At 39.7% G+C, this 65,495-nt stretch overlaps 1 protein-coding gene across 5 annotated transcripts; it reads right to left on the bottom strand.

The window, feature by feature from the left end:
• Positions 1 to 15,906: 15,906 nt before the first annotated feature.
• On the bottom strand, positions 15,907 to 37,521 carry KLHL31 (kelch like family member 31). Of its 5 annotated transcripts, XR_002126839.1 has the most exons (5): positions 37,266 to 37,466; positions 23,085 to 24,285; positions 20,837 to 21,320; positions 19,515 to 19,813; positions 15,907 to 16,197 (listed from the first exon to the last, which is right to left on the bottom strand). XR_002126839.1 is itself a non-coding variant. In XM_019668108.1 (4 exons), the coding sequence occupies exons 2-4, from the start codon at positions 24,254 to 24,256 to the stop codon at positions 19,733 to 19,735; spliced, it is 1,737 nt and encodes a 578-aa protein (XP_019523653.1). In that variant the 5' UTR covers positions 24,257 to 24,285; positions 37,266 to 37,466; the 3' UTR covers positions 17,408 to 19,732. The 5 variants fall into 5 exon arrangements, 4 of the variants coding, with proteins under 4 accessions (XP_019523653.1, XP_019523649.1, XP_019523651.1 ...); XM_019668108.1 differs by lacking the exon at positions 15,907 to 16,197 and having other exon boundaries at positions 17,408 to 19,813; XM_019668104.1 differs by lacking the exon at positions 15,907 to 16,197 and adding an exon at positions 37,473 to 37,521 and having other exon boundaries at positions 19,720 to 21,320; positions 37,266 to 37,338.
• Between the last annotated feature and the right edge of the window lie 27,974 nt (positions 37,522 to 65,495).

The raw sequence follows: 65,495 nt of genomic DNA on the forward strand, positions 1-65,495 counted from the left end.
GGTTGAGCATCTTAGCTGTAGAGGGCAGTGTCACTGGCCCTCATATGTGGGATCCGAACTGGGGCCCTCTGGCATCCCAAGCCAGTTCTTAACCAACACACCACTCGGCCAGCCGAGAGACTAAGATTAAGACAACGAAAAGCATATTTGTTTTCATTTAAAAGAAATAATAAACCATAAAAAGAGTATTCAGGGAGCTAGAGAATGGAAAACATTTTCAGTGGTCATGGTTCTCTGGTAAATGACAGGTTGGTCACTTGTACAGCAAGACTCTGGCCCTACCGTCATACTACTGTTGTAACATACAGAGGCGAAACTTGATGAGTCATGCGTACTTCCAGAGGGTTTGGTCAGGGTGACACTGGAAGTACTAAGATGGTCAATACCATTGGCACCAAAGGGCCAAGTGATGGCTTTGGTCAGATTAGATGAAGAACATCCAGGGACATAGAGATATAGAAGCAATTTTCTTCTTTCCTCGGAGAGGATGATGCAATGGATGAGAACAAGCATTTGGGTGAATCCCTCCATCTAGGCTTGGAGGGGATTCATGACACTTGGGAGGCAGGTGAGAGGTTTTATTAGTCCTAAATGTCCTTCCTGGGCCCTGCATCCAGAGCGTTTTAGTATTAGGGCAAGAGCGGGACCAATATTCCCAGTCCATTTGTGAATGGCCCCTGAGAATGAAGTAGCAGAGAGGAAGACACCACCTTTAATCCACGCTGAAGGACTCTCTAAAGCCCCATTACTGTCTCATCTGGTCTAACACTGTAAACTGCAGAGTTCTTTTTAACCCAGAATTAATTGATTAATTAATTGATGGGAATTGGGGATTTAAACATGAAAATTATATGATCATAAACCTTAAGGGGCTCAGAGTTTAATGGGGAATATGGATAAATATTTATGATGTTGTGTGATAAGGGCAACAATAAAGCAAGTACAAATATAAGGAATCTTTTGGGGAGCGTGTTAGACAGACTGTCTCTGGGTGGCCCCTTACCAGCAGGCCAGGATGAGCCCAACTGCAGCTCCAGTTAGTCTCAATGAGACTGATTCTAAGGCTCACAGATTATCTCATATTTGGAGCCAGGCTCAGTGTCTGAAAATTCCCAGTGGCTACCAAGTTATTGCTCTGGTCCCTACAGGCCCATTAATATTATGCATCCCCCATTTCTACTTCTGGAACACCTGACAAGTGACGTCAGGAACAGTACAGCATGTGTTTGTCCCAAATAATCTTTGAAACAGGACAGTTCTGAGCCTGGCTGTGGCTGGGGAACCAGCATCTTTGCTTCTTGATCTCTGTCACACTCCTGGCAGCCCTGCAGTCTCGCAGGGCCAGTTGGTTGAATAGCTAATAGGGCAAGAAACCAGTAATGGGGGAACATCAAGCTCAAAAAATGAACAGTAAACACTCTGCATATCATAGCCATGGACAATTTAGCAGCACATAAAAATAGATAATCCTTGCTATGAGCGACTGCAATTTATGCTGGAAAAATGGGTGGTCTCTCACTCTTAGCAGTTCTTTCTGAGTTAGTATTTGGGAAAAAAAATAATTCTTGCTGCATGCAAAATTATGAAAGACATCCTGCTAAGAAGATGAAAAAAATGCTTCTGTTTTAGACAAACCTTGTGAACGTTCAAGGATCACCTATCTATCGGCCAAACTGAGTTTCAGGGGCTTAATAATAAAATAAAAGAATAAATACAGGTATTCTTGCCTTCTCATTCTACTTAAAGGTATATTCCCTAAGACTTTCTTCACCTGAAAGCAGGAATTGAGAAATAGTCAAGAAGCTAAGACTAGAGTTTTAGCAATCCGAAGACAAGTCCTGTTTTTAGAAGTAGATACTTGGTCCCAGATGCTCTCTGAACACCATGTTGCACTGAAGAAGCTATAATCGCTGGCTCAGACCTTGATAAAGTAATAGCTAACATATATTAGGAGCTTTTTATAGTCAGGCACATTTCTGAGTGCTATGCATATCTATTAAATTATTTATTCTCTTAGGACATAAAGGATTAGCAAACCCTTCAGGTTCTGGTATGTTCTCAGATGAGTTAACCCAGAAACTGTTCATGGAAAGACAGATTTAGCAAAAAGGGACAAGCCAACATATTATGTAGAAGTCCCTGTGGGTTAGTGGTAGAGATTGGACATTGTGGCTTTAGGGGGAAAATGATGAGGTCAGAACAGACCGGGATGGATGAGGTCTGGCACTTTTGCCACCGAGCCCGGATTAGTCAAAGATGACCTGATGGGAAACCAGGCAGACAGTTCAACTGGGCATTCATCCATTGGGGCTCGCCAGAAAGGCACAGTTTGGACTGAGAATATGGGCACACCAGATCAAATCACGAGGCCCGTGAAACGGGTGCAGGAGCCTGCAGAAAAGCCTTAGCCCCTGGGACAAAATGGCAAGTGCTTTTTACAGAGCACTGGTGCCTGGAATGCTCTGGGGAGGGGGACCCTGGGAAGAGGTAAGTCTCCAGCATGATTTAGGTATCTTCTCCCATGGTTGGGTGACGTAGGCAAAAGAAAGGACAAAATCCAAGAACGACAATAGCAGTCGTGTCAGATTTCATCCCAACACCAAAAAAGTGGTTACAAACAAGCGCAAGAAGTGGATTTTTATCTCCTGCTTCAAACCTGAAGCTACGCTAGACTGTGATTCTGATTCTTAAGAGCACTGACTTTTGGCATCCCTATTCTTATGATTACTAAGGGCAGTTGTTTAAATCCTACTTGGTTTGTACCAGTAGGTGCTAATGTCAAGCTTTTACCACTAAGCTCAGACTTGTCAAAGACATGGCAAAGCCAAGAAATGCATTGCAAGTTATGACTTGTAATTCATGTGTAGGGTGTTTGGCATCTCATGGTATTCTTTAGTTCCTAATTTTCTAAATCTAACTAAAGGGTTAGCAAGCTTTTTCTGTTAAGGGGCAGATAGTAAAACTTTTAGGCTTTGCTGGCAACACTCAATTCTGCCATTAGCAGGAAGCAGTGATAGACAATAAAGCAAATAGGTGTGGCTATGTTCCGAAAAAACTTTATTCACAAAATAGGCAGCAGTTGGATTTGGGATGTCGGCCACCATTGCTGACCCATGATACAAACAAGCAAACAAACAAACAAACAAACAAACAAACAAACAAACAAACAAACTGATACATAAGCTTCATGGATCCATGAGCAATTTTTTATTTTTAATTGTCTTTTCTTAAAGGATAGGGGAAAGGAGGGACCATTTTGCCTGCATGGAACTATAAATCACTGTCATTTACCATTTGTAACATTGGAAGCTAAGAGCCATAACTCAAACTTCCTGCCTACTTTTAAGATGCAGAAGGGGTTGGAATGTTATTTCAGGCTTTCTTTACAGAGAGGGACCCCACTTGCTATTTTCCCCTCCTAGCTAGTGAAGTTCTTTGCACACAGCCAGCTTCTGGTAAGAGCTGATAACTTCTCTTAGATGGCCTTTATGCTTTCTTCCACTCCATTGACCAACTAATAAGCCTTTGTAGTTTTACCTTCTTCGGGGTGACTTATCCACATAAATGGTTAATAGATACAAAGACAAGGAAAATGCCCTTTCTTCTAAAACCCAGAAAAACATCAAAACATAACTTGAGTGAAGAACTACTGGAAAAGAGTTATCCTAGCCAAAATCAAGTTCAAAGGTTAAACATGTTTGCCCTCCTCATCTAAGAAATGAATATGATCATACCAATGGGCAGGACTTGATTAACTCTAAATTCTCTTCAGCAATCAGCCAATTTTCCACCTGTTATTGGTTAAATTGTGTTCTCCCAAAAGATATGCTGAAATTCTAACTCTGTGAATGTCACTTTATTTGGAAATAGGGTCTTGGCTTATGTAATCAAGTAACTTGAGGTCATCAGGGCAGGCCCTAATCCAGCATGACTAATGTTTTTATGAGGGAGATTTGGACACAGTTACACACACAGAGGGGAATGCCATGTAAAAACACAGAGACACACAGGGAGATGGAAGCAGAGATTAGAGTGGTGTAGCTACAAGCCAAGAAACACCAAGGATGGCTGGTAACTTCCAGAAGCTAAGAGACAATCACGGAACACACTCTCCCTCAGAGCCCTCCAGAAGGAACCAACCTTGCTAGCACCTTAATTTTGGACTTCTAGTCTCCAGAGCTGTAAAAGAACACCTGTCTATTATTTTTTACTTTTTAGATTGTTTTTTAATTGGGGAATTGGGGGAGGGGAACAGTATTGGGGAATTGGGGAAGGGGAACAGACAAGTTGCTGTCCTTTGTTCTTCAGTCTAGTTGTGGAGGATGTCGCTTCACTGGCCCATATTGGTATTATCATTGTGCTCTTCCTGGGTGTGGAATATCTGTCACTGGCCACTGGACGACTGCTCACGGCAGCTCTTGGCAGCTCACGCCGGATGCCAGCAGCTCACGCTGGATGCCAGCCACTCATGGTAGCTTTACCGCAACCCACTGCAGCCTCACTGCAGCCTACGCTGTCGCTGACGACTCACGGCAGCCCAGCTCCAGGTCGAGCTATTGTTCACCATGTTAGCTGTAAAGGGTGCAGTGTCACTGGCCCTAATGTGGGATTCGAACCAGAGTCCTGCTGCTCAGAGCTGGTGTCCCAAGCCAGCTCTTAACCAATGCGCCACTCAGCCGGCCCACCTGTCTGTTATTTTAAGCCACTCAATTTGTGGTAATTTGTTATGGCAGCCCTAGGAAACTAATATACTACTGTTCGGCTGACATAAAACAATAACGCAATCAATTCTGTAGAGTGTTTCCCTGCGCTCATGTTTGTTAAACGCCTTCCTCTTACATTTAGATACCTTAGTAATGGAATAAACTCAATAATCCTGTTATCATATGCACAGACTACCTTCTGGCTTTATTCTGATTTATCTTTCAGACAATCTGAGACTTTTAAAGTCAAATGGAAGCGATCATTTCAATACTTTCCCTCTTTTTGTTGTGTGAATTCAGAGCTGGTGCCAACGGCAGTTTGGCAAACTGTCAGTGACTGATAGTATGACTGAAAAACCTGATATGTCAGCTACTGTTCTACTGCATTAGCTTCTCTGCATGCTATGAACTCATGAAATACAACAAAGCACTGTATTGTCTAAACTCTCCTGACTATGGCTCGTGTTCACATAACTGCTTTTGTCTTAATCTGTGCGTGTCCAAGGGTAATTCTCTCGTGTCTGCTTTCCTGTAGAGCTTTCCCCTCTAATTTGATGTGTACTTGATGACATGGATGTAAGGAACACCAAGTACCTGGTACAGCAGGGTCACACGTAAGCACTGTTAAAATGATTCTGCAATGTTGTATTGTTCTGATGGGCCTGCTGTAGAGCCAAAAGAAGGAAATTTCCCGTGAAGAAGAATGATAATAGCTAACATTTATTGAGTGATTCTTGGGTGCCAAACACTCCTCTTGGTGGCTGACAGCAATTAACTTTTCATTCTCACGGATGATTCTATGAGGTAGGTGCTATTCTTATCCTCACTTTATAGCTAAGGAACCTGGATTATTCCAATGATAAGTTAAACTTGTCCTAGGTCACAAGGCCATTGAGGGCCAGGGCTCGATGATGATTTAACCATTACTCTGTTGGCTGTCTACGTGGGAAATACTCTCATCCTGGATCTGAATGCTGTAATGTTTTCCTCACTGAAAATCAGTGTTTTAAGGTCCTTTTTAGCTAATGCAAAAGTTGGATCTAAGTTCTTGCCTGAGCCTGCAGGATCACCTTTGCAGGAAAGGGACTGAATTAGATGGCCTAGGAGTCTGTCTCTAGGAGATTTATAATTGGATGCTGGTATAGATGCCTCTTGGTCTCTCAATGATCAAAGCCACGTGAGCACCATTTTTAAGCAGTTTTGTTTTCTCCAATTATGCCCACTCTCTGGATCTGGAAATATCACAAGTTCTCAAAATGAAATGTTTTATTTTGTAATCATGTTATTATACAATAAAATTAGTGATAGTGACTATTTATAGGTCTACTTACCTAATAACACACATTTGGGGGTGGGGGTTAAAGACCCAGGAAAGAGAGGGCTAGAGTCCAGTGCCTCATCTGGGGAGCTTCTGCAGGTCAGCAGCTCTGACTGATGAAGTGGTCAAGAGGGAAAAGGATTAAGAAAAGGAGAGGTCAGAATTGCTCAGGGCTTCAATTCCATCATCCCCAACAGCCTCTATCTATTAAAAAAATTTTTAAACTGCTTTAACTATCCTAAAATGATTTTCATAGGTAATGTAACCTACTTATAAACATAATTTAAAAATCAATATAATGCTCCAATGGAAAGATAAAGAAAAAAATAAAAGGAAAGTAAATGAAAGTAAAGAGCTTGATATTTATTGCTCAGGGCCAGCTATAGCAAAGTCATAATGATGAGTCAAATGCTTGCACCCGTTTGGAATCTCTGCAGATGGGACATCAGCAAGTATGCACTAACACAGGCTGTGTGTGTGACTCACACATCATGAATGGCTTAGCCACAGGAGATGAGATGTTCTCAGGGCTGAGTAATCTCAGGCAAGTCATTAGCAAAACAATGTATAATCTTCCTCTGATTAGATAGAAATTTGTCAACAAAGCAATTTACAATCTTCACTGGTTTTAGTGTTATTATTGGACTACTCAGCTTGTATCAAAGCCAAGCAAAAAATACTATGTGTTAATATGGGAAATAGAGTTGAATCCTGGATTTGTCACCAACCTGAATGTGGGACTATTCTTTGAGTTGTGGGGTCATCCCACTGTAACCCACTGTATATGAACTTCATGTCTTTAGCATGCATTCTGCTTTAATGCAAGCCAGCTTGGAATGACTCACTAGGACCCTTTCCCCAGAGCCTCCTACCTGTACATACACTATGTGTCCACTCCTTTTAATCATTAAGCTCTTAGGACATTAGGTTCTGGTTAAGAATAAAGCTTGAGGTCTATAAACCATGACCAAGATACAATAACCAAACCTCAAACTAAAATAAGGTTTAATTAAACACCTTGGCCTCCATTATGTTTCAGCTCCCAACTCATGAAAGTGGAATGGTCCTATGGACAGAACAATGCCATGACTGACACCAGGACCTGAAGCCATGATCAACTGCTCCCTGCCTTATCCCTGACCAATCAGTAGAGCCCACAGCCCCGACTCTCATAGTAACCATGATTAATGATTTCTCCCTTATATAACCTAGCTACTAGAGGCCATCGGGGAGCCAGGTTTTTGAGAGCACTAGCTCACCTGTATCTCCGGGCTTGGCACCAATTCCTTAAATAAAACTTTACTTTCTTTGCTGCAAATTCCTGCTCATATCTTTTTTTTGGTTTGGATGTGTGCAGGCAAGCAGACCCTTTGAGTCTGCGGTAACCCCCTGCATTCCACAGTCTTCACCATATCCAATCTTCAATTATTGGGACAAACAACTACCCCCTTAAATTTTCACAGCATCCTCTAGGGGTGGTAGTACTCCGACTGACAACCGTTAGGCTAGTGCTTCCTTATTCATGAATCTCTCTTATCCCCTTGCTCTCTCTGACTCTCTCCTCTTTCTCCTCCTCTTTTCCCTTCTCTTTCCATCGGCAACCACTCTTTTTCACTTTACTTGTTCCCTTATTTTCTCTTCTTCTTGCTCTGCTTTTCCTAATATCCTCCTCCTTTGTCTTTTCATCAGAGAGGAGGTGACAGCCCTCTTCTATGAGTAGGGTTGAGGGCTCCTTGTCTCCTTGTCTGCCTGCTACTGTCTTCTCAGCCCCAAGCCTCCTGACACTGCTCATTCGCATGAACGCTGTCTTTCTCTGGTTTTTTTTTTTTCAGTCTCCAAATTTTGATCTGTAATTTTAACTGTATAGGTCAGAAAATACTGTCTGAGGAACACTGTGATACAGAGACTTAACCCTTCAATTTAATTTTAATACAGGCTCATAAGCATCAAGTAATGGTTAAAATATATTGCTTACTTACTATATATGACTAGCATTATCCATGTGCTTTAATATATATTATTGGCTTTAATTTTTATCTTATCCCCATTTTACAGATGAGGGACTGAGACTTAAGTAAATTAAACGATAGGTCAAGCTCACAGCACTCATAGATGACGGAAGTGGAATGTAGTCTTATACACTGGGCAAAGGGTGCTAGGGACCAATTCCTATCCTCAGAAAACTGGCGGTCTGGTACAGGATGCAAAACCTGCATAGGAATAGAAGAAACTTTGACATCTAATATTGATTGTGTATTGCCATGTGTCATCAAGTGTGCTTCGCATGCATCACCTTATTAATCTTTTTAATAACCCAATAACAGTCACGTTATTATTAGCATCATCACCACAGTCTCCCACTTACAGATAAGGGACCAGAGGCAGAGAGGTTGCTAGTCAGTAGTGGGGCTGAGATACAGACACAGGCAGACTGCCTTGGGGGCTGGGTTCTTACCCAGAGTCCAAGGACTTCAAGAGGAGGAGAGGTTTCTGGCAGCTGAGGTCAGAGAAGGGTGGCATTTGAGCTGAGCTTAAGGACAGGAGGAATTTCCACAGGTGGAGATGGGGAAGGGTATTTTGTGTCTGGAATGACTAGGGCAGAAGAACAGCAGCAGGCAAGCCCCTAGGGGTGTGCCAACCCTTAGGAGTGAAAAGATGGGAGCTTGGGGCGCAAGGAGGAGAGGTAGTCAGTCAGGGAGTGCTTTCTCCTTTTCAATTTCAGAGGCCTGATTTTTTTTCCTAGTTGAATATCGAACAGAATGAACTTTAGCTGTTGAGCATTTGTAATTAGAATAAATACATCTTTATCTGCTCTGGGTGGCTATTAAAATAGTTTGTTAAAAAGCCCCACTCTCAGTCCCACTTGGCTCTGTCACTATGTGTTTAAAAGAATGGTCTGGGGCCGGCCGAGTGGTGCATTGGTTAAGAGCTGGCTTGGGACGCCAGAGGGCCCCGGTTTGGATCTCATATATGAGGGCCAGTGACACTGCCCTCCACAGCTAAGATGCTGAACAACAGCTCAACCTGGAGCTGGGCTGCTGTGGGTGGCTGGCGACCACATAGGCTGCAGCCCCTGCTGCAGTGGGTTGCCATGGGCTACCGTGTGTTCCAGCAGCCAGCGTGAGTGGCCAGCAGCCACTGTGAGCAGCTGTCCAAAAGCCGGCGACTGATCTGCTTCGCGGAAGAGCACAATGATGGTGCCAACTTGGGCCAGTGAAGCAACGTCCTCCACAACTAGACTGAAGAACAAAACAACAGCAACTTGTCTGTTCCCCTTCCCCCAATTCCCCCAATAAAAATCTTAAAAGAAAAAAGAATGGTCTGAAGCTAGGAGCTGGAGTTTGTCCTGATTCTGCCTGTGGATCTTGGGCTTATTCATCTGTCTCGTTCTCGTGCCAGTCCGAGGTGAAAATGCATTGCCCCAGCTTATCCTGGAAAGACTGGGAGGCCAAAGAGGGAACAGATGCGCAAAACTTCAGAAGAAAGGTGCTATGGAACTCTAAGAAATCAACTATTTTTATTACTCTGATTAATCTGCCCTTTAATACACAGTAGGTATGAATGTTGGCCATAGGCTATTATTCAGCATAGAAACGTTTTGACCTAGATTAATTTGTAGAGTGCCCTGTTGTTTTCACATACATGATCTAATTTAATCTTTACAATCATCCTACGAAGTAAGCAGGATGGTTATGATTAATTGCCAGTTTTACAGAAGCTGAGGCCCAAACCATTTGGACCTAGAGATAAAATTCCAGTCTTCCAGCTCTCAGTTTAGGCTACTTTCTAAAGACCCCAGAAGAAGCAATCGGGTGACAACCATAGCTAAATTTCTTGGCAAAATTTAAGAGAGGCAAATATATAGACTTTATAATGCTCTTTGAACATAGTACATAATCTACAGAACACTGAATTTCTTAATCTTTTTAAAAATTCAGCTGAAAGTGTGCCTCTTTCGCTTTGACCCCTCTGGATAGAATTTGCCACTCCTGTCCCAAACCCAGGAGGCTCTGCGCATAACCCTGTGATTACATGTATCATGTCATCCAGCAATTTGTTTACATGTCTGTCTCCCCAGGCTCTCCTCCCTTACCCCCTACTCTTGGTCATCTTGGGTCTCCAACACTTAGCAGGTTGCTAGACATAACAAAAGGTCAAAATGTATCTTTTTTTCCATAAAATAACTTATTTTGACTCCAAAAAAATCTAGGAACATTTAAATAGGAGATAATATCCTACATAAAATAAAGATTAGAAAGAAATTAAAAAATAAGAAACAAATGGTCGCAAAATGTCAAATCCTCATGTAATCTATGAATTAGTAATAATGAAAAATTTCTAAGTCTACCTGGTGGTGATGTTGTCATTTTGTGAGTGTTTGGGGGTGGGTGGGGTAGGGGTGCACATACAAACACATGTGTGTGTTATTTTAAAAACCAATAAAAAATTTGACTTAAATCTTAACCTACTTTTACAGATTTCAAATAACAGACTTTAGGGTATAGAAATGGTCTTTATTATTATGAATGTCTCCACCTGGTCATGTCAAAGATCAATGATGATTAAGTAATAATGCACCTTTAATTTCAAGCAACATATAATATTTATGTGATCTATACTCTACAAGACCCACTGAAGTGGAAATAATGCATGCATAAGAATTATATAACGACCATCTGTACTTGAAAAACACTACCTTAAGTATTAGAATTCTATCAAGCTTCAATAAGAGCAAATGTGGCATCAATTAAATAGTAAATGAACTATGAGGAGATAAATCAAAATGTCTTTTAAAGAGAGAGAACACGGGCAAACCTCCTGTGGCCATGGACATGCCAAGGTCAGGTACTTTGAAAACTGAATCAAATCAGCATGTGACTCTGGAGTCCAGAGTCCTCTCAGCTCAACTCCCTCCCTCCCCTGGAGACCTGATGATCCAGGGGACGCTCTGATTCCCAGGACTGCTTGTGGAATAGCAGGGACATTAGTTTCCTAGTGCTGTTGGACAAATTCCCCCAACTTAGTGCCTTAAAATAACACACGTTTATTATCTTACAGTTGTGTAGGTTGGAAGGCTGGGTGAGCTCTGCTCCTGTTTTCTCTGCTCCTGGTTTAATAGGGCTGTCATCAAAGTGTTGACCGGATGAGCTCTCACGGAGAGGATTATTCCATGCTCATTCAGGTGGTTGTCAGCAAAATTCAGTTCCTTGCAGCAGTAGGACTGAGGTCCAAGTTTCCTTGCTAACTCTCAGCTGGGGGCTGGTTGTAGCTTCTAGAAGCCTTTACTTCAGTCTTCGCAGATGGATGCCTACATCTCAGAGGCAGCAATAATGCAGTGAATCCTCCTCACACTTGAAAGCTCTCTGACTTCCTCTTCTGCATTTCTCTGACTCCAGCTGGAGAAATTTCTCTGCTTTTAAGGGCCCAAGTGATTAGGTTGGGTTCACCTGGTTCATTGCAGGACAATCTCCTCACCTCAAGATTCATAACCATAATTACATCTGAGAAATATCCCTTTCGCCATGTAACATACATAACATATGCACAGGATCCAGACATTAGGGTGTGGACATGAATCAGCCCATGGTAGGGCTGCTGGAGAAAACTGGAATTAAACTCTTCTACTGCCAATTTTTGCCTGTTGTGGCCCTTTTCTTTTCTTAGCTTGCGGAGCTTTCTCTCAGTTGACAAAGCTGCCAACCAACTTTCTTGAGCTTTTTTCCCATGGGAGATAATCAATCCTGCTTTCAAAGAAGGAAGTTGTTTGTTACAATTCTTTCTTCTGGTTTTCAGCCATTTTCATGGTGGAGCTGTGTTTCCAATTTATAGTGGGAATGCTTTCTCGCATTTTAGGATGGACTCCCGTGATGGGTTCACCCTCATGACCTAAGCATTTCCCAAAGGCCCCACTGCCAAATACCATCACATTAGTGTTTCAACATGCAAATTTTGAGGGGACACATTTAGTGCATAACTATATAACTAGATATATACAAAACTACATCTATCTATCAAATGTTTGTATGTATATGTACATATTTAACTAAATATACTTAACACTTTAAATATTTACACTAAATATTTATTACTAAATAAATGTACACAGTGGACACTTGTCAGCTAAATGCAATTTGGCAGTTATAAAGAGAAAGCATGTATTAAAAAAATTAATAGGGAAATAACTATAGAAATGTTATCAATCTTCCAAGAGATTAAAAAAATAAATGTACAGCAAAGGTTTGGTTGGATAATTCCTTCCACCTGTAATGTTTTGTAATATTGGGTTTCCAAAATTGGGTGTAACTTTGGGTTTCCAGTGACTTTGGACAAGTCCTGGTTTTCATGGTTGTGTGTTTTATTGTACTCACCTCTTCTTGGGGTAAAAGAAAGTACTTCGAATATAGTAGATGTGCAATAAGTATTTATTAAATACATGAATAATACCAGAGTAGGAATCTAGCAAGCAAGGAAGTCATGATGATTTTATGATTTCATGCATGCATTCACTCATTTACTTACTTAACAAAAAGTATTGATGCCCTACTATACTCTAAGCATTGTTCTAGACACTGAACAAGACAGATAAGGTCCTTCCTCTTAAGGAGCATATTCAAAAGGGGTGGCAGAGCATAAACAACCCAGCAAGAAACTACCCATAAGTGGGAAGCTATGATATGGTGATGAGAGTGAGTGGGAGCCGGGGAGCAGAGGCTGCCTGGCAGGTGCTGTAGTTGCAGCCATGGCCAGAAGCACAGTGCCGAAGCCCCCCAAGGACAGGCGATACCCCGACCACTCTCTTCTGCCCTCTGATCTCCTCCTGATGCCTCCCATTTGATAAATACAACCTATGGGCCAAAGAATCTGAGTCTGTATGATGCAATCCCTGGAGGTCAGCCTCCCAGGGCACAGACCAGGGCAGGGAATGAGAGACCATGCTCAGGGCCATGGGAGTAAAAAATAAGAGAATAACCTCCAAATGTAGTCAGTTAGAAAACTTTTAGCACCTCTTATCTCCTTGAGGGCAAATTCTAAGTTGGGTTTTCTTTTCTCTGTCCCACAGGACCCAGGAAGCACACAACTTGGCAAGAAGTAAATGCTTGTTAATTTAATTGCACTTTCTGGAGTTGGCTCTGCTTCATCGAAATGATAAATGAGTGTGCTTCAGGCATTCGAGTCTCCCCTCAGGGATTTTGGCTCTTCCCTGGGGAAACACAGCATCTTGTTCACAATGGTGTTCCAGCAGCATGCGTGGTGCATGGTTAGGTCCAATCATCATTTGCTAAACAAGGAAAGGATTCTTTTCCCATACAATATTTCTTTCTTTCTTTTTTTTTATTGTTAGTTTCAGGTGTACAGAACAATGCAATAGTTATCCTTTTCATCTCCTGCCCTCTCTACTGCCCTCCCATCCCCGATATCCTACTTATCTATTACAATTCCATTGACTCCATTCCCACACTCTACTCCACATCCCGTGACTATATGTATATATAATTATAGTTGACATGCAATATTATTCAACATCAGCTTCATAAATACAGTACAGTGGTCAAGCCTCTACCCCATCTATGAAGTGGTCTCCCTAACAAGACATGAGTCCATCTGGCCCCCTAAAAAATATTTACAACATTATTGATTATATTCCCCAGACTGTCTTTCCTATCACTGAGGCCATATTACAGTTACCAATTTGCATTGTCTCCTCCCTTCCCCTTCTCTTTCACCCCCACCCACTCCCAACTAGCAACCCTCAGTTTTTCCTCTGTGTCTCTGAGACTACTTCTGTTTACATTTCTCATTTATTCAGTTCTTTAGTTACTCACATGCAGAACTGTGATAGATGAAAACATTTCTCAACTTGGAACTCTGCTATAAATGGAAAGGCTTCCTAAAGGTTGGGGAAGAAGACTTTGGAGACAGAGCACAACCATCTCAATTTCCTTCTCCCTCTCTCCCATAAGAAGCCTCTCTTCTTATGGCGATTAAGAACAGATGCATGTATTTCTTTTTTTAAAATTTAAGCTCTATCTAATGTGTGCTCTTCTCCTCAAACCATCATGTACTGGGAACTTCTTCATAAGGCTAGATAGGAATTTAGTCACAGATGTATAACTTACAGTCAATATTGTTCCAGAAGAAGTAAAATCAAGAAGAATTTAGAGTATTCTATTTATGTATTTTATTTCTTTTTTATTTTTTCTTTCTTCCTTTTTTCTTTCTTCTTTTTTGAGTTTAGAGTATTTTAGAAGTAGAAGGACAAGAGGCCCAAGAAGGAAGAGGTGAAGGGAGTGGTTCGGATATTAGATGTATTTCCTTGATGGTTTGTGGGAACCCGATTTATGCAAACAATGAAGGCTTACAGAATGCACTTAATGTATTTAATGTAGACCTGTAAGGGCTCTGAATTGAGAAAAGGCTGCAAGACTTGCCTGGGCTTGTCTTTCAGAAAGGAAAACGCAAGATATAATAGGGAAACGAGAGGGAGAACACTATGTGAAGAAGGAGGTAGAGGCTGGAGTGATGGATCTACAAGCCAAGGAACATCAAGAATTGACAGCAACACCAGAAGCTTGAGAGAGAGGCATGGAATATATTCTCCCTTTGAGCCTCCAAGAAGGAGCGAACCTTGCTGACACCTTGATTTCATACTTCCAGCCTCCAAAACTGTGTGTGAGAGAATTAATTTCTCTTGTTTTAAGCTACCCAGTTTGTGGTACTTTGTTATGGCAGCCCTAAGAAACTACTACACTCCCCCTTGTTTTTTTTAAATTGGGGAATTGGGGGATGGGAACAGCACTGAGGAATTGGGGGAAGGTTGACAGACAAGTTGCTGTCGTTTTGTTCTTCAGTCTAGTTGTGGAGGACGTTGCTTCACTGGCCCAAGTTGGCACCATCATTGCGCTCTTCCCAGGTGAGGCAGATCAGTCGCCGGCTTCTGGACGGCCGCTCACTGCGGCTGCTGGCCGCTCACGCTGGCTGCTGGCTACACACGGTAGCCCATGGCAACCCACTGCAGCAGGGGCTGCAGCCTATGCCATGGCCGGTGACTCACAGCAGCCCAGCTCCAGGTCGAGCTGTTGTTCAGCATCTTAGCTGTAGAGGGCAGTGTCACTGGCCCTCATATGTGGGATCCGATCCGGGGCCCTCTGGCGTCCCAAACCAGCTCTTAACCAACGCGCCACTCTGCTGGCCCTACACTCCCTTTTTAATATAGCATTTCGGAACTAAGTTCACCCTGGAAAACTTTTTTCTTATAGTATCTATTGACATGCGGGAAAGACAATTTGGGAAACTCTGGCCCAGGGGAAAGAGGTCGAAAGTCCATCCAGCTTACAAGGAGGTTACAAGAGGTGTTAGCAGGAGGGTTTTGTAGGTTGCATTACCCCCCACTTCCCCACCCCACATCCCTTTTTAGGGAGCTGGTTTTGAAAAAAAAAAAAAGGGAAATGAGGGCAAGTCTTATGATTCAGGGAAGGCGGGGGAGAAAAGCACTGCTATGGCGTGAGCAGGTCCAGAGGGCTGTGGTTGAGGGGAGGCAGTTGGCCTCGGACGTTCCTTGCTCCACGGATAATCACTGAGGGAGATGAGAGCCATGGGTTTCCAAAATGTAATCATTTATTCTGTAGAGACAATGCTTTAAGAAAAATTTCTTTTTTTGCCCCAGCTCCCTAGCTCCCTACGTAAGATCATATGTCTAGTTCTGGTCAAAGTGTTGTGGCTGGAATTGACGAAGATTACTTCCATACCTAGCCCACTAAAAACAGGTGCTAATCAGTTTACCCCTCTCATTGAGGGTAGAGATGTCCCCATGGAAAGAGGCAGGATTTCTGAATGTAGAGCCTATGGTGATGACCTACATGTGAGCACAAAGCAAAAACAGCCAGATAAAAAGGCATAAATTCTTTATTCATATCACTGGACATTTCCCTCCTTTGGGTACATGTTGCAACGGTGGGGATGAAGGTGGAGTGGGGAGAAACGTTTGTTATTCTAATCAAGGCCTTGCTTCTCCCATTTTGCTGTGTCACCCTTCCTACGCTAAATAATAGTAATTCCAAGAGGCTTTCTTTTTGAAGATTGTCATCACTTCTATAACTGTGATTCAACTCGTATCAAGGCAAAGTCTGAGTGACAGTTTCTCCAGGATGAGCCAGCTTGATTTCATAAGGCACTTCTCTGAAAGGGATAAGGAGAAAAGCCATATAGGATTTTTAGGCTAATCAGAGGCTACCAAGCCCCCCTCCAAGGGTTTGGAAAAAGTCCTTTCTTGCCTCACCACTCCCTAAGGAGCATGCCTGGAACTGAGTGGAAGATTGGTGTTGGCATACAGAGTAATGCGGTTGACACCTGGGTTCATACCAACAAGTGAACATGGCTAGGAAAGAAAACAAAGGGGCCGAGTAGGCTGTTTCTAGGGGCCCTGTGTTGGATTTCCTCTCTCTTTCAAGGACTGTTCCTTCCAGAATTGATCCCCTGATCCACCGTCATACCACCCTGAGGAGAGGAAAGCCTCGAGACAGGTTTGAATATCTTTTAGTCTCTAGCCTTTCTACCACGTTTGCCAACTACAGTATGTGCAAAGTGGTTATTCCTTTGATACATACTATAGTGCCTTAGATGCAATTCATGTCTTTTGAATTGGATAGATGGACTTATGTGTAGATGTGGGAGCGAGTTCAAACCTGTAGGGAAGCTTGGAGCTATGTGGGTGTTCAAAAGAAACTCTGGGGGCTCCTTGCAGTTATGCTCACAACTGGAAACCTGGCACCAGCTGGCTTCTGTTTGGGGGTCAACTTCATCTTTTTAAAATGGTTACACAACTTGGAGAAGTTTAAGAAAAACTCTGGCTGCCATTTAGGATTTTCCAGAAATCTAGATGGCCTCTAAGATGGCCTCACCTAAGTGTTATTATTTAACTACTAAATCAAATCAAAGGTTGAGAATTTTTACCTTGGTTATGTTTCATTTGCTCATTTGGTGGGTGAGGTGGAAGAGGAAGGCTGTGAGGATTTGTCTGTACAACTGCATTTCCTAAAAAGTAGTTTCCTTGCAAATGATGATGAACCCGCGTGTGTGCCAGATTGGGTGTGGTCAGGGTGGAAACGAGACTCATGGTACAAACACACTTAATCTATGACTTCTAAGTGGTCAGGGCTGAGATAGGCGAGACTTAGGCTTTTGTCTGAGTTATAACGCAAGTCATTGTTGATGTTTTGTCCCTTTTTCTTTCATTAGTCTTCAAGCTACTGGAACAGCTTTTCAATGTGTGTGTGTGTGTGTGTGTGTGTGTGTGTGTGTGTGTGTGTGTGTGTGTGTGTCTGTTTTGTTGAGGTGAATCATCATGAAAACTAAATAGAGGGAAAAAAAAGACACTACAGTCATCACAAAAGGACACTTTAAAACTGCCCACGTTTGATTGCTGACAAGCTGTTTTTGAATGCAGCTTTATTGATAGTGATGAGGTTACAAACACTCTATACATTTTGGCTTGTTGTTCCTTATATAGTACCAGAATGTTTTAAGCAAACAAAAAACAAGTTTTTGCCAAAATTTGCTGAATAAATACAACCTTTTGTAGGAGTATCCAAGACAAGTGTTTTATTTCAAATTCCCTGAGAGGGAAATTTAAATGTTGCTTACCCTGTGAATGTGCTGGAGGGTAAATCTTTAATATTTTAGAATCTTTAGTTTTCCTAATTACCATGAAGGAATGGTTAGGAAACTACACTATCGTTTTTATTTGCATGAAAAGAAATACTGAAAAATAATTCATTTTAATGCTGCCTTGTGCTAGAAAACATAATTGTCAGTGGCTGGGGTGGGGATCTAACTCATTCAGAGATTCATTCAGAGAAGAATTCAACAGATCATTCAGAAAAAATTCCATAAATTCATTTCTTTGTAATTCAGGGAAAATTCATTAAATGAAGTGATTTTAGTTGCTTGTGTCTAGCAACTTGAATGAATTTTGAAGCTATTTGGCCAGGATAACCAGCAAAAAAATGGACCTTTTAACAATTCCATATTTCCAGGTAAACCTCTATTTGCATGCATGTTTGTAAAGTACACTTACTATAGTTACTGCCTTGCCTTAAATCATAGAACCATTTAGTACAACCTCACTTCCTCATTACCTCAGTTATACCTCCTCACTGACAACACTCCACTGCCATCTACTCATCGTTTAGCATTATAATCTGTACCATCACTGACTTTCTATTCATAACCATTCTTACAACACTGGAAGTAAAAATAAAACTCATTCAATGCCAATGCAACTAGTACATCAGAGATGACTACTCGGCACCAAGGACCTACCTAAAAAAGGACAGACTACATTAAAGTCTGGCTTCCTGGAGACTTTCTCATCAGGTCTCTGGCCTATTCAGAAAATGAGAGATTGAGTTGCATTATTTCAGTGACTGGGTAACATGCTCTTTCTCTGATGCCCTCAACTGATGCTTTTGTTTAATCACAGGGCTCTGGCATTACAAAAATAACAAGTCCTTTTCATTCAGGAAAATAAAAGAAGGTACAGGGTTAGATCCTAAGACTTGGGAGTGTAATTGAATGTAAGCTGAAGACATAATAAAAATGAAGTAATTTTCCAGTTGGGAAACATGGAGAAACCATGAAAATAATTTATTAAAAGTGGAAAGTTTATTTCACCAATGATGCTGCCAGGACAAATGAGTGTTTATATGTTGTAGTTGGGTAACGTCAGAGCTCAGTGATTTAACTTGCTCCACAAACTAGTTTCTCACACACCTTTATTTATCAGCCTGGGCGGATAAAGCGTCAAAGGAGCAGGTGTTTTTAGATCTGCTCTGTACATGGAGATGCTCCTCAAGCTCTGTGTGGGATGAAAGAACAGCCCAGTGTTTTTTATTAATAATATCTTGTTCTTAACTTACCATGCTTTAGCCATTACTTGAGTGTTACCATTAAATGCACAGAGTTCAAATTTTTCATACAGGGCAGTGATATAAAATTGTTCCACAAAATGTACTATATGAAACACTTTTCACAGTGCCAATAACATATTTTAAATATAAATATTGTAACCCTAGCAATAACCTAATCTATACAAGGTGGGAGAGGATGGGATTAATGAAAACACAGTTATATTTCCATATAGCTCATGTTTAACCATTGAAACAGTTTGCTTTATTTTTCAAAATCCAACTGCACATAACCCATAGTTGATAGGCCACTTCCTCCTCAAAACAAACTATCAAAGAATAAAGTGATCAATTATAAGAAAGGAAAATATGTATCATTTACAACAATCATTCCCTTGCTCCAAACTTGGCAAACCTATATGAAAAACGAAATCAAGTGGATACACTTTATTTTGCAAAGCTAATTTGGAGATGAGGTTAAAATACATGAGTGGGCATTATTTTTTAATATTTCTATGTGAAATGAATGTATTAGATTTTTAATTAAGAAATCAGGAGGTCTGCTATGAAACGGGCAACAATGGCACTTACCAATAGAACTCAGTCATCCTGCTATCGGCAAATCCAAGAATTTCAAATGTTTCCTTCACTTTCATCCATATAAAAGAGTGGGAGAAATCAAATTATTGTTGTTGGTTGTATAATCTTCAGGCTATATAAGCGTTAAGTTAATAATCCTTAAGGACATAATTTTATTTGGTGTTCTTCCCAGGGATTTTAGGATCCAGGTTGCTTTTAACCATCTTGATTTAGTTTTTAGGGTCAGAGTAAGGCTTCCATGATTCTTGCAATTCCCTCAACAAGGAACAAGGGTTAAAGTGCAAATAGATCTAGGAGAAACAACAAAATGATTTAATGACTAAATGACTAATATCAGTTCCTTCTTTGAGGGCAAGATTTTATGACAGGAAATAAACCGAGGCCTGAGGTATGGAGGAACAAGGGAATCATGGGTAAACTAAAGGTATGAACTAGACAGGATGGAATTAATTAACTAATTCCCTGGGTGGAATCCCTGTTACTTTCCAGTAAGACTTTAAGCTTTACGACGCTGTCATGGGATGACTTTCAAAATCTTTTACTCAGTCATGTATAGGAAAAGAAATTGCTTTGAAATATAGAATTAAACCTTAAGTGTTTATGGCTATAGGTGGAGTTCCATCTTAAAATTAAACCTAACACTGGATATTTTCAACTCCCCAAAGAGAAAAAGAGAGAGAGGGAAATGAACGTTTGTGCGTGAAATCGTTTACTCACATGAGTCGTGTGTACTGAAGTGTACAGGAATTTATCTTAAATGTGGGTGTAACCGCTATACGTTTGGGAGAAGAGGGCCTACAGTGAATTCTGTCTGCCACCCAGTGGCCATTTAAATAAATTCTATTTTTCATTGTTGGCTACGGCCCTGTATTTTGCCTTAACAAAATGACACAGAGGTAGATTATGCCATCCCAAGAATTTAAACCCACCAAGACGTACGCCTCGCTATATTTTAAAATACAATCATTGTAGTAAATGTTATATATTTTCCTTTTTGCTAACTCAAAGGTTAACCACGAATAAATAAACACTTGTTCTTCCCGCGTCTCCGCATCTACCTGGGTTCAGATACTGACTGGCACGGAGGACACTGAGCTGGCACGGGATTCCCGGGTCACGTTGTGGGGCATCGAAAGGGTACAGCAGGACACGCCCACCGTGGCCTCCGGCAGCTCGTCGTCCTCGGTCCACTCGTTGAGCTCGGGGTTGAAGCACTGGATGCATTTCTTGTACTTCTTCTCGCCCTCGTTCCAGCCGCCCACCAGGTAGACGCGGCCGTGCAGCGCCGAGGCGCCGGCCGTGCTCACACCCACCTGCAGCGGCGCCGCGTAGCTCCACTGGCGGGTCCCCGGGCTGTAGCACTCCACGGTCAGCACGTCCACGCGCTCCCCGCGCGGCCCTACCTGGCTACCCCCCATCACATACACCCTGTCGCCCAGGGTGACTGCGCAGTGCCAGCCCCTTGGCGTGCTCAGGCTCGGCAGCTCCTGCCACGAGTCGCTGGCCGGGTCGTAAGCACACACCGAGCGCGAGTACGCATTGCTGATGTAGCCTCCGGTCACCAGCACTCGGCCGTCGGTGACCGCGCTGGCGTGGCAGCAGCGCGCCACCTCCAGGGGCGTCTTCGGCTGCCACTGATTGGTGGAGGGCACGTAGCACTCCAGCGAGGCCAGGCTGCCTTCTGGATTGCGACCGCCCAAGGCGTAAAGGAGCCCGTTGAACACGCTCAGGCTGAAGTGCGTGCGCTTCTGGTTCATGTTGGCCAGGTGTATCCAGGTGTTGAAGCGGGGATCGTATCTGGGAATGGCAGAGGAAGTGTGACAGCCTTGTTGGTGGTGGTCAGGGGACCCATGATACTCCACACACCATAACGTGGGAATTTTGACACTTTTTATGCAAGGAGGCTACTGACATAGCACAACTCCTCACCTGAATGCTTGTGTTTTTCTTTCAAACAGTAAAAAAGTGTGACACTTTTAAAAAGCAAGACAGGCATTGGTGGTTCCCCTCTTCCCGTTTATAAACTCACTTCTTTTATGAGGCCACTTGGAGAAGACCCTAAAAAATCGGTGGTCTTCCAGTCCCCTTTCATCCATATTTGAATATCCATCATCCAGTAGGATTTGTGAGATGTGTGTGTGGGGGGGGGGAGAGGGAGGGAATGGAACCTGGGTATTTGTGGCATCGGAAAAGGGAACATTGCCACATTAAAGCCAATTCCACATATCTTCAGAGACCAACTATCTCTAGCTCACTCTCACTGCTTAATTAAGGTAGGGGTTGACCAATCGGATTTCTGCATTTCTCACAAACCCCTTCTTATTCACACACCTTTCCTGGCTGGCCACTGCAGCAGTAAAGCTAAGTTACTCCATCAAGTTTTCTATCATCTGTTTAGAATGAGTCAATGAAACTCATGTCCAAAAGCATTAACAAAGCTTTAACTTTTGATACTTCCCTATTTTCTAGCACTTATTAGTTAGGTAAGGTTATTCAGTTTAGCGACATATTTTTTTTCACTGTTCAATATTACAGTAATTATACAGTAAACACTGAAATCAGTACTGCAAAAAACAGTGACTTGAGTACTAATAGTTGAGTTATCAGAGGAGGAAAATCAGTAATAAACTGATACTTTTCCATGCACATAGTTTTAAAGTATTGTAAACACAGAACTCACCCTGTCAGTTTGATGTTCATTCATCTCTGTCCCATTTAACCTCCAAATGAAAACTTAACTATAGTTATAAACAAATTAAAGGCAAAAGATGGGTTCATTTAAATGACACACACATACATATAATGAAATAACAAATAACATTTTTCATGATATACTCTTTAAATTCTCAGATCTTGCTCATTAATTATGTTTGGCTTTTTATTACTACCATGATGTAAGCATGACTTTCTGAAGACTTCATATATATGGAAGTTTAATTTTTTATTATAAATATACAAAAATATAACATTTGAATTCCATTTTCTGAAGGATTTACTATGCTTTTTCTTTTCATGTGTCAAAAATATTGACATTTTCTCTGCTATTCAATCTTCAAATAAATACTTAAAATTAATTGGCTGCTACATTTTTAATGCTCCATTCTATCTGCCAATTATAAATCTGACAGTCATCAGTAATAGTCACTTAAAATAAATTCTATATTATTTTATTCATTCTTAACACTCAGTCTTACAAACTAAATTTGTACCCAGTGTCTTTCAGAAAGGCAGTACATTGTGGTAAGCATCTGACTAGAAATAAGGAAATGTGAATTGCCACTTACTTGTGGTATAACTTCTCTGGGTATCAGATTTCTCATATGCAAAATCAGAATAATTATGTCTTCCCTGCTCACTTCACAAGCTTATTCAGAAATCTAGAGTACATAATATACATGAATACACTTTATATAATGTGAAGTGTTGTGTATATATGTAATGTGGCATTATTAATATTATTATTGATTTACTGAGCTACTAGGCATGATTAATTTCCTTCTAAGTCAGGGCAATTTCCTCATAATATTGAACCATTTTAGTTCCTAATAAAGAATCAAGTACCTGCAAAAATTGCTGACTGCATGCTTGGCTTGATTTCTTGCATCATTCTGATCTTCACCACCGGCCACGTAAAGAAATCCATCCATCACAGCCACACACTGATTAAAACTCTTGGCTGGCATTTCTGTAAGCTTGCTCCATCCATTTTCAGGGTCTCTATACAAGATATCTCTACTAAGGGACTTCTCAGTAAGGCCTGGACGTCCCCCAACAGTGACGAGGACTCGATAGCCCCCACGGATTCTCGTGCGCCTAGACTGCAATGTGTTTTGATGGTATGGAAGTAAGTGGTAGTTCATAGCATCCACAAGAAGTTTGTGGCAATCAGCATCTTGCATCATTCTTGGCACAGACTGAACATAATTGACCAGGTCTTGTGCGGAGATAGTACCAAAGCGAATATTGCTCAAAAGATCTGCAGCATATTTTACTCTCTTTTGGTCAAATTCTAACCATTTCATAGCAATCTGGAATGCTACTATTTCAGAAGGCAACTGTAAGTCGTCATCTACAAGGAGTTCGTTAATTTGCTCAAACGTCAGTTTCATAAACTGATCTGATTCTGCAAATTCAAGGAAGTTATCCCGGATAAATTTGTGGGCTGCTGCTTTTGCGTTTTTCAGAGAATATGTTTCAGCAATGTTAGCAATGTACATGCAATTCTCAACATTCATCTCTCGGATCAGAAAATCACTGCACATCTTTACAAGGGTATGGATCTGAAGATAAACAGCAGCAGAAATAATGCTTCCTATTGTATACAAGGAGAGGGTCAGCTTTCCAGTGTAGGCATATGCGATGACAGTTGCCAGACCCAGTGGTGAGATATCATTCAGATCCACCCTCTGTGTAGATGGGTCCTTTTTGAGGATGTTGTAAAAGTACTCACTGCATGAAGCCATCACTGACTTGTGAACATCAAAGGATTTGGTTTTGGTGCCAATGACCAAGTCACATAGGAAGCTCTCCTGCCGCATTTTACTTAAACCTTCCAAGAGATTGGGGCCATAAGAAGCATCTGTTAATTCAGAAGAAAGGCAGCTAAGGCCATTGCCTCCCTCTAGGATTCCATTCAAAGTATTTAGTTTGCTCAGGGGACTATCTTCTACAATTATGGTCATCTCATTGATATCTCCTTTGTTCTTTTTGATAGTCTTCTTTTTGGGGGCCATGTTGGAAAACACTTACAGGCAAGAGCTTGCTAGAAAAAAAAAAAGGCATGGTTTCATTTTAATTGTGCTTTGGACTTTGAATTACTACATTAAGAAACTTTTCCTTTTTATATGATAAAATGTTTTTTTAATGGCATAATGTAGATTAAGCCTCAAAAATACATTTAAAGACTTACATTAAACTAGATGCACATTTTATTGATGGTTTATTCAGCATCAAGGATTGAAGACAGTTCAAGAAAGATTTATATTATTAAATGAGATGACTCAATAGCTGTATTGCAAAGTGATTTTATACAACAGAAATGACCAAATATTCTCTGATTTCACTGTACAGTTATTATGGAATAGTAGTTAAATATCATTTGAGTTTACTCTCACAAGAAAGTAAATTATAAGTATTCTGAAGTTTTCCTTAATAAAATACTAAAATTCAGGAATCCGTGTAAAATGTAAATATGCATTTCATAATACACACACACACACACGAATAAATCTGGAACTTAAAAATCAATGAGTAAGGGCTTGTAATGATAGCATTAGTTCAGTTGATTTCTAGTCTACATATTTACTAAAATAACTTCCAGATGAATTAAATATCTAAATCACACACACACACACACACACACACACACACACACACACACACACAGACTAGAATAAAGTGCTTTTTTTTTTAACTCTTAGAGGAGGAAAGGTCCTCTTAAGCATAACACAAAATTCAGAAGCCATAAAGGGAAAAGACTGAAATATCTGAATATAGAAAAAAATAAAACTTCTATAAAATAAAACTATTTAAAAGACAAGCAACAGACTCTGAAAAATATTTGTAACATTTTTGAGACAGAAGATTAGCTGACATAATATTTAAAGAGCTCCTAAAATTTGAGAAAAAAATAATCCAATTAAAAAAATAGACAAAGATTATATAGGTAACTAGGTCGTTCATAGAAGATAAAATATAAATAGTTAATAAATTTTTTAAATGCTAAACTAATAATTATCAGGAAAGTGTCAACTGTAATCCAGAGATCCTTTTTATTTTTTTTGTGGTCAAGTTTTGTTTATCTGATGGTTAAATGAGTTTTAAATATTCATAATATCAGACACTGATGGGGTACTCTTCATACATTATTGATGGGATATAATTGATATAGTCTTTTGGATGCTACTTTGGCAGTCTATCAGAAATATGAACTATTTTTATGCTTTGAAACTGAAATTCTTAATCTAGTAATGAGCCTCATAGAGATATATCCACATGGAGATATATTTATATGGATGCTCACGTGTTAAGAATACTGACCATTTTTCCATTATCAATATAAATATTTGAACCAGTTTTTATGAGAAGTATGGGTTCATCTCCATACAGTAGCTCTGAACAGCTCTAGTATTTAAACATAGAATTGAAATATATTAAGTATACCAAATATATAGATAGCCCGTAAAATATTATAGATCAAATTGTTTTAGCCTTTCTCAAAAAATTGAGCATAGTCATCAGAAGATACTACACTTGGACTTCTAAATGGATTTTATTTAGAGTATGGTAGCATTCACTTTTTGTGTGTGTGAGATTACCAGTGTTGCTTTTCTTTTTTTGATTTTTAAAATTGAAAAATCAGTATATGTAATTCAACAATTCACCGTTTATTATATATCATTCCAGATAATTGCATATGCTTATACAAACTTCTATCTGCATATATTTGAACAGTGGTGTGCTGGTAAACCAACTCTCTAGGGGTAAAAATAAAAAAAGCCCTTAACTGTAGAATACTGATTTCTTTGGTGCAAATACCCTCATCGTGGCTGGTTTTAAGGTATCCATCGTTTAACAACCAGCTTGTCAAATTTCTGAAAATGTGCCAGTTGGTTCCCATGAGCCAGTATAAGTCAGCTCCAGCATAGTACTATAAAATAACTTATATCAATACAAATTTATGCTATATCATTTAGCAGTTTGCTTTTTTCACCCAGTGGTCAATTACATCCTTCTGTATGAGTACATATACAAATCTAACCCATTCTCTCTAATAGCTGCAGTATCCTTAGTAAGAATACATAAAACTTGTTCAATTATTCTCCTATTGATGGACATTTAGGTATTTGGGTGTTTTATAGTTTCTGTGTGTGTGTGTGTGTGTGTGTGTGTGTGTGTGTGTGTGTGTTTTAAGTCTCACTGTTGAGTTCATCCTGAGGGGTAAAATTTGTCTTTGATCACTCTTGAAAAGTCTTCAATTTAATTACTGGAATCTATGTATAAAAATTCCATGACCTTTCTATTGTGTTTGTTCTTGTTCCTTTCCATGTGGAAGGGGAGTAGCAAGTAGGTAGGAAACAGAGAAGGTTCATCTTGCCAGGGCTTTTGTCTTCCTCATTAAGCTCAAATTGTCAAATTCACATTTATATTTGTTTACAAGATCCTTCCTCTTTCTTTCTTGCAAGCAATGCCAAATGCATCCTCACCTTTGAAGTAGATTTTCAACTCCACTGTGTTTCAGTCTTCAAATGCATTTGACTTATGTGGTAAGTGTCCCTTGTTGGATTTCTTTGGGCAAAATTTAAAAAATTTTGTTCAGCAAGCAGTATTGGACACACACTGCTGTGTGGGCTGCACTGTGCTGAAAATTATGGAGCAATACAGTACGTAATTTATGTCAGAGAGGCAAAAATGACAAGTACAAAATGACAGCAAGAAACTAGGTAAGCACTGCAGAGTAATTGTGGTTTATTTCTGCTTTGTTTTGTTTTTTAAATAGCAGTTTCTACCATCTAGGGTAGAAGCCCAAATATGTCTTTGGGGAAGCTCTGTCTATTTTCCCAGAAGATACCCTTTGGCCAATTTTTAAATTTATTTAGATGTAGGACTTATAACTACTTGTTGTTTTGGAGGAAACCCTGAACCCAAGTAGTAATCTGACTGAATGCTTCAGACTGAATATTCTGTTTATCTATCATTAAAAAATTATTTTGTTTGTAGCATATAAGAGTGGATATTTCAACAACTGATAAAACAGATAATACTAACTAGTATGGATTCATGCCACAGCTCTGGAGTTGGGTCCCAGAGGCTCCCCTTGGTACCCTGTGTAAGTCTTCAGTGGCTGAATCTTACTGAGGCACAGGGGGTCCTGGGAGAGGGCTGGAGGGGTGGGAGCGATTTGCGGGGAGTGGGGATGGGGGGATGTCAGGGCTGCAGCAATTTGGCTGTTTGTCTATTCAGTACAGACGGATCTCAGTATTTTAACAACTGGTATACTATATTGAAACATACTCCTCCTAGAGACAGGAGTCTCTTCTGAGATTATTCTGATATTAGGGTTTTTTGTTTGTTTGTTTGTTTCTTTGGTAAATTGGAGATTTCTGGAGGAAAAAGAGAATACAGCCTCAACAGCATGGTGATATGCTGGGGCAAAGGGGACAAAGGGCCAGGAGGAAATTCCAAATTAAGGGGTGACTCTAGGAGCAATAATATCTGATATCCAGTTTTAAATCTTTATTTTATACATTGTTATTCTCTTACATTATCCTTAATTGAGGTATTTCCAAGTATCCTTAACAGAGTTTGATAAACTCTTGACTAGCTCACACTGTCTTTAAGAATATCATATAGAATAGTTGTGAAGACCTCAGCTTCTGAAGAACTGCCAGGCTTGAAGTAGCAGCTCTAAACTCTGCTGCTGGTGGTAAAGCCAAGTAAAGCTCCTATCTGACAGATTGTCCCAAATAGAAATTATAACCTGGAGGGTTGGGGGGTGGTGGTGGTGGTGGAGAGAGTCGGGAGAGAAATAGCAGAAACTCCTGAGCAATACTAGGAAGTATTAAAAAAAAGGATGGTTTTGCAGAGGATTCAAGAGTTGGAAAAGGGGAATAGTATAAGATGATTCCCCCCTGAGTTTTTTTTTTTTTTTTGTTGTTGTTGTTTTACTTTTATCTGATGGCTTTTTGCCTACAAGCAGGCTGCAATTGGTACTGCCCAGGGCAGCTACAACTCCAAGACAAAGTATTATTTCTTAGACGAACCAGAGGACAGAGTCTGTGGCAACCATATCCACTGGAAAGTGAGTTGGGAATTCTGGAAAAGAGAGATCCAAAAGTAAGAAGCCCAACAGAAACTTAAATCTTCAGGAAAAAAATGAAGAGCGTCAGAGATGGTAAATAAAAGTTCTATTTTTTCTCTAAAGTTCTTTAAAATACATTTGACTCTTCAAAGCAAAAATAACATTTTCTTGTAGGATTTATAATGTATGTAGTACATGTGACAATTACAGCATAAAGGATGGGGTGATGGTGGTAAATGAATCTATACAGTTGCAAGGTTTCTATATTTTATGTGAAGTGGCACAATATTACCTGATGTAGTCTGTGGAAATTTAACTTTGCATATTGTAATTTCTCCAGTAGTACTGTCCAATAGAAATTGACATGAGTCATATACGTAATTTAAAAATTTCCAATAGCCATAATAAAAAGGTAAAAAGAAACAAGTGAAATTAATTTTAATATATTTTATTCTGTTCAGTAGTTTTGCAGTAAACATCTTTGCTGCAAGCATTTGCTCCACAAACATTTTCACTATATAACTAATTGGGTGTAAGGCAATTTCACCATAAAAGATAAAATAACTGGTTGACAGTTCAGTTTCATTTCTCCATTGACCAATTCAACTTCCCAATTTGGCAGACTTAATGTATTTAAACTAGTTCTCATTTGGTTTCATTTCTCCATTGACAAAGTTCGTGCAGTACTCCCATTTTTTTATATTATATAAATCTTAGCCCTCATAATGGTCTATACAGTGACCAGTACCCCTGGTGGTCTTAAAATAATAGTGGATGATAGTAACTATTTATGAAGCCAGATTGCAAAGCTACATGTAAAGCCAGATTGCATACAATACTAGAAAATGATAATGTATCAGTTTTTGCAAATTCTTCAGTGGGCACAGTCATTCCTCTCACCCATGAAAACCAAAAGTTTACCAAGCTATGGAAAATATAAAAGAGGTGGCTACTAATTCACAACAGTCTTCAAGAGCATTAATTATTGATTCTTTAGTTGGAAACTGGTACCTCTCCTCATGAAGGAAGAAATTGTAGTGAGAAAGAAATAAGTGTGATGCTAAACAGGAAGGTGAATCAACAAGCAAGCAAAAGAAAATAAATACTATGAACGAAAGCCTTCAAAGACAATATATTTTCATTGTTTGCAATAAAGTCATTTTACTTTTAATATTGATTTTTCACGTTTTATCACGTCCTTTTCAATGTCCCATCTTCATATTTTGTTCTTTTATCTTTTACTGTGAAATTGCCTTACGGCCAATTAGTTATCCAGCAAAAATGTTTGTGGTGAAATGCTTGTGGCAGATGTTCATGGTACCTGGAACCATTTTATTCAACTTACTATATGCAAAATGTCACTTCAACATGTAATCATTATAAAATTATTAATGTAACATTTTACATTCTATTTTTCATACTAAGTCTTCAAAATCCAGAATGTGTTTTTACTTACAGCATGACTCATTTGGGACTAGCCACATTTCAAGTATTTAATAGACACAGGTGACTGATGACCACGGTATTGGACAGCAGAGCCCTAGAACAACTACTTAACCACATGCAAAATATAGCTGAAAAGCCAAGAGATAAATTTAAATGGAATTCAAAAGAGGGCAGAAAAGTTGGAACAGAGGAACAAAAATTAGAGGGGACAAACAGAAAGCAAATAATTGAATGGTAAATCTAAATCCAGTTATGTTAACAATTGTATTAAAAGTTAATGCATAAAACATTCTAATTAAATGGCACAGATTGTCAGAATGAATAAGAAAAGCAAGACCCAAATACATGCTATCCACAAGAGACTCACTGTAAAGACACAGATAGGTAAAAAGTAAATGGATAGTAAAAGATTTATCATGGAAATAGTTGACATAGGAAGAATGGAGCTGCTATGTTAATATCAGGTAAAATACATGTCAAGAAAGAAACAATTACCAGTGATAAAGAGGTAATTTCATAATGATAGAAAGGTCAAATCGTCATGAAAATATAGCAATCCTAATGTATATGGGCAAAAAACAGAGCTTCAAAATATGTAAAGCAACGAATGACAGAATTAAAGGAAAAAATAGGCAATTCCTTAATTATATTTGAAAATGTTAATAACTCTCAGCAACTGATAGAATTAGACAAAAAATCAGTAAAGGTATAGATTATCTGAACAACATTATTAATCACCCTGACATAATTGATATTTCTAGAACATTATACCCAACTGCAGAATTCAAATTCTTCTCAGGTGTATGTGGTGGATTTACAGATACAGGTCCTGTGCTGAACTGCAAAACATGTCTCAGTAAATTTAAACGCACTGAAGGAATACAGAGTATGTTCTCTAATCATAATGTAATTAAATTAGAAATTAATAACAGTAAACTAGGAAATCCACCAATATTTGGAAATTAAACAATATACTTCTAAATAATCCACGAGTTAAAGAAGAAATCACAAGGAAAATTAGGTAATATTTCAAACTCAATGATAATGAAAATACAACATAAAAATCAGCTCTACTACTTATTTGAAGTATGACTTGCGATAATCTAAGCTCTTAGAGTCTCCACTGATTTATAATAATAAGATAATAATAGTGCCTGATGATAGGGTTGTCAATGAAAGCTTAGTGACAAAATGCCTGTACAGCATTTGGCAGAGTACCTGGCAAAAAGTGAGCGTTCAAAAAAATTTGAATCTCTTTCATCAAATCAACAACCCTTGTTAGCCCTGTCTTTGGGAATAAAGGAAGTAACCTGTTTAAGCTTTGGGGTAAAGCAAATCAGAGAGAGCTGCCACATCATGGAGAGGCAGTCATGAGGGGCAGGAGGTGATGTGGGACAAGCATACCCCATGACGCAGACTGAGAATTGGCAAATCGCAACCAGGAGTGATTTCTGGAACATGTCAACATTTCTAAGGGATTTCTGAAAAAACCAGGAAGAGAAGTGGGACTTGTCCAATTATGTAGGCTGAGGAGCAAAGTATTTCTATTTTGATGTAAATGATAAGGATAATTCTGGAAGTTTGGAAAACTCAGACATGTGGTTGTAGGTTGTATAAGCAAAACAACAGAATACGTGGAATAAATTGAATCTAGGAGACTGGACCTAAAGATTCAAATTAAAGGGACAATTTTGATGGAGTAGCATTAGGATGAGAAGGTTTGCAGATAACAGGAGTCTTGCAGGTCCTGGTTTTTAAGAGGCGTAGGTATAGGAGAGAGTAGGTCATTAGAAGTGGAGGAAATGCCTTACGCTGAAGCAGGAAGGCATGACTCAGCATAACCTGTGCAGACAAAGGCTGCTGAAGTCATGAGGGAGACAGTTGGGCCGGTAATATTAGGCCAATACATAAAGGCTGCTGGGTGCCAGGAAGGGTTTGAACTTGATAAGTCGTTACGTAATCGAGAGGGATTAAGAAATCTCCAGGAAGGAAGAGGGCAACCTGAAGCCCTAGTGAAATCAGCAAAAGTTTCTCCATGGCCTTCCTTCTCTTATTTCCCATTGCCACCTTCTCTTTCCTCCATTGTCTGGCCTTCATGTTGACCCTGGCATTCCCATGGAAACCCTCATGACCCTTTCTATCTGAACTTTCTTGTCTTTGTCCTATTTCTCCAGGGCCCTACTGGGTGATGCATTAACTAGTCTGACAAATGATCCAAGCTAATCGATTAATGGGCAAATCTAGTCTTCCTCCCAGATATGCATGTTTTTCTTTATTAGTTCGTTTTTAAAATCAATTTCCTTCTATGACTCATATATAAATTTCTAACACAGTAATAGAATATATATATTCTAACACACTGTAGAATATATATATATACATGCACACATATATATATAAAGTATATGTATTCTTTAAATTACGCTTTAATAATATTAATTTGTTTGCTTTTAATAATGTTATTAATAATTTTATAATATTTGATAGTATTTAGTATTTCTAATATATTTTTTAAAATGAGAGAGGGCTTTTAGAGACCTCAAGATCCTTTCGTAGAGGTAACTAGCATCTTTAGCTATCTCTAGGGGAGGTAGAGGGAGAGAAATAAGCAGAAGACCATTTAAGAGACAATTGAAATCAGCCTGCAAACAACTTCCTGGTGACCGTATTTTCCCAGATATGTTCACAAATTCAGTGTTTCTTTACTAGAATGGCTATTAGATTGTATTCCTAGGTCTGCACCTTGGAAATGAGTCTGTCTATCCACCTGCCCAGGTGTTCTGTCTGTGTCATGTTCCTCCAATAAGGACACTGCAGACCCCTCAGAGGGGACAGCCGATCAGGGTCACTTCTCTGAAGCTGTGCAAAGCTCTGATGTGCTCCAGGCTCCTCTAGCCTGACAAATGCTCTTCCATTTGCCCTCTTCTCTCATCTCCTATCAGCCCCGCCTACAGGGCTTCAGCCCCTGCTTTTCTCAATTTGAGGATGCCCGCGGGCCAATTAAAACAGCAAGAGCAGTTGCGTTGTGTGCTCTGGGTTCTATTGCAGAGAAGATTAGCTTCCTCATTATGGAGTACAAAAACCCAAGAGACTTTGTTCTCACTAGCAGACCGGGAAGCCTTTGACAAATTCTCCAGGCACCTCACTCTGGGGCTTTTCTGGGAGTACAGACATAAGGCATGTTGCACTGGACACACACACACACACACACACACACACACACACACACACGCACGCATGCACACGCACGCATGCACAGGCACACACACACACACACTTGACCAACCAGCACTTTTCCACAATCACATTTAAATGAAGAGCAAGCGTGACTTTAAAGGGAAGAAGTTATAAAAGGGCAGCCTAAGGAATACGTGAAAGTAAAGTGGGACAACTTAATTCACTTCTATTTACATATTTGGTGATGGTGCTAGGCTTCCAGGCTGACTGCATGGACTAATAGAGGGTAATTAGAAACGAATATTCACAAAAATGTATTACTCAGTCACTAGGTCGTATGTGAACATGCAGTCAAAAGCAATTTGTACAGGAACTCTCACTGTTTTTCCTACAATTATACCAATGTTCACTATGCACCCCTGGGTCATATTATAAGTGATCACCAATAATAGTCACAATGACAGTCAAAATGTGGCTGAAAGAAAAAAGTTACAAAAATGAGTTGCATATATCAATATATGTTCCTATATAATCTAGAGTATATCCTAGATGTTGAGTAATGAACTTTGAAAGCGTTCCATCCTTATCGATTCAATTATATATTAACTCAAAGTTGGATGAGGGTTTTACTTATCGTTGTTGTTTTTTGTAAAGGTTTTTTTCTTTTTCTTTTTTCTTTTAACAAGTAAGTGCCTGTGACCAGCTGCTCAGGGACTCTCCAGGCTTGGTAGCCAGGACAATCACCATGGTTACCATGCCCGAGGGAGGGCTTGGACTGAGGTTATGGTCTGCAAGGTGAGGGGCACAGCCTTGCTGGGTTGCCCTTGGCTGGGAGAGCTTCAAGATGGTTTCTCTGTTTTTTTCTCTACAGCACAATAGGCTTGATTCTCCTTCCCAACCCAGGAAGCTCTAATGAGTTGCCCCTTGGGGTCAAAGAGAGGAAAGCCTTTACGGGCCCCCTTTGGGACTATTAGTGGCTAGCATTTTCACATGTTGGAAAGGGCAGGTCCAGCCACAGCAGCTGAGATTGTGTAATGGGCTGAGCAGCCATTTGGAGGCACTGCCAGTCCCTTCCTGACCCTTCCCTTTTTGGGTGAAAGAAGAGACTTTGCACAGGGTGCAGAGGGTTGTACAAGGGTCCCTATGCCACAGGAGCTATCCCTTCATCCCGTGGAGGGCACCCAGGGAATTTTCTGGTCATGGACACCACAGCCTCCTCCCCTCTCTGCTCCATCCACTGTCACCCCCAACAGCCTCTTGGATCTCTTCCCTTAGAAATTGGGCAGAAGGGTAACAAAGATGCAATTCTATGCTCTCTTCCCACTGCCTACTGCAGATTTTGGCTCTTGTGTTGTTTCTATGACAACAGTGTTACATATTCAACACCTGATAAAACAGCTGTGCAGTTATGTGAGCCATTATATTTTTTATCACCTTCTGTATTTGCTAAACTTAAGTATGTTAATAAATAATTCCTAAATATAAACCACAGAACATGAATCTGTATTTGTAGCAAATGTAAACTACCGTCATTTCTACCTAAAATAATAATTATATAGCTTGCCTTTATTAATTGAGGGCTTACTGTATGCTGAGCCCGGAATCAGTGCTTTATATGATTTTATTTATTTCAATAAATAAATAAATACACTTAAGCATCACTGAAATCCTAAAAAGTAGGTTATATTATGTTCATTTCACAAATGAAGAGAGTAAGTTTCAGAGAGAGTTTTAAAAAATTATCTAAGGTGACACAAGTGTGCAACGTGTTGTAGGGCTAACATTCAAAGCCGGGTTGGCTCCTGACCCCCCTATATTGCCGCCCTTAAGTCTAGGGTAGGTTAAAACCTGTAGCAGGTTAATAAGTTAGCTCTTTCCAATGGGAGAGGATAGAGACTGAGTGAGGTAGGACTGAGATTTATAAAATCAAACTTTGGATATGGAGAGCATATAGCTCCAAACACCGAAATAAAAGAGTTTCCTTTGTGAATATAAGATAAATTTGTTTAGAAACACACAGAGCTTGTGGATTTCTTTATCCTCTTAGGGGTGGTAAAGATATGAAACTCTAATTGGTCAGTAAGTCAAAAATGGAAACAAGTTCAGGGAGGTCATGAATGACTTTGTTGATCAGAGAATCAAGTACTTCCTTTTAAGTGTTAGGTTGAATAGGAAACTGTCAATTTTTGTTTAAAGACAAATGTTATCGATTTCTTATGGTTTCAACTTAGAGGCGTGTGCCTGACTTTTATCTCTAAAGTATACAGAGTATACATAAAGTTACCTTCTATTCTCCAAACCTGGATACAAGACGCAAGGACCCAGTGGTAACATTTTTGGTCTTGGTTTTGTAGACAATTTTACTAAAATCGTCTTTTCTCTTTCCTACTCTGTTATGTGTGTGTGTTAAAGTTGGGGAGTAGGATTGGTGGGGGGCGGGGAGAGGGACTAGGAAATCTAGCTTTTAAGTCCTTTGGTTGTCATAGAACTGAAAGTTGGGTTTTGGTGTTCATTTTGCTCTAACCATCTGATGGACCTGTGGCAAAACATCCAACCCTTTAAGATTTCAGTTTACTCACTTGTCAAATGGGGAGATGTATACTTTTCAGTTCTAAAATTTTACAGAGTTAAGAATAAACAGATGGCTTTTGCTGTCAGAGTTGTCAAAATCTGGTCCTGGATCAGTTCTCCTCTCAATATGGCTTTTTAGAACCCCGGAATCAACTCATGATCCGATACGGATAAAGCAACTGAGATGAGATTCTTCACCTAGGGGCCATGCATCTGGGTCTGGCTTGCCAGATTTAGCAGATAAAAATGCAAGATGTCCAGTTAAATTTGAATTTCAGATAAACCACGAATTATATCTTAGTAAAAGCACATCCCATGCAATATTTGGAACCTACTTATACTAAAAACTGGTTTGTGATTTATCTGAAATTCAAGCGTCGCTGGGTATCCTATATTTCATAGGGCAACCCTTTTCTGGGTTTGGTTTCAAGGGGAATCCTTGAATTCCATGCAATTTTCTGGAATACTATGAAACATGTTGTGCATGTGTGTTTCTGTGCATTTTTCCGTAGAGTGGGCCCGGAGCTTGCATGAAGCTTTCAAAAGAGTCCATAACCCAAAGTAGATCCAGAACCACTGTACTGAGAATGATGCTGCCAAGAAATGGTAACACATTCTACCCTCTCCTTCGAGTGGGTAAGTTTGCAGTTGTGCAAGCATCACACTGCAAACAAGTTCCTCTGGGCCTGAAACGGATCTCAGATGAAATGCTCCTAGAACTGACTTATAGACAAGAACTGTCACTTTAAATTTAAGAACATTATTTTCCCCCGCTGTCCTGAACCCTCGCCTCCTGCGAGAGGCTCTACACAGGACAGGCTTAAAATCCATGTGTGCTCAAGTGTCACTGTCACTCCCATGCCAGAATGAGCTGGGATCCCAGAATGTCCTCTCGCCAAAGGGGTAAATGAGCTGCGCCTGCTCTCTGTTCCTGCCACATTCCAAGCGCTGCATCTGTCGGGGCTCATCAGCACTGACTCCCGGAATAGAAACGCCGCTGCTGCTGTGCGGCTTGCCATTTTAAGTGAAGTCTGATGCCAAGGGGGGGTTTCCACTTTACCATTTCATTTCCAACATGATCGCTAATATAAAACGTATGTTGGTATAGCCATATGTGCGCATTTAGAACAACAAGTTGGTTTATAGTTAAATTACAAATTGGTCCTTTTTTTTGCAGGCGGATTTTCTATTTTGTCAATAGGTTATATTTTTGGGGAATTTGAAGTCTGATTTTCTTTTTTTTTTTTTTTTTTTTTTGGCTACCAATTTCATTAAAACGAAAAACTAATTGCATTTTATCTGACATTATTGGCTACCACCTGTTTACATGGTTCCTGACAAAAATGGAGAAGAAACTCTAAACTCTGTGAACCAAACCTAAGAATTTAGCCCCCCCCCCAGCCCTTCCCTATAAAATAGAGGAAGAAAAACATACATAGGACTTTAGAGACTTAAAATTATTGTTAGAAATTTCAAGCAATTTTACTTTTTTGAAGCATCCCTCTCATGCATTTCTATTACTAGGTATGACATTCTCCAAATCTAGCACATTCCTTAGATTTCAAGGAAATGTTTTTTGGCTCCCAACTTCAGATCAGGGACATGAGCAAACTAACCCAGCTGTAGACACCTTCAGTGAAATAGCTCTACAACCACAAACATTCAGGTGGGTCCCCACCCTCTCCCACCCACAGACCCATACACACCCCAGAATCTAGAAAACTGGAATCGGAGAGCGCAGCCCTTACCCTCCTGTGTGAAGTGGCCTCCCCGACTTGTGGTGACAAACTCTCAGCAGCAGACTCCTCTTGGGAAAGTAATCTGTAGAGAGAGAGAAAGGGAGAAGGAAAATCCGGTGAGGAGCCACCAGCAGCCACCTGACAAGTCCCAGCAGCAATTTTTAGAGTGACCCTTTGCTGTCCCACTGGCTACAGTGGCTGAGTCTGCGCTCTCACCCCAGCGGCCCTGTGAGCGCTTCTTTCCCTGTTTGGCCTTCAACTCCAGGCCACCCCGGGGCAGAGGGCGGAGCTCTGGTTGGAGAAGAGGGGTTGGGTTTCTTGACCTGCCCCGTTGTTTTTTTTTAAAAAGTCAAGAGCTAAGTCAACCTGGGTGTGAGGAAAGAAAATTAATTAGGTGGGTATATAATTGTTCGGAGCAGGGAACAGAGTGCATGTGTTTGGTAAAAGGAAGGGAAAGTTGTGGATGGAAATTAGCTTCCACAAAGGTAAATAGTCTGGTCACCTCAGGTCCTCTGAAAAGACTGAGCTTATAAATAGACTGTTCTTTAGAAGAGGAGCACATGTTTAGGAGGACAAGATGCTTTCTATGGTACCTCACATATGGCACCAGCGTTATTTGAGTCCTCATCTAGTTCAATAGAGTGAAGTTCACTACCAGTCCTTGACTGTCCAGTGATTCATAGGGAGGTCTGAGATGACCACACACTCTAGTACACATGCAGGCTGGGAAAATATCTACTTTGGCAACGCTCATGTGAAAAAAAAAAATTCAGAGGATTATAATTGACCGCAAGCTTTTAATAGTCACTGACAGTGTGAAATGGCTGCTAAAAAAGTTAGCCTGATATTAGGCTGCAATAATAGAAAAACAAATCATGGAAAATAAATGTTCTGATTAGCCTTCACTAGTCAGGTCACGCTTTGCCGCCTTGGCCCACTAAGAAATTATTTTGCACCCTGAAGGAGATGGCTGGAATGAAGCCAGTTTCAGAGCTGTGCATACTGGGACCGTCTGCAGACAGGTAGGACTGGGAGAGAGCTGAGGACAGATGAGGCTCCTGAGTGCTAGTGTTTTGGCTGCTGCTGTGCAGCAAGTGGATTCAATTAAAATTTTTTGGAACCTATGATGCCAAAAATTTGGCCCAGTGGGTAGAAATACCAGGGAAATAAATTAAAACTAAGGAAGGAAAACTCTGATGATAAAAACTGGATTCTACTGATGAAAATGGGTTCTAATGATAAAACAGGCCAATGTCCTATGATTGGAAGTGTGGAGGTAAAAGGGCACTTGCACTGGATCATCTCTGATATCTTTCTAACCTACTACTCTTATGATTCTATATGTGTAGACATCTTTCAGCTCATTGGCTAGCATTTTAATGACCACTTCTATGTGAATTCCAGCCAGCTTTTCAGTAAGGAAAACTATATATACATATATTCAATCTCTCTCTCTCTCTCTCTCTCTCTCTCTCTCTCTCTCTCTCTCTATATATATATATATATATATATATATATGTCTATATATCTATATATTTGTTTTGTTTTGTTTTGTTTTGTTTTGTTTGTTTGTTTTTGTTTCCACCCATAGATCTCCGGCCCAGAATGTGTCAGATGTAAATCAAAGGAGTTCTTTTTTCTATGGTTTACATGAAGCTAACAGAGGACCACTTCCAAGTGTTCCTTCTTGTTCCCACCTCCTTGACTTCAACAAAGGGCTAGAGCATTCAACTCTGTTCTTGCTGCGATAAAAATCAGCCTTATATCAGTATTTATGATAATGATGGTATGATGATGGAAAGAACCTTCAAGCAGTAGGTGTTGGAATCAATACTGTTGTCTTCAAGGTTTCAAGATGATTAATTTCAGTTCTATTAGAACAACACTGAGCTACTCCTTTCAATAGAATATTATTTGAGGCAGTGGTATGAACATAAGTGGAGGAATAAGTGACAAAAATGGAAAAATCTAAGAAGTACTTCAATAAAAATCATTTGCAGAGTAGCTATGATATGCAATCATTAAACTGCTGGTATGGTTGACATGCTGAAAATATAGGGGGCATAGAACATGAATGGAAAAGGAGCCTGGTCAGTAGATTATAATGTATATTAAGAAATTTGAAATTTGATTTTATCCTCAAAGCAATGGAGACCTATTTATTAAAGTTTATTTTTTTTTAAAAAAGGTGCCATGATAAGATTGGCATTTAGAAAGACTATTCTAGCATTTGGTGTGTATAACTTCAACAGAATTTAGAGTTTTATAAAGAGATTGAAAATATTAGATAAGTTGTCAGCAAATACCGGGGTAGAGTAGGTGGTATTAGTGGTTTGAGGAAAGCGGAGAAGGTATCAAATTATCTGGGAGAGTGAAGGAGGACATGGCTGGGGTGGCCAGGCAGAATAGGAGGCCCCCTTGAGGATAATGGCCATGACTGTTGGTCTGAGACCTGTCAGTGTGCTGGTATGTTATCCCTAAGCCAAATTCAGCTGCAGAGAAACCAGAGAGTTGGGTTTAACTGGAGAAGGGGTTTTGCAAGGTGGACAATTTATTTGTTTTCATTGTTAGTGCCCATCTCTCCTTCACCAACCCTCTGCTTCCTCTGCCACAGATCATCTCAAATGTAAGCTCCATGAGGGCAGGGGTCTTTATTTTGATAACAGATGAATCCCAAGTGCCTAAAACAGTGCCTGGCACATAGTAGATGATAAATAATTGTGTACTAACTGAATAAGTGAATGAAGGAAGGAAGGAAGGAAGGAAGGAAGAAAGAAATGAATATTGAATAAGATGAATAAAATGAAATTAGAAGGCAAGAAAGTTGAGGGTGTATACAAAGAAATATTGTAATGGCGGACCATAAAACTGAGCTGAATAAGGAAGGAAATGAGGTCATTGAGGATAGTGACTTCATCTTGTTAATTACTGTAACCTCCGAATCAAGACAATGTCTAGCATATGGTAGGTTTTCAATAATACTTGTTGAATAAAAAAAAATACTGACAACACAGTAAAATACAAAGATGGGAAGTATTGTGATATTTTCCTTTTTACTTATTTTAGTTGTCTCTTACAGAAATTCATAGGAATTCTCTAACAAAAACAAGTGTCTCTCTGTAGCTGAAAGAACAGTTAATGACAATAATCCATGTCTCCAAAGTGTACTTATCTGCTGTAGATTGTAGCTCTGATAATTTATCCGGTTCTCGCTTTGTACTGCCAAATAGGAAGTAGGAGTGAACAATCACAGTTGAACAATCATTCCTACCAATTAGAATGCTGCTTCTCAAACTTTAATGTACACAGGAATTTCCTGGGGACCTTGCTAAATATCGATTCTGATGAGCTAAGTCTGGAATGGGGCCCAAAATTCTGCTTTTCTAACAAACACACAGGTTATGCTGATGTTACTGGTGCAAGGACCACACTTAGAGTAGCAAGGATTTAGAGTGCTTGGTTACTAAACAGCTGAAGGGCAAAGGTTTGTTAAAAAGGCAATAGAAGCCATTCCATCAGAAGGCACTCAATGTTCCAATACCAAATCTTCCAATCTACCTGGAAGAAGTCCCCTGACTTTCCTCCTTTGCTTTGTTAAACTGGAACAGCCCTCCTTCTAAACCCAGCCCCTCTAGTGCTTTGGATTCCAGAAACAGACAACTGTTCAGAAACCCTGCTCTATCAGGTCTTCCCACTCTCTTGTACCCATCCCTCCATATCTGTCAGACAATTTTCACCACTATTTATTGGTACCCAAACTCTCCTATTTAAAAACAAACAAACAGATACAACAAACAAAGCTTTCAATTTAGTCGATGTTCCCCTCCAGTTAATGCATATTTCTCTCCACTTTTTCACAGGCAAACTTCTCAGATGTATTGTATGTATCAGCTGCCTCTGTCCTGTTGCTTCCCATTTTCCCCTCAATTCAATCTAACCAGGCTTCCTTGTTTGTCCTTTTACCAAAGTGTTTTTGCCAAGGTCATAAATAATCCTGAGTCACTATGTTTTTTTGGTCACTTTCCAGGACTTGACCTTTCAGAAGTATTCCACACAGTTGAATAATCATTTCTACTAAAAATGCTTTTTTCCCCATTGGTTTTGGTTTTTCTCCAAATGCTCTGGTGGTTTCTTCTCATTCTCCTTTCCTAGTGGAAGGTCTTTTATCCAACTCTTGAAGATTAAAGTGCTTCAGAGCTCTCCTAGACTCTTTTCTATCCTGAAAACTGCATCTGGTAGATGAGTTCATACTCTTAAGTATCTCACAGGCTCCTTAAGCTCATTATTTCCAAGACTAAAGTCATCCTTCCCCCCAAAATATGTTCTTCCTAGAATATTCCCTTTGTTAGTAAACAAGCCACCACTCACTCAGTTCCTTAAAGGGTAAATCTGGACCATCATTTACCTCTTTCACACCATCCTGCACTCCCATTTCCACGTCGGATTAATCATTGTGTACTGTTATTGCATATTTGTAATTTCTCTTCCACTGCTATCATTCTGGCTCAAGCCATCATCCCCTCTCACCTGGACCATTGTGAAATTCCCCTACATGACTTTCCTGTGTCCACTTGCTTCTGTCCAATCCATCTTCCACACAGTGTAACAAAAGTGTTATTTTCAAATCTGACCATGTAACTCCCCTATAGAAAATTTAACAGATTTCCATTTCCTCAGGATAAAGTCCCAAATCCCTCTCTGGCTTACAGTGTCTTTTAGCCATCTGATTTCTGTCTACCTTTGTGAACTTTTCATGCTCTAGCAAAACCAGTCTCCTTCTAGTGCCTCAAACAAAAAGTTGAGGGGATGTGATTTCTATGATTAGATTACAAAATATTGTTACTTCCATCTTAATAGCAGAATTTCTCCATTGCTGGCTTTGAGGAAGCCCAAGGCCATGCTGGAGATGCGCAGGCAAGAAACAGCAAGCTAGGAAATAAAGCCCTTAGTTCAACATCTCCCAAAGATATGAATCTTGCCAACAACTACTGCATGAACTTACAAGTAGATGCTTCCCCAGTTGAGCCTTCAGATGAGACCTCAGCCCTGGTCGGCATCTTGATTGCAGCCTCATCAAAGACCCAAAGCAGCGGACCTGGTTAAGCTCTGCCTGGATCTCTGACCCATAGAAACTGAAAGGATAAATGTATGTTGTTTTAAGCTGTTACATTATGCAGCAATAGGTATCTAACAAAGTACCCTTCTATGTGCTTTTCACATATAAACTAATATAATCCTCCTAACATCTTTATCAGATAAGATTCCTGATTTACAGATAAGTGAAGCTGTTGTAATTTCTCCCAGGGCACGTGTTGGTAAGGGATGGAGCCAAAATGGGGACCCATGTTGTCAGGTGAGTCTGCTCTTAACCACTTCACTCACATGAAAACAGTGACTGATTTGTTCACAGCCGTAGTCCCAATCAACAAGACAGTGTTTGGCACATGGTAGTGCTCAACCGTTGGTTAATTAATTGATTACTTAACTTAGAAAATTGCTAAATGAATGGTAAATGGAGCTTTTGTTTTTCATGCAAGGAAATTTCATAAAAGTATTCTCAGCACGACTGTGCCTCTTTGGTCTCAAAAGCTTTTTTTCACTTTGTGGTATGGATTCTCCAGGCGCGGAATGGGCTTCATGCTAATCAACTGAAAATTATAGGTACATTTCATTCGCTCCTCTCCTTTTTCTGGACTATTCCTTTGGCCATCTAGCAATGATTCTGTGAACTTTTCCTCTTTAGTTACTCAGTTGACTAGCTCAGGAGCTCTGCTTCTCTGCATAATAAAATGAGGGGAACCGAGGGAGAGAAGCCAAGGTTAGGCAGCCTGGAAAACAAGGAAGCACAGAGATGGTGGGGCTCTTGAAGGAGACAGGGGGCTGAGCTACACGAGGTGAAGCTGTGGTCTGTGGAAAAGGAGGAGCCAGTGAGGAATTTCTGAAGGCAAAGTGATTGAAGAACCTGTAACAACGAAGATGCCTGGTGATCCATTTCCAGCTGTTTGCATTTCTGCATTGCAATACTCTCCGTGGCACAAAAGGTTCAGTCAAGTCTGCATACATAAGTGCCCGAAGTAGGTGTTTTAAGTGGGAATCTATGAAGAGTCACCCAGGTTGGCACAGAGTGGAAAGTTAGGCAGGAGAATTATGGAGATGTGCTGTGAGGGAGAGTTCAACAGAGCAGTAACAGAGTCAGAGGTGACAGACATGAACCTAAGGCCCTGGGCAAGTCCCTGTAATCCTGGTGAGGGCTGGGAACTTCTCAATGACTGTGACTTAGAAAGGTCAAGCCAATTTTATTTAAATATCAAAAAGGCCTGGAGACCTCAGGTGACACCTGGGTCACACCAGTATTAATCTGTTTGCCTTCACTAAGAAGAAAAGACTGGCCCAGGGATCGATCACAGGGAACAACAAATGTTGTTTCCATCTTTACTGTGAGAGCAGTGATCTTTGCCTGCGAGAGGAGCTGTTAGGGACACCACAAAACATGGGATGGGCAGTGCTAATCCCATGGGAGAGTCAGTATGCCCAGAATTTTCAGATAATAGGCTTGAAGCATCATCTTTTCAAGGTGAAACAAAGGAATGTGTTTTATTATTCAAACACAGAGATTTTAAGCAGGAAGCATTGGCTAAGATCAGTTCAGCCCAACAGCACAAATGTGTTCAAAGCCCCCACCAAACTCTTACTTTTGTAATCGAAACAATGAGGTCAATCACTGAAGTAGAAACCTTTGTGGAAACTGCAGTGAGTTCAGTGAGTTCATACAGACTATCCCAATGGCACCTGGAAATGTCAGCTGTGCTTGGGCTGTGCTCAATATAGTTAAGAGGTTTTTGACGTAATAGGACACTTGCGAGCCACATGCTCTGTTGTGACATTTTAAAGGTGACAATAGTATTTTGGATAAGATGCACTTGTATAGGAGAAAACACATTCATTTCAAGCACTTCTAAAAGTTTGATGAAGTTTTCAAACCACATGGTTCTCCAGTGACTGTAAGCGTATAGTCACAGAGGGTTGCTGCTAGGTATCAACTAAAAACAATTCACATAGGAAAGCGAGGACTACCTCTCATTTGCTGTGGCACTACTGAAGAGTCAACCCTTCAAAAATGGAGAAGGCTGTAATTCCAAGAACTTGCTTTCCTGGCAAAGAGCTTGGCTTAATAGAAGTTTGAGACCAGCTCACGTGGCCATACTGAGTTGAAATAATATGACTTCCTTTATTGACAAGTTTTGAATGCTGTATCTTCTCCATCAGATACTGCTCCTCACAGATGCCTTCCCTAACCTGCCTGCCTGCCTCCCTCCTACCCACCTCCCAGACGGTGTGAGGTGCCTTCTCCAAGTCCCTGTAATGCCTTGGGTACAGCTGTCTCTTGTGGCACTTACCACCTGAGAATGTGGTTTTCTCCTCCCTGGTCTGTGACATCCGGGAGGGACAAAGTCCTTATAGTGACAATTAAAAAAAAAATGTCTCTACCCAGTATGGTGCCTGGTACACAGGCAGTGCTCAAGAAAGGTTCTCACTCTAGGAATGACCCGTCTGCTTGCATTAATGACATACTTAATTCTGGAATGAAACAAGATTGAAACAAGACCCTAAAGATCAGCTTTTCATCTTTCTCATTAGGTGCATAATCAAATCACCTTGAAAAGTTAATTAAAAACTAAAAATTTGCTTGCCTCCTTTGCCCTAGATAAGGGATGGTCCCCTTCTATGTTGCCGGCTACACTCTCCCTTTTCACCCACCCAGCTATTTGACTGAGCTTCAGCTATATTAAAATATTTCTCCTTTGCCTCACAACCAAGAACTATTATCATTATGGAAGATTTATAGAAGCCGAAATGGAAGGTGTGATGCTTTTTTGAAAGTTTTAGCAATCATTTTTTTTTTATTTCAGCCCGTTTTACTTTATTTTTTTTAGAGAAAGTCTGAAAATCATAAAATCCTGAAATCGTAGTGGCTTGTGTTTATGCAAGCTGTGATCGATTATATGTTGTATTACAATAGCTTTAAGTAGCACGAGCTCTTTCTGAACAGATGAACTTACTAAAATTATGTTCTGAAAGCTTGATGGCTATTTCTGAGTTCTCTCAGGTGACACGGTGACTCCTTTCTGTGTGGAAAACAGCTGGAAATCATATGATGAGCAAAACCCAGATATGATATGTTCCTTATTCAGAACTCCATGCTCTTTTTACATAAGTGGTCTCTGCATGTCGCCATTCAATGCATTTTTACTTTTTTCTCACATATTCCAATCAAGCTGGGTCCCAAGCAGTCAAGAAGACAGGCACATAGCAAGAGGTGACCGATTAATCAGGATGGACACAAACTGATGAAAAGGAGGCACAGGAATCCTAAAACTCTCTCAGTCTTAGACCATTTAGGGTAGGTACACTCATTTCTGAACACCAGAGGACTCAATACTCTTGTCCTGTGGGCCGAATTTGACTTATCTACGTATTCTGTTTGGCCTTTACAGTGTTTTTATTTTTTATTTTACTGAGCTCATATTTTAAAATAAGGGCGTTTTCATAGACATGTGTGTTTTTCACTTTTCATGATCATACCATCGAGCAATAGTGGGCTTGTGTATTTACACGGGAACAGCGGCTGAAGCTGAGTGGTGACTGCACCCTTTAGATAAGGGCGTGTGTGCCCCGCTGTTCAGTTTCCATGGATGGCCCACATATGGTTTGCCCCGCACCGACCCCTCGATGGTTTTGATCCTTTCTGCTTAGGCATTGGAGGCAACTGAGTTTGCCATGAAGAGCTTCCTATCAGGGTCCATGTCCTCATTGTCATACCATTTTGAAATGAGAAGCAGCTCTATAGAAGTGACTGCTTTTGTGAGAAGGTTACAACATCCTCAGCAAGCCTGGTTTTGCAGTGACAGGGAGTTCTCTTCAGCACCAAGAAAGTCTTCTTGCTTTTTGTATTCCCCCTAGAACTAGCCACTTTTATTTATGTAAAATTCAATGTTTCCCCAAGTATATTCTGTGTTACCTTTGTTTCAAGGGATGTTAAAATTGGCGTTACATTAAAAAACAAAACAAAACAGTAGTCAGTTATATACACGTGTATCAGCAAAGATAAACTACTGCTTGTTTTTTGTTGTTTTGTTTTAGTGAAGAGCCTTTAAAATGCTATTGTTCATGACTGATTTCTAAGAGGAGGATACATATATAGTCTTTTTTTCATGTACATGTGACCACAAGGCCTATTTTCATGGGACTATCCCATGGCACAATTGTTCTACCACATAACCTTGAAAAATGAGTTTGGCAATTCTTAGGGATTTCTAACTTTAATACTCTGTCTTATACTACTCCCAAAAAGTCAGTCATAAAGTAAAGCAACTTGCCCAAGAACACAGAAATTGTGGCTGTGATGAAATTGGGTTGGAATCCCAGAATTCTGTCTACTAGTAGTAGTAGGATGCATGGGGAGTGATTCATAAATTTTGGCAACTTTTCAAGGATAAATAGTCTTAGTTAAATCCACAATAATGGAGGAGGAAAGTGTGGTCACCTTATGAAAGGAACAGCAATGTTAACATTGAATCAATGATAACAAAGTACATAATAATCATTAAAACAGGAGGTGATAAGGAGGTTAAGGAGGTAATCAATGGAGATTAGCCTTACTTTTATAAAAGGCAAAAGCGCTACTTCCTTTTAATGTTCCCATTTTATATCAGAGTATAATATATAAGTATATCCTTTATTAAAAAAACAAGCCATACAATGGTTATGGTCTAGATTCTATCTCCTGTCAAAATTAAGTCCTAATTAACAAGAAAGTGAATAGAATGAAACAAAGTTCTCCAATATCCTCATTAAGTTATCATTATTAAATACAGGCAGTCTAGTTAATATCTCCTTTTGTACTCAGAATTTAATGTTAGTTAAAATATGTATTTTAATGTTTTGAGTCCATTTCAAGAACAATAGTATTGTAATCACAACTATTAGGTTAGGGATGTAGTACAACAAAGGTAGAGAAAGTTTGGAGGCTAAAAAGTATATATTCCAAAATCCCACCCTCATATCACAGGTATTATTTAATATTTGTATTTATTTCTTATCAGTATCTGTTCATGTCCATTGTGTTTTTTTAATCATTATATTATATTATATTTATTTTTTATTGTTGTTCAAATATTCATAATATAAAGTTTATAATTTTAAGCATTTTTAAAGGTACAGTTCAGTGGCATTAAGCACATTCACATTGTGTGCAACCATCACCACCGTCCATCTCCAGAGCTTTTTATTTTCCCACACTGAAACTCTGTTCTTGTTAAAGAGTACCTCCCTATACCTCCTGCCCCAGCCCTGACAACCACCACACTCATCCTGCTTTTTAATAAGTGAATTCTTTTAAAGATGTTCTTTGGGATAAAATCTTTTATTTATTGGGGGTAATTTGGTTCTTAGGCGCTATACCGAATATAATCATTTCATTTATGATAGTCTTGGTGACCTAATTATGCCCCCATATCCAAAATGGTTATAGTTTTAATTGTTCATTTGTTCATTCACTCATCAACAAAAAAATTGCTGCATCATTTTTTTAGTTTGGATTTCCATGAAAGCAGAGCCTGAGACAGGTAGTTTATTTCAGAGTCGACCTCAGGGACAGTAGTGAGAGGCCAGGAGACAACAAGGAAAGCGGGAAGAGCAGCACAAGGGCGCGTTAAGGACCTGGCCAGCACTGTGGGCTACTGGGCCCCACCCCCTGGACCTCCTGAGAAGCTTTCTGAAGTGGATCTCATAATTGTCCACACTGACCAAGAGCGGCACCACAGGCATTAACACTCTGCACTCTGGCTTGTGCATGCTTGTGGGTCAGGGGTTTCTCCCAGGTTCCTACACCGTGGGCCAGAGGAGCACCAGAGCAGGAAGAGAGAATTATGTGGCCTGGGCCCAGGTGAGGTACTGACAGATTACACCTGCACAGAGTGGTGGAAGTTTGCACAGACCTGGGGCAGAGGTAGTGGCTTGAGTAGGAGGTAGGCTGAGAGGGCATGGAGTGGGGCACAGGTGGTGCCCCATCCACGGGGCACTGAACTAAGCACTGGACTGCACCACAATGGCAAGCAGAAGGAGGCCTGGGCCCTCCTCATGGAACTGACAGACACAGATAGGTGATAGTGAATTAGAGCACATGGGCAGCTGCAGAGCTGTTATGCTGGAAACTCGTGACCCCACAGTTTTGAATGAGCTGTCCAACCACCTGAGAGGAGTTTCTGGGCACCTGTACTAGACAGAGGGGCAAATGCACAGGGGAACAGGAAGATAAAGGCCTTCTTGAATCTGCCAGGGAGGCAATGACAAATAATTCCCTTTGAACAACTACCGTTGTGATGGGTGCTGAATATGAGCAGTTTGCCATCTTTTGAGAGACAACAGGGGTTCTGGTAAGGCTAGTTGAGCCATGAAAGGTTTCTTTAGAGAAATGATGTTTAATTTGAGACCTGAAGGAGGATATGCTATAAATAAGCACTGTTCAGCTATAATGGCTCAGAGGCTAGGAATACACTATAAATTATAATCTTTCCCCCTCACATTGCTCATAGTCCAATTGTAGAGATCCATGAATGAAGACTCCATAATCAGAAAAAGGCTAACTAGTATTAAATATAATAGAATTAAATATAACAGGGAATTAGTCTGAGGAAGGTGGCGAAGTTTCAGCATAGGAGATAATGATTGACAAGGTCCTGAAGGATTTGGAGGAGTTGGCCAGGTGACTCAGGTAAGGACAACAGTAGTGTGTGTTTCTCCAATGAGCAGAGAAGATTGTAATGCATTTTTGGGAGTCCATGAGTCCTGCATGATAACTTTAAATTTACCTTTTACTTTCAGGATGACCTTTGTAAAGTTAGTTAAGCAAACCTTGGGTTATCTGTGTGACTCACCTTGTCACTGGACCCTGCTATACAATTTCAAGGCCTAAATTTTCAAATGTGTTTCTCATCACAGGGTATCAAGAAGCAATGTTTTAATTATCTGTTGCAGGAATTCAGGTCCAGAATGTGGAGAGAGAGTCTAATGTCTGGATTCTAATTTCAAGACAAGTAGAAAATTCAGCTTTTCATGAGAAATATTCTAATATTTAAATGTTGGGAGATAATTTTTAAGTTAAATTTATTGGGGTGACAATGGTTAGTAAAATTACATCGGTTTCAGGTGTACAATTCTGTAATACATCATCTATATATCACATTTGTGTGCTCATCACCCAGAGTCAGTTCTTACATCGCCATATATTTACCCTATTCTACCAGCCCCCCACTTACCCTCTGGTAGATACTTTTTTTAAAACATTGCCCATGTTAACAAAACAAAAACACAGGCCACAGGTTTGCAACCCCTACTCTCCAGTATCTTTGGACCTCGGGGCCATTCATGGGGCTTTATTATCTACCTAATGGCCATACTTGTATAGTTTCACTGTAGTAAGAAGGGCTTGAAGGAAACGTGCCTCTTATAGTACTAACGCTAACACATAAAGCTGACCAGACAGGACAGCAAGTGCCGAAAGGGGAACTCAGCAGGAGGAGGAGGCGGTCATGATAAAAAAATGGCTCTTGCAGCATCCTAGATGGTTTAGGGCTACGATCCTTTGATAGAGTTCAAAGCTGTTGCATGACACAAATTAGTAAATATTTGGCCTGACACCTCTTAAAGAGTTGTTCTAAATATAGAGCAGTAAGAGAAATTAAGGCTATCCCATTCTTGTGTCTTTTCGGTGTTTGCCAGACCAAGTTTTAACAGACATGATAACACAATTTGAGTGAACATGGACATTTAAAGTCAATCTCTACACTGCTATGACCCCCACCCTGGCTCCCTTACCCATCCACTCAGACTTGCTCTGACTAATATTTCAAGGATAATCTCAATTATGAGGTATGATAAAAAAAATACATGAATGTTTAAATTTTAAAATGTGTATTACAGTAAAAAACACATTGCCATTAATCTCTCTCAAAAGTCTCTCCCTCGCTTAGAACACACTTATCTCGTTGTCCTTGCCACATTCTGAAGCAGTTCTGGAAGTCTTCTTGTGTGAGTGTCTTTACTTCACCCTCCATCATAACAATGCTCTGTGTTACACATCACTTCTGGTACAGCAAATTTTTTTTTTTTTTTAGCTGAGCCATCCTGCCACCTGTTGGCAGCTCAGCTCGGGCCGGAAATCGAACCGGTTACCCTGTTGCTCAGAGCTCGCACTCTTGAGTGAGCTCTTAACCAACTGAGCCACTTGGCTGGCCCTTGGTACGGCAATTTCTGTCAAATAAAAACATTATGGTGTGTCCTCATCCACCTTATTCACTGGATCTGGCACCATGTGACTTCTGACTCTTCCCCAAAGTCAAAATGATTCCGGATATCGAGGCAACCATGACAGCACAGCTAAAGACACTCATGAAATAGGACTTTCAAAACTGCCTCAGAAAGTGGCAAGAACAATGGGATATGTGTGTTCGAAGCAAGGGGGAGTATTTTGAGAGGCATGAATGGCAATGTGTCTTTTACTGTAATAATTTTTTAAAATTTAAACACCCACTGTATTTTGTGATCACACCTAGTATATTCATGGAAAATAGCATTTCTTTGAAAGATCTCTGCACAGCTAACTTCCTTCTGTTGGCTCATCCTCTTACATAGAGTGTTCCCATGTACAGCTGAGTAACTGAGTCCACAGTTGGTCAATTAATTTCAAAAGTCACTGAATTCAAGGCGTAAAAAGAGCAGTTTCTGTCTCTTTTGGAAGGAAGTATAAGAACAAAAAATAAACTCATGTTCCAAAGTGTCCCAAGCAAATCATGCAGCCAAAGAACTGTTTTTCTGACCCTTAGAAGTAATTTAAGATGGAACGAGGAGGTTGCTAAGAAGGCTAACGAGATCAAAGAGACAGGATTCTTATGGAGAAAGTTTTTGGAGAGCCATGGCATTTTCCACTTTTTAGTTTAGTTGGAGAGGTGTGCTTCCTCCCTTCTCAACCCAAGTGAGGAAGGCTGAGAGGGGGTCACACTTGAGGAGCTTGATCTGTGTCCTCTGAAGTCCAGTGAACTACTGTCTGAATTCTGAGGATGGCTATTCAGGTTGTACACTGCACAACTCTAGAGAGTGCCATTCATGTAGACAACAATGTTTATAATCTGTGCAACTGTACTTGGATACCCTGGGTATCTGACTGTCCAAGAGGCAAGCTATTGGCTGGAGCTGCAGTGATGTAATAGCACAGGGAGCATGCTGTGCTTTCATCAACAATGGGACAAAGAGGTGGGAATTTTTCTGGTTGGGTGTATGGGTTCATGTGGGGGAGCTGGCCTGAAGCCTTCTTAAGAAGGAGTCCTCCTCCCTGCCAAAGGCTTTCTAGAAGGTTCCTCAAACTAGGAGTCTGAGGGCTGAGGACTGGCGGTGCAAGTGGACAAGCAGAGGAGTTATCTCCCTCATCACAGAACTTCCAGTGGGGATTCTCAGCAAAAGTACCTCAGGGGAGAGGCAGTCCTGAACACTCACCACGCCCAAAGAATAGCAATGCTAGATCACAGAGGAACCGTCCATGGAAGACTGGGCCCTTTGTCCTAAGCCCCTTGGCCTGGGCCCAACCCTGGAGGGGTTGGAAAGGCAGCTAGTAAAGGAAAGCTTGGAAGAGGAAAGACGCCAACCTGCTCTAATGACCCCATGCCCCTGACTCCTTGGCTTAAATCAGGGCTCAGCTCAGGGAAGAGAAACAATTTGGAATTATTATGCTAAACTGAGTATTTTAATTACTAACATAAGACTTCCTTAAGACCACAGTAACTTCAGGACATTGAACACCTGAGAGTGAGTGGAAGAGCCGCTTGCAACTTCCCACAAGGAGAGGGAAATGATCAGCCCGCTCAGTGGGTGCAGAGGAGTAGAGCTCGGAGAGAAGACGAGGACGTTTTTCTTTGTGCCTACGGAGCGCGAGGCCTTCAGTAAGCAGACCACATGGGGATTCTTTGAACGCGAAGCCTATCCATATCTGAAATGAAACATTCTATTTTGACACACAAATGTATACTCATCCCCATTCTTCTCATGTAGAGCCACGGCCTTCGCTGTAAGCCCAGGCAAACGGATCTGTCTTAAACTCACCCACAAAACATCCCCTGCGAGTCTGATTATGGTTTCCTTATACGGCAGTGAAACAATTTTAAGAAACTTGCAAAGCAACCTGAATACAGTTATCAGTGTATAGGATTTCTTTTCTTCTGCCTTTTACGGTTGCCTCACCCATATCCATTTTTAGACACTTGCATTTATCAGGTCTCATGAAAGCATTCAACTTAGCACTTCATAGAAACAACAACTTTTTTTTCTGACTCAGATTTCATCGGTTTATATGATGTTTAATTATGTAATTCGATAACAAGCACAAGTGCTATTGGCTTAAACAGGTTTACCAGCTGCCTCTTGGTAAACACACAGTTGAACTTGTGAGAGCAGAAGCACATGGGTGTACCTGAGAGTAGCCACTGCCAGGAGCCTGTGAGTATTCTGAGCGTAGGTCTGTGTATCTCACACAGAGAATGGAAAGCACAGTGTTTTCTGGGGAGTTGGTAAGTGGAGGTCAATTGAGTGAGCCTGCACTTTTGGGGTGCAAAATTTAAAGTAACCAACATTAAAAAGCTTCCACTTACTGAGCAACTGCTATGTGCTAGGCGGGACAGTGGGCACTTGACACACACACATTCATTTAGCTTTCACAGATAGTATTTCCCCTTCCCACCCCCACCCCCTGTTTTGCAGTTGAGGAAAGTGAGTTTACAGAGGTTAATTTACTCTAGGTCCACAAATGAAATAGTCAGTGCTTCTCAATCTCTAAAGTGCAACTGAATCACTGGGGGGGCGATATGATTTAAAATGCATATTTGGATGAAGTAGGTCTGGGGTGGGGCCTGACAGTCTGCATTTCTAACAAGCTCTCAGATGCTATTGATGCTGCTGGTCTGCGGACCATCTACCCCTGAGATTCTGACTTACCTGTTCTGAGATGGAGCCCAGGCAGCACTATCTCCTAAAAGCTCTCCAGAGATCTGTTATAAACAGAGGAGAGATGATGGGTAGCTGTGACCCCAGTGAGGGCACAAAAGTTGGAAAAATGGGCTGATATAGAGATACTTAATTTTGAATACTTCAGCTAAAATAAGTGTTTTAAAAAGACAAAAGTAATAAAATTTAAAACAATGTAGAAGTATATAAAATAAAAGGTAAAAATCCTCCATTCTCCACACAGTATGAAGAATTAAAAAAAATCAAATCAAATCAAGCTATACCTGTACACACTTAGGCAACAATTTTCTAACTCAATGATATGTCATGAAATTCTTTCATTGTCAGCACATGCAGTATACTTCGACCTTAATGGCACTGCATTGTATTCCATGGCACAGTTAAACCACAGTTCATCTCACCAATCCCTCATAGGTGGATATTCAGTTGACCCTAATTTTTCAGTTTTACAGATAATGTTTTGTGCACATATCCATGGGTATGTGTACAAGTCGTTCTGTGGAATAGACTTCTAGATGTGGAACTGCTGGATTATTTAAATAGCTAGTCTCAAATTGCCCTCCAAAAAGCTCACTAAATTAAATACACTCTCACCATCACATACAGGTATAAAAAAGCCTCTTTCCCCCGCCACCTTGCAACTACTGGGTATTATCAATCTTTTCAATATTCACCAATCCGATATATAAAATATGGCTCTTCTTGCTGTTTTAATTTGCATGTCATGATGAATGCATGAGGATGATTGAACTACCTATTAGATTTAAGGGTTTCTTCTTTCATGAATCGCCTGTTTATATGCTTTGCCCCTTTTGGTTGCTTTTCTTTTACTATTAATCTTTTGTCCACTATACATGCTACAAATATTTTCCTTCTAGCCTACTGTTAATTTTTCAACTTGTTTTACATAAGTTTTCAATTTTATAAGTCAAATATACTTTCACAACTTCTGAGGTTTACTTCTTATTTAAAAAAGACTTCCTCATCCCAAGATTATAAAATATCTCCCTGGTTTTAATATCTACTACTTGCATAGATTTGTCATTCATCAATCTATCTGATCATAAGTCCACGTGCAAAATATGTATTTTACTTATGACTTGAAGTAAAGCTTTTACTGTGTTTGTTTTGCTTCCAAATACCATTCTTAGCACTAGTCATTGAAAAGGCCATTATTACTGGGATTTGAAATGCCTCCTTTACCATATAATCAATTACACATATATAGTTTGGTCTCCTTTCATTTTTTTCTTTTTTCTGTGACTGTCCAAACCTGTTACAACTTCTGCAGTTTTATAGAACTTCTGGAAAGACAAGTCTTCTCATTAGTCTTTAGTTTTTCTTCTTTTTAAAAATAAATTTCTTCTCTATTTTTTTCCAGGTGGAATTGGAATTCCTATGTAGGTTCTAAAGCAAAGACTCATTGAAAGTGTTACTGAAATTTCATTTTAATGGTCCACTAAATTGATATTTTTATAGTATTGAGTGTTCCATGAAGAAATAATGTATGTCTGTTCATTTATTCATATATATATTTTATATTTTCTTCACAAACATAGATCTTGCACATTTCTTGCTAAGTTTATTTCTGGTTAATGTATGTAGATATGGACAACTCTTTCAAAATCATCATTCTAATTAATTATTGATGATATATAAAGCTACTGATTTAAATATATTTATCTCCTATTTACCCAGCTTATCAGACTCATATAAGGTCTAATAATTTAATTGATTGTCTATGGAGCTATAGCGTCTCAATTTCACAACATTCTTTTATTAAAGTTTCTCTTTCCAACTATGAAATTAATAAGTATTCAATAAAAAAATAGAAATGTAGAAAAAAAATTACCCCAACAACCAAGGACAGCTATTATTATCATTTTACTTGTATCATTTTTCATTTTTTTATATTTGCATGGCTTCTTCTACATAATTGTAATCATATAGTATAATTAAACTGAGTATAATACATTTTGAAAAGCATAAATGCATTCAATAAGCTAAAGTCATTTTGCTGTAGGTTTAGGTGTTTGGAAGGAACCCGATGCTTCTCTCTAATGGGCAGAAATGCTAATGTAACTTGTGTTACTGAGATTACTGAGTTCAGTTTAGTCCCTTCTATTGCTGCCAGTCTAGTTTGCTGGTATGGATACCACCCAATTATAGTTCAGTGTAATAAAGCCTGCTCTCCCTCATACCACACATAGCCGCTGACCTCACTGCAAACTCAGTCCTTCCAATTTAGGCCTCTGCTGAAATCGCTCTTACAGCACAGGTGACCTGGAGATGGCTGGGAGTTTACAGTTCCATTTAAAAGTCTGCCTAGATCACAATTGACATAACTGAGGTTTCCACAGAACATTTACAAAAAAACCTCACTTTTCATGTGGCTCTCATTTAAACAAACGTGTAAAAGGGTTGGGTTTGCGTAGGTTGATTTGCTTTTTCTTCTGTAGTACTTTAAATCTGATCTCCTCACTTGTTCATTTTGTTATTTATTTTTTAAACTTTATTGGAGAACAGTGTGTTTTTTCCAGGACCCATCAGTTCCAAGTCAAGTCGTTGTTTTCAATCTAGTTGTGGAGGGCGCAGCTCACTGGCCCATGTGGGAATGAAACGGGCAACCTTGGTGTTATGAACATGCACTCTAACCTCATGAGCTAATTGGCCACCCTCATTTTCTTACTTATAAGGATTGCTCTTTCATTCCTTCATCTCATTCATCTTAACAAAGACGATTTCCTTGGCTTACTTACATAAAATAGGAATCCTCACCCTATCCCCCTGGCCAGACATTTCCCTAATGTATTCAGGGTTGTAGCAAGAGTGTGAATGGAGGCCCACACATCATATATCTAAGTACTGAAAAGGCCTTGAGGGCCCGCCGAGTGGCGTGTTGGTTAAGAGCTGGCTTGGGGCACCAGAGGGCCCCGGTTCGGATCCCACATATGAGGGCCAGTGACACTGCCCTCTACAGCTAAGATGCTGAACAACAGTTCAGCCTGGAGCTGGGCTGCCGTGAGTCACCAGCGACGGCTTAGGCGGCAGCCCCTGCTGCAGTGGGTTGCCATGGGCTACCATGTGTAGCCAGCAGCCAGTGTGAGCCGCCATCCAGAAGCCAGCAACTGATCTGCCTCGCTGGGGAAGAGTGCAATGATGGTGCCAACTTGGGCCAGTGAAGCAACGTCCTCCACAACTAGACAGAAGAACAAAATGACAGCAACTTGTCTGTTCCCCTTCCCCCAATTCCCCAGCGCTGTTCCTATCCCCCAATTCTTCAAAAAAAAATTGAAAAGGCCTTAAGGGCTTCATGCACACATGTGCAAACGTTTGGGCTCCATGAGGGCAAGACCACTGGGCTCCCAGACTGCCAACCCCTTGGGAAGGGGAATAGCTGGAGGAAGGCAAGGGGCCTTTTAAAGTGGGGGGTCCAGGGCCTTTCTTGCCTGAGCCTAGGGTAGTACTGCCTTGGGGCACTCCCTGATTCCCTTATTCTGCTTAATATTTTTTCATTGTGCTTATTCCTTTCCGACGTTTCATATTTTTTTCTTATTTATTTACTTATTTATTTGTCTGTTTGTCTGTTTCTTATTAAAGTAAGCTCCATGAGAAAGCAACTTTATTTTGTTCACTGCTTTATGCCCAGCACCTAGAAGTGCCTTGAACAAAGTAGATGCTTAATCAATATTTGTAGAGTGAATGAATAAAGTTTGAAGTATTTTGAATAACATAATAGCATTAGTGCAGGAGATCACGTGAAAATCATGTTTGAAAATTTACTTCCTTTTGTAAGGTAACAACAGACAACATAATTGAATATATCAGCAAACAGAACCATGCACTGTATCCCCCATCTCTCTGCCTCTGTTGTTCCTTAGTTAAATTCCCCATTTCTATGTAACCCGTAACTGGTGAAGCTGTGGAATTAAATAAGACAATATTTAGGTCCAGCCCGATTATTTTCCAGTTGTTCCAATTCATTTGCAAAAAAGTCCAAGAGTTTCCCATATATTTAAAATGCTTCCTTATTTTTTTATTTTTTATTTTTTTGACATTCAATATTATTTTATTTTTTATTTTTATTTTTTATTAGTTTCAGGTGTACAAAACAATGCAATAGTTATACTTTTCACCCCTCAAAAAGTGACAATCCCCTTGAAATGCTTCCTTATTAACAAATATTAAATTAACATAAATTGATTTTCATAAGTAGAATGTTCTTTGGTCTATTTATCTAGTCCTAAGCCAAATGCTGCACTGTTTTAATTGTAATAGCTTAAGAGTATGTTTTGAAATCTGGGATGACAAATGCTCCCGCACTGTTTTTTTTTGTTAAAGTTTCTTACTCTATTCTTGTGAATTTTATATTCCATACTTGTGAATTTGACTTTCTGTATGAACATTTTCAACAATTTTGAAAAATTCCATAAGATAATTCTCTTATACATTTGATTGGCATTATATTTACTTTATTGATTAATTTGGGAAGTATTGACATCTTTGAATTCTGAGTCATCCAATGCCTTTATTTATGTAATTTTTATCCTTCAATAAAGTCTCTTGATTTTTTTTATACACTGATATGCATCTTCTTGGGTTATTATTTTTGTGGCTTGAAAAACAAAAACTATAATATCTATTTTCCATTACTTTATCTAGTTGATTGTTGCTGGTTGTAGGAGATATTTCTAGCTATTTCCCAGTATCTCTTCATCTTTCTTTTTTTCTACCCTTCTTTCTTCCTTTCCAGCTAAAAGACTACCTTTTCCAAATTCCTTTGTCAAGGTGGCCAAGTTCTGGCCAATGAGACGGCAGTGGAAGTTTGATGTGGGACTTCTAGGAAATTGCCTTCCTAGAAAGGAAAGAGACATAGAACAAAACCTTCATTTAAAAGAGGTTGTCCTGATTCAAGATAAATTATTAGCTACTTTGTTGTTTTCTCTGCTGAATACTAGTTTTCTCTAGTCAGGTATTCTCAATATTTTTAAACTAATCTTAATTTATGTTAGTCTAGAAAATTATCCTAAAAATTATATAGATTTTAAAAAAGTTAATTAGCTGTATGTAGTATGGTCTTGTAATTATTTTATTGCCATAGCTATAACTCTTTTTTATCCCTAACATTGCTTATATAGTTATTCTTTTTTGTTTTGATTGTTTGTCAAATTGGGTTTGTCTATTTTGTTTCTCTTTTCAACATTTTTAAAGTGCTCTTTATATTGTCTTTAGATTTCCCACTTGGTTGGTTTCTGCCTTTATCTTCATTTTTTTCCCTTCCTTCATTATCTTCTTTCTTTGATTTTATCTGTTATTTTTTAGTTTCTTGAACTTTATGCTGGATTCATTTCTTTTCAGTTTTCCTTGTTTTCCAATATATTCAGTTAAAGTTACCCATTTTCCTTTAACTATGATTATGGCTACATAAGACAGCAAATGTAAAGCACTTAGAAAAGTCCAGGCACATAGTAGGTAATCCTTTTTAAAATGTGCTTTTATGTATCATATCAAAAGTCTTTAAAATTCAAAGAACTGCTTAGATTAAAATTATTTTACCTTAACCAAACATTTTCCTAATGATATTTCTATGTTTATTTACTTATAACCAAATTACAGAAGAAATTCTTCTATTCTTTCCTAATTTGTATTTATCTATCTATTTTATATATTTTTTATTATTAAAGACTTTAGTTTTTTCGAGCAGCTTTAGGTTCACAGTGAAATTGAGAGGAAGGTACAGAGAATTCCCATATACCCTCTGCCCACACAAATGCACAGTCTCCTCATTCCAACACCTCCCCCCCCCCCCCCCCCAGCAAGAGTGGTGTATTTGTTACAATTGATCAACAAAACCCATAGTTTGACATGTAATCACCCCAAATCCAGTTTGCATCAGGGTTCATTCTTAGTGTTGCACATTCTATGGGTGTTTTTTTTGTTTCTTTTTTCTTTTTAACCTTGGCTACTCTTGAGAATTACCTAGGAAGCTTGATCCCTGATACTAAGGCTTCAACCAAAACCAATTATATCAGAATCTTTAGGAGTGAGACCCAGGCATCATGTATTTTAAAACTCCTCAGGTGATTCCAAGGTACAGCCAAGGTTGAGATTTACATTGATCTTAACTCTCTGACCATCTCTCCTAATCATAAACTGCAGCTGTTTAGAACAGCAAAAACTATAATAAAAATGAGTAGGTGAAAGTATAATGCAGAATTTTTAATATTTTATGTAAAACTTTGGCAGTATTTACTGATTGACATTGAAAATCCTCAATATGTAACTGAATGTTATTCTAAATGTATATTTATGTCAATTTCCTCAGGAATTTGGTGGACTTATCATTGGGGAGAAAAATTTAAATGGTAGATAGATTTTCAGTCTAGTTCAGGAAAGCCTGTACAACCCACAATGTAGCTGAAATATTTATTTAAACAGAACTTATTAGGCAAAACTGAATTAAAGACATGGTTTATTTTCTTGAGGGCTGATGATCAAGTAAGTGCAGTGTTAATTAGAAAACAAAGAGGTAAAAAGAGTTGTATCTTCCAAGGTGCTTTGCTATGTAACTGTTTTTCTAGTCTTTGGAAGGGGCATCTTGATGTGATGGAAGCACGTTGGTCATTCAGAGCTGGGAAGTCCAGGATTTTAAGTCCAGCTTGATTAACTGCCATTGAAATGAATTTGGGCAGATGTTTAAACTCTATGAGCTTTAGTATCTGTAAATATGAAATGGGGACAGCCAACCTTGAAGGATCCTTTCAGAGCTTAACTGGCACTGAGTAAAATTTCCATAAGAGATTGCTTACACTGCTTCTTATTTATCATTATATTAAACTTAATACATTGCTTATGTCTATGCCACAGTGACATCTCCAGGACTGTTCACTAGCCTTGATGAACTGTGTCACTAAGAAAGAAGAAAGAAATGCTGTGGTCAGGTCATCGCTGTTGATTTCAGATCAGTTAGGGTGACTTTTTAGCTGAGCATTGAGGAGGCATTGTGTAAGCAGACTGCCACGTGTGCAGGCTCTCTAAAGGTGAAAGATCAAATCACACACCTTTGTGATACCTGTTTTCTTTGTAAAAGTGTGTTTAAATTTTATATGGCAGTAGATAGCCTTTCCTTTCTCTGAGTATTTTTTCTGGCCAGTTCGAATCCATAGCTAAAATAAACCTACTGTAAGCTTCTTCCTAGGTTGCAGCAAAAGGGAGTCATTCTGTGAGCAGTAGAAAACTATTATATGTCAGCAACTCACTCCTAAGACTGTAAAGATGAACAGATTTGAGGAAAGTTGATACCATCCCAGAGCCATCGTAGATTTTCCTCTAAGTTAAAAGCAGAATAAGGTACAAAACTGCTTAATTTATATTTGTATGTAAGATTTATAGGAAAGACAGAATGAGTTAGAGAACTTCTTAGTGTCTGAAATATAATAATTCTAGAATTGGGTTGTATTTTGATTTGGAATGCGGCACCCATGTACAAACCCAATCCAAATTTACATAACTAATGAGCTTTACTGGCATGAGTGAGTAGTTGCAACAGAGTTTATACAGAAGAGACTAAAATATCTACCCTTTGGTACTTCACTAAAATAGTTTGCTGACCCCTGTTTTAGAAAATCATGCAAGTAGCACTGAGAAAAAAGGCTAAGATTATTGAATGCCTGAAGTGCCCCAGCACTGCCGCAGACCCTTGCTCATTCACCATTTCATTCAGTTCCAATAAGCGTGCAGGATAAGAGGTATATTCCCCTTTTTCCCAGGGAAAAAGAAATTGTTTCACCAGGCTAGGTCAAGACTGCATGGCTGGTGAATATGAAGCTTGAATTACAATCCAAATCAGCCTGATGTCAAAGTTCTTTTATTTCTTTCAACAATATTTCTGGCTGGAAAGCATGCAGGGGAGAGAAAGGCAATACATAGTAAACAAATACAAATCAAACACCAGGTGGTTGGTGGTCAGAGCTATGTAGAAAAAGAAAACAGAGCAAAGAGGACAAGGGAGAATGAGGTGGGGTAGGATTTAACCAGACTGATAGTCAGTCATTGCTGCATAGAATTCAATTTCAAGTGGAATGTCAGACAAATTTGTAGTTTACATCATACAAAAATGCTTGTGTGGCTGTCATGAAACTCAGAAACAAAAAGTATGATATATTCAACATTTCCTCCACTCATCTGCAATGAGCTTAAGAATGCTTTTGAAGAGTCTGGTAGATTCTAAATATATTTTAAATAAAATATCCAAATCTTCTTTGGCCTCCCTTGAATTACAAATAAAATCTAAATGCCAGCATTAAAATAATAGCCCAACAAACAGACCGAATGTCACACTCAAAACAAAACCTAAATTCTGAATTAAGGTGTATTAAGAAGGACCAAACCAAGAAACCAGTTATTGAAAAACTTAAGGAGGTCTACTCAGTAATCTAACTCTAAGCAGTTTTTCAAAGTAGCTCATGTAACTAATTTCTGCTCTTTATGCAAGCACTGATGATTACTTTTTAGTCTACACAGAAGAATATATGGGGAAAAATGTTAATAAATTAAAAAATGGCTAAAGTGTGCCTTACTTGTAGAGTAGGCATTACATGAGGTAAATACTGGGAGTGCCAAAAAAAATGTATACATGACTTGTATTCATCTTTTATTATCAGTATAAATTGAGTATTACAATTTTAATACAGTTTTTTCCTTTCTTAAAATGCGCATACATTTTTTTTGCACCTTCCATATTATATTGGCCTATAACAACAAAGTCCATTTGAAAGGCTCACATTTGAACATGTTGGTATGCATTATTTTCAAATCTATATTTGCACATACGAGGTCTGACAATTATGTTCATGAACTTGCCACTGTGCGCTTACATTGGCAGCACTATGCAAAAAGCTTGGTAAGATTTCATAACCTTGGTATATCAATGTCTCACATCTGTGTTCGTGTCGACGTGTGGTGGTGTCTTGTTGAGTGGTGTTCATTATTGTTGTTACGTGTCTTTGTGTACCGTAGTGAGAATGTCTGAGCTTGAATTAGAGCAATTAATAAATATTAAATTTCTTGTTAAACTTGGCAGGAGAGGAAGTGAAATCAGGGATATGTTAGTCCAAGTTTATGGGGATAATGCCATGAAGAAAACCGCAGTGTACAAATGGGTTAAATGTTTTTCTGAGGGGAGAGAATGCATCACTGATGAAGACAGGTCAGGGCGGCCAATAACAAACAGAACTGATGAAAACATTGCAAAAATTTGTCAAATTGTGTGTCAGAATCGTTGGCTGACTGTGAGAAGCACAAAAGACCAAGTAAACATCGATAGATAAACAGTTTAACTGAAAACCTTGACATGAGAAACGTTGTGTGCAAAAAATGGTCCCAAAGGAAGGAGCTCACCGATGAACAAAAGCAAATGAGAATCAGAGTTTGCCAAGACCTTTTGGGGAAGCAAGATGATGTTTTGGGCCATGTTATCACCGGTAATGAGACATGGATGTACCTGAAACAAAGCGTCAAAGTGCACAATGGAAGTCAGCTAATTCTCCACGACCAAAAAAGTTCTGTCAGTCCAAATTAAGAGTCAAAATGATGTTGTTAGCCTTTTTTGATATCAGAGGGATTATTCATTATGAATTTGTACCAACTGGATAAACAGTTAACCAAGTTTACTAGTTAGAAATGCTGAAAAGGCTGCATGAAAAAGATGAAAACAGCCTGAACTTTTGGCCAACAATTCATGACTCTTGCATCACTACAATGAACCAGCTCACACGGCACTGTCTGTGAGGGAGTTTTTAGCCAGTAAGCAAAGAACTGTATTGGAACACCCTCCCTACTTACCTGATCTGGCCCCCAGTGACTTCTTTCTTTACCTGAAGATAAAGGGAATGTTGAAAGGACGACATTTTGATGACATTCAGGACCTCAAGGGTAATATGACAGCTCTGATGGCCATTCCAGAAAAAGAGTTCCAAAATTGCTTTGAAGGGTGGACTAGGTGCTGGCATTGGTGCATAACTTCCCAAGGGGAGTACTTAGAAGGTGACCATAGTGATATTCAGCAATGAGGTATGTTTTTCTAGGATGAGCTCACGAACTTAATTGTCAGACCTCATACATACAGAATCTATTTCTGTAAATACATAATATATAAAACACACACACACACGCACTCACTCACATGATTTTTACATATAGAGCATGGCTTACCTTTTTGCCTCCAACTCAAAACAATTTAAGAAATATCCAAACTGTTTTAAATTGTCCTTAGAAACCATGCAATGACTGTGACTAGCATTTGAGGAATGCAATAATAACATGATGGCAGTGACATGATATTACAAAAGTACCAACGTGTACAATGAGTTGTATGTAGATGGTTGAAAAATGAAAAAGTTTATGGAAAAGATCTTTTTTGGTAGGACTTGTCTGATCTTTAATTAATGCCAAACATTAAAATTACAGTAGCACAAGGCTATTGTTACCTGGAAGGTTGGGATTGAAAAGCTTACCTTCAAAGTGCAAATGTTAACCCCAGAATGTTCTTAAAGGGACAGACAAAAAATACTAATGTTTCATTTATTTAAACAAAATGTCAAGCTTCCAGAAGTATTTTATTCTGGTAAAAGTGATTTCAGTTTCTTGGTAAAAAGAAAAATTCTTTAGCAGCAAATATTAATATCTTGCCCACTAATAATGTCTTGCCCAATTAATAATTGCCCATTTCCATATACAAAACCACTGGCTATGGAAATCAAGATGTCCTTACCTACGAACTGGCTAATATTCCTCTCTCCACTTTCCTTCGAATTTAAATTATTTGAACCATCTAATTGAAATATTAATAAGTACTTCCTTTTTCCTAGTCACTCTCTACCCTCCTACTTCCCAGACATACTAGAGGAAACCCGATATTCTAATATTTATGTTTCCTAGGTTTTAAAATGAAGGCTATTGAGGACTACCTCTGTGGTAATAAAAGGAACTCCTAAGGTGTACTTTCTTTTCTTTTCTTTTCTTTTTTTTTTTTTAGCTGAGCTGTTCTGCCATCTGTTGGCAGCTCAGTGGCTGCTCAGCTCGGGCCAGGACTCGAAGCGCTGTTGCTCAGAGCTCAAACTCTTGAGCGAGCTCTTAACCAACTGAGCCACTCAGCCGGCCCTAAGGTGTACTTTCTGATGCTCCACTTTCCCCCGAATCGAGTGACTATTTGTGTTCTGGAGCACGAGATCCAGAAGGCAAGCCTCTCTAAGGAGATGACATGTGAGCTGGTCAATGAATGACAAGAAGGAGCTGTCAGGAAAGGAGTATTCCAGACTCAGGGAGCAGCAATCTCTCATCCAGTAGGTGGCTCTCTCCTGGGAGGTCTACCAGAAAGACAGCCAGCCCCAGTGACCTTCCATGTTCCCTGCCTTCTAGGGATATTTATGCCACATGGTGGGTAGTATATAGGGTGTTCTTCTACTGCCCCCTCTCAGCCCTGTTCTCCTTTCCCTTGTTCAGCCTGGGACAGGTCAATTTAAACAGAGGAAAAGAGAGGCAAAACTCCCTTCCTGCCCAGAGTTTGGGGAGAAGAGACCCCCTTCCTTTCTCCTACATGGGAATCTTCTTATACTGACTGGGGGTAGGGGTGGGTGGGTTGAGGAACAGAATTGCTGGTTCTTGAATTGGTGCTTCTCCTTCGAGCCTGTGGGGAGGTGGCTGGCCCCCGCTGCTGGACATGGTAGTGCCTTTCTCCTTCTTCTTTGGGCCTTAGTAGGATTCTCCACAACAGGAAGAAGCATTTACCGGATGCCTTACTACTCTGGTATAACAGCTATCATCTTGGGAGCATTGGAAGGTGATATCTAGGGTGTGAGGAAGCCTTTGTGAGTCACTCAAGCCATGAAAAGAAGATGACTTTCCAATGTAACCACAATTACTCAAGTGACCAATGCAAGGCGTGAACGTGGAACATGAGCTTGGGCTTCCACCCTTGCTCATACAAAAATGAGCAGAAATGTGTGCAAATGGCAGCTTGAAAATGTTCAAAGCCTAGATGAGGCTCTTGCCACTTGGAAGTGAACCAAGCTAAATGAATGATTTTGTACCTGTTTATCTGAAGAATCTTAAAATGATCATCCCTTGGGGCCGCCCGAGTGGTGCGATGGTTAGGAGCTGGCTTGGGAC

Source organism: Hipposideros armiger, unplaced genomic scaffold (genome assembly GCF_001890085.2).
Source record: "Hipposideros armiger isolate ML-2016 unplaced genomic scaffold, ASM189008v1 scaffold_516, whole genome shotgun sequence".
Classification (NCBI taxonomy): Eukaryota; Metazoa; Chordata; class Mammalia; order Chiroptera; family Hipposideridae; genus Hipposideros; species Hipposideros armiger.

Coding starts and splice junctions, on each gene's coding strand:
- KLHL31 (XM_019668104.1), bottom strand. CDS start 24,256: ATGGCCCCCAAAAAGAAGACTATCAAAAAGAACAAAGGAGATATCAAT. Junction 21,321..23,084: donor GCAGTCAGCAATTTTTGCAG/GTACTTGATTCT, acceptor TGCCATTCCCAG/ATACGATCCCCGCTTCAACA.